The following is a 72089-nucleotide window of genomic DNA, read 5'->3' on the forward strand; positions in this document are numbered from 1 at the left end:
GCATTCACTGAAATCTTACGCTGTACCCAGAAATATGTACAATTATTACATGTTAATATAAAAATGCAGGGAGCACCTTGGTTTGTAAACAGCACTGGGCTGGGTGCAGAGGGTGTGGAGATAGGGTCCAAGGTATCCACAGAGGATCATGCAGCAAACTAAAACCACAATGCAAGATATTCACTAGGCAGCATTCACTCATTGGTTTGTCTATTCACCTAAGAGAGGTTTGCTGAAGACCCTCAATGTGCTCCCCACTGTGCTCTGACTCCTCCAGGCAGTGACTGCAGAGTTAAAGGGAATAGTCCTTGCCCTTGAGGAGCCCACATGGTGACGGGGAGAATGGGAGCAGGAGGCATTGGGTGCTATGGTGCAGCCATAGGACAAGGAAGCCTTCCTAGAGTCATCCCTGAGGATAAGTAGGTGTGATGGGCAAGTGGGAGATGGGAAGCGAGGTGCATGTGCAATGCACTGGGCTGGTGGAAGCTTGCTGCATTTGTACCAGATGTGGAAAGGCCCAAATGTCCAGTGAGTGGTGTTGACTATAAGGCAGAGGAACTTATTCTCTGGAGAAATGAGCAAAGGCTCCTGGAGAAGTGGGACTTCAATTGCATGCTAAAGGGCAAGGAGGATTCGGACCAGTAGAGATGAAGGATGCACCACACCAGCCAGCCCCCTGGGGTCTGGCCTAGTCCACCTTTGATGTTCTTTCCTACTTGACTCTGGATGTCTTGGTTCTGTTCTGAAGAGGACAGGAACCATGAACGGACCATTTGGAACGTGTAAGAGTTCTTCTTCTATGCATGGTATGGGTCAGATGTACTGGGCATATCTGATGAGAACAGCCGCCTCTGAGTGTGGAGAAAAGGAGTCTCACAGGATAAGTGGGGGCTCGGTTTGTGTGCAAGCCAGTACCAGCCACTCCACCTGGCAAAGGTGGGCCAGGTGGCTCTCACACTGGAATCCAGCACTGAATGGACAGCCCCAGCTGTGCAGGAAACGTAGACATTGCATCTTCTGGTTTTGGCTAGTAAGCATGAAACTTCACCTACTCACTCACTCACTGACTCAATTATAGATGGAGCAGGTGATCTGGTGCACTGGGAAATAAGTTGGTTCCTGCCATTTATATTTCTTGTCATTATTTGCTTTTTGTTTTCTCTGAATATTTACTAAAATCTTTTTAAATGCCAGCCGCCTCAGCTGTGCTGGGGGAGGCACTAGAGTCTTAAGGGCAGGAGTGCAGGATGGGGACCAATGGGTTGGAGGCAGGGGCATCCCAGTGCCCTGGGGAACTCAGAAGGGAGGTAGCCCTCAGAAGGACAGAGTAGAACTGCTTCATCACCTGACCCTCCTGCCTAGGACTACCTCCTGCCTCCTTCCTCAGCTGTCCACTGACGAGCCTCTGGGCACTCTGGCTTGGTCCTTCACAATGGCCTTCTTTTCTCACCAGGCAATGTGGTGCACTGGTTGGCACATTGGCTCTGGGGCTGGCACACTTGGGATTGTGTCTCCATGAGCCAGTTACTTAACCTCCTGAGAGGGTTTCTCCCTCCAGGGGTGGAGGCAAAAAGCTCAGATTACCTGGTCTTGCACTGACCCAGGGCACACTCCACAATGGGTCTTTAATGAGTGACAGCTGTCATCTTCATTGTGCAGAGGTGAAAAAGACATGAGTCCCCTGATTTACAGAAGGACAGGGATGTGGATAAAGCAAAAGCTAAGTGCTGTGGTCTTTTATTCACATGGGGGAGGTAGGTCTGCGTGTCCTATCTGTATCTTTGGCCCATCTCCCAGTGCCCCTAGCCACTGGGAGGAGCTAAGTATGTCCGCCACACCCCACCACCTCCAGGAGGACTGAACCCACAGCCTGGGCTTCCTCAGAGCCATAGGGCAGACTCCAGGGCAGCACTGGATGCTGACCAGTCCCATGGGGCCTCCCCGAGTATGATGTACCCCATAAAGGGGGGCCTGGGAGGTGCCAGAGTTTCACTGATGGACCCCCCACTGGCCTTTCCTCTCCAGCTTCCCTGGGCGGGAGCTCCCTCCTGTTCCCTTCCCCCGGAGCGCCACTCACAGCCATCCCCATGGAAACTGGGGTGGGGACCCTGTGGAGGGATAAGAGAGGGATGAGGAGGGAGAATAATCAAGAATTATTTGTTTGGGGATAGAAAAAAAGTGGAAAGGGAGAGTGGGAGGGAGGAAAGAGAGGAAGGCAAGGAGAGACTGAGGTGGGGGGGGGAGAGAGAGAGAGAGAGAGAGAGAGAGAGAGAGAGAGAGAGAAAGAGAGAGAGAGAGGGAGGGAGGGAGGGAGGGAGAGAGAGAGAGAGAGAGTGTGTGTGTGTGTGTGTGTGTGTGAGAGAGAGAGAGAGAGAGAGAGAGAGAGAGAGAGAGAGAGAGGAAGGGAGAGAGAGAGAGAGAGAGAGAGAGAGAGAGTGTGTGTGTGTGTGTGTGTGAGAGAGAGAGAGAGAGAGAGAGAGAGAGAGAGAGGAGAATCTTTTCTTTGGGGAAAAATGGAAATTTAATCAGATCAGTTTTTATAGTGCAAATAGAAAATCAGTTTTAATAAAGCCAAAAGGAAATGCAAAACAGCCGCTTGAGATGGAGATTGTGTTAAACAGACAGCTCTTTAGGAGTAGCCCAGTCTGGGATGTTTATTGTGAACAGACAGAGCTAGGAGGGGGGTTTCTGGCTGAATTTCAAATAGGCATTTGATTTGGCTCTGGGGGTGGGTGATGAGCCCCTCCTTCCACCCCTGGGCCCATCTGCCCAGAGAGGGCGCTCTCCCAAAATGAGAAGGGGAAAGAGAAGGACCCAAGGGCGGCAAGAGGTTCTGACCTGGAGCAAAAGGAGTGGCTCTCCCCTATGGAGTGTGGCCCCTAGCACCCCACTTGGTGGTCCTCCAGCTAATCCTGCCCAAAGACTGGATGGACTCTGCCCTCTACTGACACACCCCCATTTTTAGCGCCTTGATTCTTAATTATAGTTCTGGCCCAGCTCTTGGTTTTATTGCTTTCATTTATTATAAAAAGACCAGTGTCTGTTGTTTGAAACGGCTATCTGGTCAAATCACGGTTGATAAGCAACACTGAGCTGTCTTTTTAAGACAGGCCAAATTTATCACACTTAAAAAAAAAAAAAAAGCAAGCCTTCAATGGCCTATTAGAAAATTTCCCCCCCTTTTCCCAGAGTGACATTTTAGTAAAAGGCTTTATTTTTCCCCACAGCTTTCACAAAGCCATCGCCTTGAAAGAGAGAGGAGGGAGGGAGGGTGAGGCACAGCGTACTTTTGAGGCTGCTCCATAAAATATATGGAGAGGGCATAGAAGATAGCAGGATCTGTCCTAATGGGGCTGTTAGCTCAGAAGGAAAAGAGGGGGCCTCTGGCACGTGTGTGTCAGCTGTGAGTTTTGTAATTAGAAGAGAACAGCACTTTATATTTTGGCAGTGCCGCTATTTGAGGCTATAAGGGAGATATGGGGTCTGGGCCAGAAAGATAGGTTGGGAGGAGGGGCCTGGGGGAAAAGGAGGGCTGGGCTTGTGGCTCCTGAGGTCCATGTGCTCATCTGTCATCTTGGAGGCTGACTCTGAACTAGAGAGGAGTCCCCGCAGCGCCTCTTCAGCAGGCTCCCCTGTCCTTGCTGAGCAGCTGCCACCACCCAGGGGGTGAAGAAGTGGGGTGAAGTCAAGCTGCTGGGAGGGGGAGCAGGGTCCAGGCGACAACCTTCCTGCTCTCCTGGAACCTCTGACCGTCTGCCGGCACTAGGAAGGGAGCTGGAGCAAGGCCATTTTATGGGCTCAACTAGAAGCAAATGTTGTCCCTTGCTCCTTTCAGGTTTGGCTCTAGAGGTCCAGGAGATGAGGGTGGCAGCATCTTCGGGGTGTGGGTCTAATTCGCCAGCAGACCTGCAGCATCCAGGGTGGCTGTTGGAGGGGTGTGGCAGGTGGAAGTTGAGGCAGCAGGAGGCTCCTCCTCTTGGCCACCTGTCCTTCCCTAACTCCTTGCAACCTCTGAGAAGCCTATTCCATCTTCCTTTGCTTCCTCCTTTCCTGCATTCCTCCCAACAGTGTTTTTCCACACCTCATTCTGAACAAGACCGCTTTCCCTGTTAAGCAGATCCCTCCCTTTATTGTCCCCTGAAAACTGGGCTTCAGAAGAGTGTCTCAGATAGCATCCTCCTCCCTGCTCTGCTTAGGTCCCTTCTCTGTCCTAGGAGGGATGGCCTTAGCCTCATACCCTTAGGATCTTCTCCTTTTCCTGATGGTGGCATCCAGTTCAGCGGCAATGGTGCCCATCTGGCTACTATGGAATCTAAAGGGAGCTATATTGGGAGGGACCTGGACCACAGTCATCAAGAGCCTGGAGGTTAGTCTGAAGGACTTGTCCTTTAGAGCTAAAGAAGGCTGAATTGGAAACCAGCACTATCACTAAACTGGCTGAGCTTAGGAAATGTATTTGACTTCTCTGAATCTTGGTTTTCTCATCTGTAAAATGACACAGTGGTATTAGGAAGATTAAATAAAGCAATGAGTAAACAGTTTGTGCCACAGAACTAAGCACTCACCAAATGCTAGCCTCCCTCTCAGGGGTGAAGGTGGGGGCTAGGCAGGGCAGCCTGTGTCATGGCACAGCGAGGACCACAGGTCTCAGGACTCTCAGCTTAGAGTTAGCTTTGTTACCCCATAGGGTAGGTCATTTCTCATTTCTATAGCCCTCAACTTCCTGCTTAATAATCCCCAAGATATTTCAGTTCTGAAGAGTCCTGGTCACCAAATCCATTCTGGAATTCTCTGGATCCTTGGTTGAAACCAGGGTATTCCACCTTTCCCTGACGATACTATGGACCTGGACAGTACAGTTGAGAAAACAGGTCTCCCATGATCTGAGGACTGCAAACCAAGTGAGAGACAAAGAGTAGGGCCACCAACCACTCCAGCTTGCCAAGGTATGAGCGGGTTTTCCAGATGTAGAACTTCCAGTGCTAAAAATGGGGAAGTTATGGGCAAACCAGACTGAATCAGTCATCTTTGGATGGGGCTTATATTCAGGTCTGAAAATGTTAGTTGATATCCTTCTTTGGGTGAGGGATATGACAGGAGTGCTCACTTAGACAGATTAATTGCCCTTTAGTGTGTGATAAGGGGACTGACTAAGTGAAGTGTAAACATCAGGACATCCCAAGATGGTGGCAGTGGGCTCTGACTTGGTAGTGGTGATGGGTAATCAGGAAGACTTCCCAGAGGAGGTTATGGCTGAGGTGGGTTTTGAAAGCTGAACAGATGTTCACAGAGCAAAGAGAGAGGAAGAAGGGATAGAGATAGGGCATGAGAGGCTGGGCTTCAAGAGATCTAAAGGGAAGTTAAGCTCCAGAACAAAATGGTTGGAATTGAGAGTGGGGGGTCATGGGCTAAAGTTGACTTTCCCTTTTCTTGGAGCACAGGCACGGTGGCAGGGGCAGGAGCTGGTGTGAGATGTGATTTGGAGGGGCAGACTCAGGACCAGGAAAAGGTTAGAAGGCCCGCCCTATCTAAGGATGGAGACATAATTTCTACAGAGTGTCCTGGTTCCATCTCAGCCTTCCAAGACTGTTATAGGGCTGTTCCATGCCAGGGATGCTTGGCTCCCCAGCATGGCTGGGTGCCTGGCCCATGGCTAGAGGCCAGTGGCCCAGAGCCCAGGGAAGCCAGCTGGTGACAGGATAGAGTTGTCCTGGCTTTGGCCAGGCAGACTGGTGGGCTCTGACCCAGGCTGTGATCCCTGCAGGACCTCTACTTGGAGATATTTAGCTCCTCAAAAAGAGGAAAAGACTGCTGTGTAGCTGTGTTACCAGTGCCCGAGCCAACATCGCTCCATATACACTCTTTGTTCCCTACCTCAGTCACTGGCTTGGGAACTCAGAGTCCAGCCTCTTTGGGATGAGGCTGAGCCAAATGACCTGGTCAAGGTTAATTCTATCTCCCTCAGACCTTCTAGTCACAGGACCTGGGGTGGCTGAGACTCTGGACCAAAACTGACAGAATTGAGCTTCCATTCATAGACTAAACATGGGGATGGGACTGTTAAACAAACAGCAATGAATGGCGAGTGGGCAAACCTAGCTTCCTCCTTTGACTCTGGTAGGAGAAAATGCATAGTCTTGGTCCATCATAAATCTTCATTTGTGGGGGCTGGGGTATAGCTTAGTTGGTAGAGTGCTTGCATCGGATGTACAAGGCCCTGGGTTCAATCCCTGGCACCAAAAAGAAAATCTTCTTTTGAATAAAACAGCATCATAAACAATGAACCAGTCAACCAATCAGAGGCTTCAAGGAAGAATACCATAGGATAGGGAGGACCCAGGCATCTGGCTTCCATTCTCAATTCTTATCCCCCCTTTTATGTGGTGGCAATAGATTTATCCTTGAGGGATTTATTTGTTAGTGTCAACGGCAAAGTTTCTTTCTCCAGACCTAAAACTATTTACCTATGAATAGATTAAAAACAAACAAACAAAAAAAACCTCAAGGCTAGCAATGAATTTATATGGTTACTGTTTTAAAAGTTGAGATGAATACAAAGGTGACAATATGACATGGGGGTTGGGGTTGGGAAAGCACATGTTTGGAGCTCAGTGCTGCAGATGTGGGCCTGTCTTGGCTCTGTCCCTCATAGCTGTGATCAGCTTGCTTAGCCCTGATCCTCTTGACCCTCCCCTGTGAAGTACAACACTTTGTCCCAAGGCCTTTTAACTCTCTGTTCACTTAGTAGGACTCCGCAAGAGACTGTGCACCCTTACGGAATGAATTCTCCTTTTTTTCTTGACTTTATATCCCCAGTGCCTGGCATAAAGTAGAAACTCAATAAATGTTAGTGAAATGAATGAATAAACGTTTGAATAACAAAAATACCTGCTCTGCCGACCTCTCTCAGGATTATTGGGAGGATCAAATGAGATAATGCACATGAAAGCACTTTGTAAATTGCAGAGCACTATACAAATGCAAATCATTCTCAGCTTTGGTGGAAATTATTATTCAAATTATTATTATTATTTTCACTGTAAAGAAGGACAGGAAGGAGAGGGCAATGGAACTGTCCCTGATGGTGGGAGCTCAGTCTGTAGCCTGGGGCAGTGGGGCAGCATTCTCAAGCCTGTTGGAGCCCCTTTAAGTCATCCCTCTGCAGGCTGCCTTGGGTTAGATGGGCTCTATTGCAGCTGCTCGGGTGGGGCAGAAGTTGTTGGAATTCTGCCTAGAGTGGGGACTGAAGGTACAAGCACATCTTACCCTGAATAAAACGAATCAAACGCCAAGCTCTAAATGAAAACGGTTTTCTTTTTTGAGCTGCTTTTTTTTTTCTTTTTAATGAAGTGGGAAAGGTGGCATACTAGAAATGGGACGGTGGAGAAAGAGGGAGAGTCGGGGCACCCCAAAACCTGGGGTTGGCGTCCCTCTTTCCAGCTGAACTCTCCTTTCCAATGCTATTATCCTGCCTCTTCAACCCTTGGCCTGCAAGAGGGAGGGCGAGCCGGTTGGGCAGCCAAGAGACGCGGAGCAAAGGCGTGATTGATAATTGGCGACTGTAATTCTATAATTCATCTCTCTGCACCGCAGTGAAATTAAAAGAGTTTAGGTTCCCAAGCATAATGATCATCAATTAAACGCCGGGGAGATTTAGTGTCCTCATTTGAATTTTGTTTTATTTATTTAAATGTGTCTTTTTTTTTTTTTTTTTTTTTTTTTTTTTTTTTGCGGGGAGGGGAAGGGAGAGTCGGGAGTGCGGAGCGCGCGGGCCAGGGCTGGGGCGGCGGACGAGGGCCAGGCGTCTCGGAGGAGCGGAGGAGCAGGGTCGCAGGCTGCCCAGAGGTGGCTGCGGGGGGAGCGCGGCCCCGGGGCGAGGGCTGTTCGAGACAGGGGATCCATCATCCTGGGCCTAATCAGTTAATACTGATAAACTGCCAGCAATAACTGCCAATTGCGCCGCCGTTTTGGAGCTGCCAGTTCATTCATTTAGGGAGTGCGGCGCACGTCGGGGAAGTGCTCCGGGCCGGGTCTGTCTTCGCTCCAGGAGGGAGAGGACGCAGCTGGTGAAGGCGGAGGGCTCGCTCAGACTTAGGCCAGCCAGAGAAAGCGATCCCTGGTCAGCTTGAGGGTGGCCGAGGGGGCTGCGGGATGAATTCGGCCTGTGCCCAGCTGGGCTGGGAGAGGGAGTAGGGGAGAGGCCCTCCGGGTTCTTGGGCTTAGGCTGGCTGGGAGGTGACATGCATTTCGAGGACGAGTCAGTCAGCCCTGCTGTGCACCTCCTTGCTCAGGGCCACCGAAGGAATCCTCGGGAATCAGAGGTACTTCCTGCGACCCTGCCACCCTAGCTGGGTGACTTAGTTTCCTCCTCTGGAAAGGAGGGGGCTGGGCGAGGTGGTCTGTAGGAGTCCTAGCTCCGTGGCTTTAACTAAAGGTGCCTTTCCAGGCCGCCGGCCGCGGGAGGTGGGAAGGACAACACACCCGCGCCCCGCCTTTACACCCTGGAGTTCGGCCTTGAGCGCTCTCTGGATGCCATTTCTCCCCCTCGGCTCAGAACCCCGCCTCCCTTTTCAGGTCGCTGTCCATTTTTCTGGGTTGGTTACCGCTGCAGTTTCCCGGCATTCTCTGATTTCGACTTCTCACTTGCAATCAAGAAACTAAAAATAGAGCACAAAGGAGCTCTCCAAGGGGTGTGGGTCGGGTGGGCAGAGGGCTGGAAAGTGCTCTGGTTCCCCTGGGAAGGTGACCTCATCAGTTCTACATGGGGAGTTGGAAATCCAATCCTGACCATTGGCAAGGGGCAGTTCAAGGGACAGAAGCCTTCCTAATCACCAAGTGGAGAGCTTGAGAAAATAGTGACACCGGGGAGAAGGGAGGGTTGGGGAGAAGGAGGGTGGGGAGGCGGGCCTGGGGTCGCTTTCTAGTCGCATTTCTGGGATGAGGTCCATAGCCTGCCCTGGGCTGGGGGTCGTTTTCCCTGGATTGAGTGAGAACTGAAATTATGGACCCAAAACCCAGAGTGAGACCAGGGATCCTTGTGTTCTAATTCATCTGCCAGGAGGGGGCGCCCTATTCTAATTTTCACAAAAACATCTTTTATGCAAACTGAGGTGCCAGGCAGGATTGTGGGGACTGGTTGTGTACTTGCAGTTGGGCTTGTAGAAAAACAGGACCCCCCGCAGCCAATCATATCTTTCTGAGGGCCTCAGAATGGTGTATTTTGAATTGTGAAGAATGGGTTTCTTCAAACTTGATATGACAAGATGGGCAACTCCAAGATGGGGCTGGGATTTGGAGTGAGGGCAGAAGGCATCTGGGCTGTCAGACTTGGAGGCATTGAGGGTAGGACTTGACCCACAGATATGAGAACAGAAAGGTCTGGGCTGTCAGACAACAATCCTAAAAAACCCAGGCCACTCCCCTGCCAGGGTAGATCTCCCTAGAGTCCAGAAAGGTAAGTGGACTATGTAAATGCCTGCTGGCATTAGGCACAGAGACACCTGATTCTGGAGTCGGTGCCCTGGGCTGCAGTTCTAGCTGCACCACTCTGCCTTTTTCTCTGAGCCTCAGTTTCCCTTCTTGTCTAATAATAGGATATATTGCATAAGTGATCTTGGGGAGGGGGAAGGTACTGTATAAATGCAAAGGATTATGATTATAACTTTCATCTTTCATGCATAAAAACAGGCAGCAGTCCAACCTTATCTTCTGAGGGACAGTGCAAAGGGGCGACTTTATCTCCACCTCTGCATGGTGCTGCCTCACAGGCCCCTTGCTCATACTGGCTATCTTCAGGACCCATGATGCTTCCCCTCCTGGAGGAGGAAGGGAAATGACTGATATTAGAATCCCAAGGCTTGCCAGGTTTTGTACCATCGATTCAAATCAAGATACTGTCTTTCAGTCTCCTCTCTGTCTTGCTGAACTCATTCCAGTTCCCTTACCAAGCCGATTTCTATCGAGAGAATCAGTCCTTGAAAATGTGGTGATTTCCCCAGTGAGGGAGGGCTGTAAGGAGCCAGGCAGGCCCTGCTGTGATGGCCACCTGCACTACCTGGTGAGTCCATCCTGGCTCTTCTCAGCCTCATCTGCAAGTTTCTAGAAGAAGGGCCATCTCTTACCCCCATCTCTTTAGGAAGGATGTAGACTTTCTGATTAATGGGAGGAGAGATGAAGATGACCCCAGGAACACCCAAATCCTTTTTTGGTTCTGTGTCCGGGTACCCCACCTTGACTGGTTTGGTGTCCAGGGCTGCTCTGCATCTCTTAGGACTGCCTCTGTCCCTTTGGGCAGATCAGCAGCTGTATCTGGGACGAGGAGCTCTAAGGGGCCAGGATCCTATAATTTTCTGTGTGAAATCCATCAGAACATTGAGCCCAAGTGGGCAGGAAGCCCAACAAAGGCTTTTTAAAATTACCACGTGCTGTCCTTTTCACTGATTACAAAAGTAATACATATTCATGGTCAAAAATTGGGAAAATACAGAAAAGCACAAAGAAAAAAAAATTCATCCATATTCCACTACCCAGAAGCAACTACTATTAATATTTGAGGTATATCACCTTCCTGTCCTTCCCTTTCTCACTGTCTCTTTGTCTCTGTTGTTTAATAGGAGTTTCACGCTGTAATACTGTTTTGTCGCCTACTTGGTAACAGTGTATCAGGAGCATTTCCCCACACAACAAAAGCCGTTTGATGAGTGTGGCCAGGTGTTTGGTGTGGGAAATGCCGGATGGCTGGCTCTCGGAGGAGATCTCAGCGCTGACAGATCTGACTCTCTCAGTGGATGTGGAGCACGGTAAGAGCCATTGGCTGGAGGGGCAGCCCTCTAGGCAGGGCAGTGTGAAACCCCCTGTCCCAAGGATGTTGTGACAGCCATAACAGCAGATCTTGCCACATCACTGAAGGCCCTGTCACTGCATATTGTCTTGCTTGTGGGCTTTTGTCCTGGCCACTGCAGGACACTTGGAGGTAGGCAGAGGGATAAGTGCCAATCACCGGTATGCTGCAACCACATAACACTAGAAACTAAACTAGAACTAACACCAGAAATGTAAAGGGCTGTGCCATCTGTCACTTGGGGTGAAAACCCTTTCTCCCAACGGCACATGCTTGAGTAAATGACAGCAATGTGGATGAGTTGGAGTCCACCCTAAATCAGAACTTGAGTTTTAGTTAAGATGCAGGCCTAGGGCCCTCAGCCTTTCCAAATGCTGAACAAATAATTACAGGATCTTGGCTTGAAGACTGTGCCCCACACATTGCTCATCTTGTCAACACAGCACACTATATTCACCTTTCTTAATACTTTTGATTGGGCCATCTGACTCCTGGCTCCACAGATGTTTACCTCTGCCTTCCTGGTCTTTTTTTCTCTCTTCAAACTCAGTTCAAGATGCTTTTCCTTCAATAATGACAAAAAAGGAAATAATCAGATGAAAAAATGGACAAAGGACATAAAGAGAAATTTCTTCAAAGATGAGGTACCAATAGCCAACAAGCATATGAAAAGATGTTTAATACTACTAATCATTCCAGAAATACAAATCAGTGAGATGGAATTAGGATGGAATAAAGGAAAGAAAGAAGGATGGAGAGAGGAACGAGTATTAGCAAGGATAAGGATGTGGAAAAATTGGGACTTTGGTGCACTATGGGTGGGAAATGAAAATGACAGAGCCAATGTAGAAAATAGTATGACAGTTTTTCAAAAAATTAAAACTAGAACTACCATATAATCCAGCAATTCTACTTCTGGGTGTATGTGTCCAAAGATCTTGAAGAAATATTTGCACATTCATGATTATACCAGTCGTATACACTGTAGCCAGGAAGTGGAAGCAACCCTAGATCCACTGATATAGGAATGAATTAACAGAAGATGGTCATTCATAGAGTGGGACGTTATTCAGAAGAAAGGAATTCATGTCACGGGCTACAACATGGTCAAAATTTAGGACATTATCCTAAGTGAAATAAGCCAGTCAGGAAAAGACAAATATTGTATGATTCACTTGCATGAGGTGTCCAGAGTAGTCAAACTCACAGAAACAGAAAGTAGAATGGGGTTTGCCAGGCTGCAGGAGGAAGGGAGGTGGAGAGTTGTTTACTAGGTATAGCATCTCAGAGTTCAAGATTAAAAATTTCCAGAGATCAGTTGCTCAACAATGAGAATGTCCTTAATGCTTCTGAGATGTATGCTTAAAAATGGTTAAGATAAATAAACAACAACAACAAAAAAATAAAGGTATAAAAATGGTTAGGATTGTAAGAATATATAAATATATAAATATATATATATATATATTTATATATATTCTTTTTTTAATTTATGTATTCTTTGGTACAGTTTTACGTGGAAGATACTCCTCCTGCCCTCTCTGGCCAACCCAGAAAGGAAAGACCACCCCTTTTCCAGAGCCCCTTAAAGTGCTTACCCTTCCTACAACTGGTCCTTCCACCGAATGGTCACTTCTTCATGTGATCATATTTGAACTGCCTTTTGGATAAGTTCTTGAAGGTAGAGATGACATCTTGACCTCTCTATCCACTACCCCACCATGACACCTAACACAAAGTCTTGAACATAATAGTAGTTCAATTGGTATTTGTTGATGGACTGAACTGTTGTTCCTGTAATGTATTTTGGACTGTGAGCTGCAGGATGTCGGAGAAGAGAGCAAATACAGAGGCGAAGAGTAGGAGGTAGTGAGCCTGAGCGTACTTCCCACACATTCCATGTGAATTTAGGCAGTTGCTTTCTACTTATGGTTAAACTTACACATACACACTCTTTTTTATGTGCACACACAACGCACAATCTGATAGGGAGAGACTGGAGATTCTAATCTTGAGTTAGGTCAGACATAAGAAAATGGTGTTATGGACTCTCTTGGAGGTTTTTGACTGAAAAAATGTTGGAAGACATTAACTGAACCACCTAGGACATGTACCTAATTTTACTTTTCTTTAGAATTCCTGGAGAAATGGATCCGCAACTCTCCTCAGGAACACAGATCCGTGTCTTACAACTCTTCTGCCAGGGAAAAGTCTTTCCCTGACCTCTCACCTCCATCCCTCCTGCCTCCATGTAAACTTCTTCTCTGCTGAAATAGAGAACATTCTCTTGCCACCTTATCCCTTGTAGGCTCTTTTAAAAATTGGACTTTAACAGAATAAAGATCCCTCACATGAGGTCTCTGTGATTTTCTCTTTGGAGGGTGGTTCCTCTGCTAAATTAATTGTCTGGTTCTCTTGAAAAGCAATCTTTTCCCCCAGTTCATGTTCCGTTTTTGACCTAACATGGCCATTCTTGGCCTTTGAATGGTTTGCTTCTAGTCGGGAATTAAATTTCCATAGCAACGCTGGCAGCCATCTTACGAATCCTCTCCCCCAGCCCTGTTCAGCGGTCTGCTGGCCTTCTCCACCCTGCCCACACAGACGGGCGGCCTGCCTGGTTATGAGCCACCACGTGTATATTTATTCTCACTTAAGTCAGGGTAGACAACAGCACGGCAACTCATATACTATCAGGATAAACAACAACAACAAAATACACAAAGGCGCCTACCTGCTCTCAGTTCCTGAGGGCCCTGGCTCCTGGGGAGACACTGCTGTTTACTTTCCAGCTTCACAGAATTTTTTTAAAAAACTGGGGTTGGAGGTTTTCATCTCATTTCTAAATCACCCAGGCCTCTTTCTCTAAGTGGGGCACCCTGCTAAGCTAGAAGCGGGAGAAAGGCCTGAATCCTAGCTTTGGGGATTTGTCTGTTTATTTAAAGTTCATTCTTTATGGCCATTTTAAGTCAGCCATGAGAAGTGTGAGGTGGTTTTCCCCTCTTTCTTTTTCCTTTTTGAATATACAGCTCAGCTTTCTATCAGTAGGTCTGAAAGGGTCTTTGTTGTCTATAGAATCAAGACCAAACTCTCCAACCCTGCATTCAAGGCCCTTGAGTTGCTGGCCTCTACCTGCCTCTAGGTCTTAACTCACTCTCTCTTCAGCTCCCTTCCCTCCTGCCAAGCAGGATATCAGCCTGTTCCCAGAATGCCCCACACTTCCCACTCTTGGCCCTGTGTCTGTGAACCTGCGAAGTCCTTCCTCTTGCTCACCTGTTGGAGTCCTGCTCCTTCCTTCAGCAGGGCCTCTCAGTTGGTGTGTCCTGAGGGAGAGGACCAAAGTAGTCATTGCCTTTAATGGTGGGGGCAGCCAGATGGGGCTGGGCTGCTGGGACTCCTCTGGACCAGAGTTCCCAGCTATGGCAGCATTGTCCATTTGTCTCATTGTCCATCCCCCTGGGGTGACTTTCTGTGTCATGGAAAGGTTGGGACTCATTGCTTTAGGGCCCAATCCACTGCTGTCTCCTGCACAGAGCCTCTCCTCAGCCCTCCTGTTAGAAGTCTCTAGAAGGCTCTGTCCTTCTGTGGCCTGCTCTGTATGGCGGGTAGTTACTGTTTTTCTATCATCCTCCCGCCCTCCTTCCCCACAGGGAAGGAGGCAGCTCCTGGAGGATTTTGTTTGTGTTGAGTTGTACCAAACAACATCTATAACTGTGTCTTGCTTGTAATTTGAATTCCTTAAATGCCTGCCGATTTGAAATCTAACCATAAATTGTCTTCCCAGAGTGATTCCCCTGGATACACTGTTCTTATTCCAATGATCCTGTCACTGTTCAGAATATTTCTGGAATTTCTTTTCTGGAATTACTTTCAGAGAAGCTTTATGAGCCAAAGAATGGAACTAGTCTCTTTTCTTTAGAATCAAACAGCATGTATTTAATTTTCATTTTGTTGTCGTTGTTAGTCAACAAATATTTATTGAGCCCCAGGCACAAGGTTCTTTTTAAAATTTAATATAAACTACTTGTCTACCTTATTGGCAAGATTTGGCTCCAAATAAGTTTGGTCATTTTCCAGAAATCAAATCTACCCTCACAACATTAAAGATTTACCATCTTGTAGCAGATTCATAAGAAGAAAAGCAAGGAAGCTAAACCTACAAAAAAATAAAAATAAAACAAAGCAGCAACATCAAAACAGTGACCACAGTGCTCGATGGAATAAGTGAAGAGCATCCCAGAGCACCACCTTGCAAATGCTGGGGTGTCTGTCCAGACTCAGTCTCCCCGGCCTATGGCTCTCCTCATACAGGTGTGTGTCCTTCAGAGAACTGCAAGTCATCAAGAGTGGCTTGTACCTTTAAGGAGCTTATATTCTAAAAGAAGACACACAATTCCAAGGACTTTGTGAGGAATCTTCTCTAGAACTGTATCAATACCTGAGAAAACCTCCCAACTGGTGAGGCAATATAGGGTGTGGCTAAGATTCTGCCACTTGAAGCCAATGGCTGCAGTTTGCATCCCTGCCCTGTCGCCCCCAGGCTGCCTTAAGTAGGTATTTCAAGTCTCTGGGGCTCAGTTTACTTGTCTGTTTAATGGAAGAATAGCGTGTACTTTATAGAGTTGTTGGAAAGATGAATGTTGACTCTGGCACACAGCTATTCTGATTTCAAAGGAAACACCGACAAACATTTCCTAATTATCCTTTCTTTTCAAGATATTAGATGGCTAAGGAATAACTTGCTATCTTCAAACTTTTAGAAGCTTAGATCACAGACTGAGTTTTAAGACAGTCTTTGGTTCTCCTGAAGGGAAGAAATGACATTTCTTGCTATAGAAGTGATATAGGATGGATCTGTAAGAATGTTCTCTGAAGATGGCTAAGCATAGGGATAGGTGACTCAAGACAGGAATCATCACGGAGAAGCTGAGTGCAACGTGGCTGAATGTGTTGTTATAATTTGAATTAAAGGCCCATGTGTTAAAGACTCAGTCACCTGGGGCTGGGGTTGTGGCAGAGTGGTGCCTCACACACATGAGGCACTGGGTTTGATTCTCAGCACCACAAAAGATAGACAAACAAAATAAAGATATTGTGTCCATGTACAACTAAAAATTTTTTTAAAAAACACTTACAAAAAAAAAAAAAAGACTCAGTCACCAGCTTGTGGTGCTATTGGGAGGTGTGAGAACCTTTAGGAGGTGGGGCTTAGGGGGAGGAAGTGAGGTCTTTGGGGCGTGTCCTTAAAGAGGGTATCAGGACCTCAGCCTCTGTTTGCTTCCTCACTGCCATAAGGTGAGTAGCTTCCTCTGTCATGTGTTTCCAGTACCAAGTTCTGCCTCACCAGCCAACCATGGCCTGAAATCTCTGAAACTGAACCCCTCAAAATTATTCCTTTTTATAAGTTGATTATCTCAGGTATTTTGTCACAGAGACCAAAAGCTCTTTAACATACTCATTAAAGTAATTCTTGCTTTGTTCCAGCAGGGTAGCTGTTTAAAAGACAGGTAGGACCTTCTTCTAAGCTCTGGGATCTGATTTCTAAACCCAGCTGCTCTTCCTTCCCTTGGCATTGGGCTCTGTTGCCTGCTGGTCCAAGCTCGACTTCTCTAGAAAGCTTTCCCAGAGGGACATGATTATCCCATGGATGTAGTTTCTTTCTAAATCAGGCACTGTTGAAGGTACTTGCCCCAGATGGACTCATTGAATCCTAGGAGGTAGGTGCTCTAATGGTCGTCTCATGGATAAGAAACAAAGTCCCAGAGATGTGAACAAACTGACTGGGGTCATCTGGTGGTTAAGGCAGAGCTGTGACTGGAGACCAGGGAGACTGGCCGCAGAACTCACTATCTGAGACTATCCTAACATCCCAGGCCTTGATGCCACCCACTTTAAAAATTAATTACTGATATCACATTTATTATTTGTCCTCCTCACACCAATATTTAGGTTCTAGGAAGACAAGAATATTTGCCTTTTAAAAACTTTAACTGTTGAATCCCAAGTACCTAGAACTTAAGCACTTAAGCACTTAAGAAAGGCTTAATTAATATTTGTTTGAATAAATAAATTAATATATTACTTTTAAAAACCTTTCCTCTCTCTCTTTCTCTTACTTTCATACATTGCTTTCTAGGAGTTCTGATCTGGGTATCCCTGAGCTTTCTGATGGTCCTATGTTGTACAGGTGGGTTTCAATTTGTATTATTAATCAATACACCAACTCTTTTTCCAGGGAAAAGCATATTCACAGTGTGAAGGCTGTTTTCTATGGGTGCTTTATTCAAAGATGATCAGAAACCTTGAACAGGGACTGGTCCTGGGGTTGTCATTGTAAAAAGGCTTGCAGACAAGGTCTTTTTTATTATTATTTTTTTTTAAGTTGGATGTCTATTGATGAGGATGTACTCTTTTCTTTGTCACCGGCTCCTCCCCTCCCTTCATTGTTCATTCATCCATTTTCCCTCCTAGTTCCTAAATGGAGCTATCCAGTTCTAATCCAACCCCATCATATTACAGTTGAGGAAATTGAGACCTGGAGGGAGGTAGTGACCTTCCCATAGTTGCATAGCTGAAAGAGCCTGGATTGAAGCTCTGATCTGTCCCCCAGTCCAGAGTGTCTTCTCCTACACCATGTCCTCTGGCTATAGAATGCCTTGTTTGAATAGGAGTGAAGATGAATATCATTGGTCTGGGGGAGGTGAATTTGGGGTGAAGGGATGGAGGAGAGGAGATGAATGGAGACAAACACCTCTTCTTGTTCTCTGCTGCCACAGAGCCATGGTGCTTATTGGTAACTCCTTCAAATGATGGCATTTTCAGCAAATGAGAGGGGAGCAGCTCTCTTACTCCCCCCCCCGCCCCTATTGTAATTAGTTGTCAAAAATTTTTAGATGGAAGGGGGAATGCTCAGGTCCTGATGAGATGATACAGCAAAGATTTCATTTCATCTTGAATTTGACATTAAACTTTAATAGTCTCAAGGACAAGAAGCCAAGAGATATCAGATGTAATGAGATAAAGCAAAGTTTCTCTGACAGCAAATTTGATCACAAATGGGCTCCAAGATTGCTTCTTTGATATAAATGAAACATAATTCATCTTCTAGCACCCCGAATGGGCTTTCAGGCTGGGGATGAAGCTGGCATCTCTCTTGCCTGGTGCTGACAAGTGGCAGCACAGGGAGGAGGTGGAGGCTTGGCTGGACCCTGCCAGGCCGTCAGCTGCTCTGCCTGAGAGGAGATGGACCAAGCAGTGCAGGAGCAGGAAAGAATCCAGGGTGTAGCCAGCAGCCAAGAGACGGCTTCTGTTCTGAGCCAAATTCAGATCAGTGTGGTGCTAATGCAGGGGTGGCGTGAAGAGCGCTAGCCTCCCCAACTCCATCAGCTCTCCATGTATTTTCTTCATCTTGCATAAATGACCACTTTAATGCCTTCAGGGCTGCTGCTCCCTGTCTTTCAGCAAGATTGCTGCCCTCATTTCTCTCTTCCAGGAATTCAGCTGGTACTGCTGGTTGGCTGCCGTGGGACCTAAGGGCAGGGCCACTGCTGTAGAATTTTGATGGCCTCTTGGCCTCCAGCCTTTGTGCCCTCTGATCCTTCCTCCTCCTCAGGTCACAAACCTGTAGATACTTTAGGAGAGATGCCTTCACCTGATGCCTCAAGCCCTTTCCAGCCCAGAGCCTTCCTTGCCCCTTCCTCCTGAGCATCCCCTGGCTTCAGCGAGGAGGAGCATGACCCTATGCCCCCTCTGTGTTTTTGTTCCCTCCTCATCATGGTCAAATGTTACAGTCCTTCCATCTTTAATGTCACATTTTCTGAGAAGCCTTCCCTCCCCTGTTCTGCCTGAAGACAGCTCCCTTCCTCAGGGTTCCAGAATCTCTTTATGACTCTTAAAGTGTTTTTATGTCTGTCTGTATTTCCTGACTTGGTGCTACTCTTGCATATATCTGACTCCTTTTCCAGATCATGAGCTCCTCAGGCCCTGTCATGTTGATCTTTGAGTCTTCCTGGGAGTGTCACAGAGCTTATCATGGGACAGGTACCCAGTGAGGATGTATTAGATGAAATTAAAACCTGACCCATGGCTTGGTCCTCTGGGATGGGCATACCAGGCTGTTTAACAAGAGGGCGTCCCCTGGGGTTAAGAGAATCAGAATGCAGGTACATTTACCTCTCTGGCCAGGTGGAACAAATACACCAGATATAATAGTTCAGACTAAATAACTTTGTCCAAATTTTCCTTGATTGAGAGTTTGGGACTGCAAAACTTCAGACAAAAGATCTGCTGGTGTCATCTTCTCCTTCTTGGGTGGAGAATGAGGGCTTTGGTGAGAGCATCTTCACCTTTCTGAAGACAGCCTGAATACCCTGTGTGTGTGGGGGGGGAGAGTTTTCCTCCAGGAGAGAGAGTTAAGTTTAGCATTACTTGGGCTAAACAAAGATGGGATAAGAGATTTGTGGTAGAGTATGCAGGAGGAATAGGCTAAGTCAAAGCCTGAAGGCAAAATCAGGGTAGCAAGGACAGGTGAACCAATTCAAGGAGAAGCTGAGGCTAAGAGCTCTGGGTCCAATCAGAAATGTGGATTTATCCCAAATGTCCACCAGCAGATAAATGGATAAGCAAATTATAGTACAAGCAAGGACTCATACATGTATGTGCACACACATACACATACCGGAACTTTATTCAGGCATAAAAAGAAATGGCATGTTCACATGCTGCAATTCACATGCTGCAATGTGAGTGTGCCTTGGAAATATTATGCTACATGAGGAAGCCCAACAGTTTATAATATTGTATGATTACCTTTGTATGGAATGTCCAGAATAGGTAAGCCCGTGAAGACAGAAAGTAAATTTGTGGTTTCCAGGGGCTGGAGGAAGAAGGTATGGCAGGAGGTGGGTGCTTAATGGATATGGAGTTTCCTTTTGGGGTGATGAAAATATTTTGGAACTAGACAAAAGTGGTGGCTGCAGGATGTTGTGAATGCACTAAATTCTACTTTTTCATTTAAAATGATTAATTTTTATGAAATTTATGTGAATTTCACCATAATAAAAAATAAAAACAAATAAGAAAAGGAATGTAGGGCAATTCGAGGGCACCTGGGTGTACTAGATAACTTTCTTGTCATCCTGAGCTCCTAGGAAGTTGCCCACACAAATATGCGAGTATCAACCAGGGCTGCCATTCTGCACATTTCCAGGGGATACCATTGTCATGATGGTCTATGTGGATGGGACATGGTGGGACTACATCCCAGAGATGGCAGAAGTGCTCAGCCAGGCTTCTTGACCCGTGCATAGTTCATGATGTGATTCACTTCTCTCCCTACACCTGCTAACCAAGGGGACTAATGAGTGCTAATCGAGACCTGGTGGGTGGAAAGAGGGTTTATCTTTCTGTGGCATCAGTTTCAAACCAGCTATCCTTGCCGTCTCCCAATGCAGTGGTCATTGCCAGCCCTCACGAGACACAGTGGTCAAAGGAGGAGTAGAAGACCCCCCAGGTGATGACCCAAAGTCATTATTTTAATGGAGTGATTGTCTGTGTTTCCAAATCTCCTTATTGATGTCATCAGAGTTAATTTGATCACAAACTCTCCCTCTTTGCTGTCTCTCTTCACTCTCATCACAAATGACTTTCCTATGGATATGTTACTCTTGGGGATGACAAGCTTCCATATGGTGGGACCTTTGAGGCAATGAGGGCTCCTGATCACTAGAGCTGGCTGCAGAGGCCTCCTCCTTCTCCAGCTTGTCAGGTGCTGGAGTTGGAAAGAATCCTAAATGGCCTTTAACTTTTGTAGGTAATGTTTCCCCAGAGAACAAAGAAATTCTATATCAAATTTTGTTAAAACAAAATTTAGGTGTAATAGCTTTGAAGAATTTTGCTTTGTTTCTTAAGAGCATTCCTAAGCCCCGTGGCAATTTCCAAAGGCTGTGGGTTAACCTGCATCCTGTGGAGGGATAGAGATAGGTATCCATGGGCATCAGAGGCCTTGGATACTCTGTCAGTGGCCTGACCTTAGAGGGAAGAATTTGCTAGAATGAGGATGACTTTATACAGCTATTGTCTTATAGGGAAGCCCCCAGCAGTTCTTGTCACTGTCTCCCCAGATCTGGCCTTACTGATGCTCCAAAGCACAAGGGGAGCTTTCTGGATTTGGGAAAACTCCTACACGCTCCACAGATGCAGCCTTCTTGGGTAGCCGGAGAACCCTGCCAACACGTTGCCTTTCTGGACTGGCCCCATGGAAGGCCCTGGTATATGTGCTGATTGACAGTTGGGCTTCAGTAGGGTGGAAGTTAAGAAATGCTTAGAAGCTAAAAACAGCACCCCTGTTTAGCCTTTTGGCTCCTGTGCTGTTGCTGCTTGCCTTTTTTTTGATGGCCCTGAAAATATGATTCATTCTGGGACCTGTGGGTTGGACACTGGTTAAGTGTACCCTTCTTCCAGGCCCCCTCTGCTTTATGCATCTGGAGGGATGCCTTAGAAATGGTCACCTCCTCTGCAGTTCTGAGGGTCTCAGAGTTGTGCATTGTGGACTTAGACTGTGTGGTAGTGTAGGGTACAGGGGTGCCCAGGAGAGAGTCAGGAGCCTGTGTTTGAGCCCTGTCTTGGCTGCTCTCATCCAGCTGCATGACCTTAATCAAGTCATGTGCCTTTTATGGGCTGTTAGATAAGCTGTCATAACCAAGAGCCACAAATTGGGTGGCTTAGAACAACAGAAATGTATTGTTTCACAGTTCTGAACGCTGGATATTTGAAACTGAGGTGTGGATAGGGTCATGCTCTCTCTGAAACCTGCAGGGAAGAATCCTTCCTTGTTTCTTCCAGCATTTGATAGCCCCAGGCATCCCTTGGTTTGTGACATCATAACTCCAGTCTTCCCAAGGCACTCTCTCTCTGTGTCCTTTGCACTGTCTTTTCTTTGTGCATGTCTGTTTCTGTACTCAAATTTCTCCTTCCTGTAAGGACACTGGTCACATTGAATGAGTGTCCACCCTAATGACCTCATTTTAAATTTCCAAATTAGGCCACAATCTGAAATGCTGGGATTTAGGACTTCAATATATCTTTTTGAGGCCTGCACAATTCAACCTGTACATGGGCTTTGATATTTTTACCTGCAAAATGAAGGTTGAACTAGAGTTCTTTCCATCACAGACCTTCTATGAACCTGTGTCATTTGCCATAACCTAATCCCCTAAGCCCTTTTTTGTCAATGTAAAAAGAGAGCATCTGAATTCCCAAGAAGAAAAAAGGACAGGTGGTCAGATTATCATCAGCGGTTGTTAGATTATCTGAATCTCTGGGGGAATGGGTTAAAATCGTGGCATTCTGGTCCTGACCCCAGAGACTCTGATCTGAGGCAATTGGCTGGGGCCCAAGGAGCTGCAGTTTTGCTTACTCCTCATATAAAAATTTGGATGCAAGTGGTCCTTGGATCTCAGTTTAAGAGATACTACTATACCTTGATTCATAGATCCAGATACTGTCCTCTCCTAAGATGTGGGGTGCGGGATGCTAGGACAGAAGGCTCAGGGTAGAACAGAGAGGGCTGTGACCAGGGGGGCTCCCAGCATGCCTGCTGCTGGGGTCTTTGCTCAAGTCCCAGGGAAAGGATGTGACCATGTGAAGGAGACAGAGGCAGCCCCATCATCTCTAGTCCTGTGACAACACCTTTCATTATCACTGAGAGGAGTAAGTCACGTTCCGCAGACCCAGATATCTTTTCTTAATTGGTGAGATGGGGCGGATTTATTTGTTAATTAACAGATGGAGGTGCAGGCAATAATGTGGCTTTCTTTGCTCATACCCAACAGGGCTGGGTTTCTAGAGAAACACCTGGGGGTGCAGGAGCTGCCTGAAAGAGGGACTGGGGATAGGCTGGGATGGGAAGGTGAGTCATCCTCCAGGGGGGGCCCTTCAGGACCATACCTGTCCCCCAGGTAGATCACACATTCTTAACAGAAAATGAGTGCCATTTCCCCAAAGAGTTGGCAAATTTTCTTGGTCAGGTGAAAAATCAAAGGTATTATTTATTAAAAGCTTGACCCATCCTTCCTTCCTTCTGTCATCTTTTTTCCTTTCTTCCACAGAACTGGCATGTCTGCCATATGCCTGGCATTTTACGGGGTCCTGGGGAACCAGCTCTTGCTCTGGGGGATTGTTCAGTTTCTTCCATACAGTGGGGTGATCATGAAAGTTCCACTTTTCACCCCATTCCTCTATGCGTGGTTTGAAGGGAAGGAGAGTCCATGACCAGGGGAGGCTGAGGAGCAGCTGAGCAGCAAGGAAGATCCAGCCTCCTGGGACACATCCTGCTGGTGCAGTGTGGCACCCCCAGTGCAGCTGCAGTATCACTGGAAGACTTTCCCTTGAGGAGCTCACCTGGGGCAGGAGCAAGGCTGTTGGCACCAAGGGGTGTTTATAGCACCCACCTGCAACATGGGCTCTCCCGATGCAGGCCTCACCCTGGGCCCATGCCTCATAATTCTTGAGGTTGGTACCAGGCTTCTAAAGTGACCCTCCTCTCTGATGGAAGTTATGGATCCCTTTGATCCATAGCTCAAATCCTCTTTAAGACTCTGGCCAGTAGATGACCATGCCTGCCTGAATGTCAGTTATTAGTCCATATGAAGAAGGTATTTTATAAATTTAAAGTGTGTGTCAGTTTTCCTATTCTATTGTGCTTCAGCACATTTAATTCTTATAACAAGCCTGGGGGTAGGAACTATCCTCACCATTTTACAGTGGAGAACATGGGAGTCTGAGGAGATGAAGGTGTCCCATCTGCTGAGGTGCAGAGCCAGGGCCTGATTCTGGAGCTGGGGCTGGTGGCCATCTCCACACTTCTCTCAGTATGATGTAGGTTTGTGACAGCCAGATCCATGTCTATACCTGTATCCCCTGTATCCAAATCTAACTTCTATCTGTTTGCCTATTACCTATCTATATTATCTATTATCTATCATCTATATATCCATCATCTATCACCAATTATCTAGTTATCTATCATCTATCTATTATCTATCATCTATTATCTATCATCTGTTTCTATCATCTATCACCTATTGTCTATCATCTATCTATAATCTTTTTATCTATTATCTATCATCTATTATATATTATCTATCATCTATCATGTATTATCTATCATCTACCTATTATTTCCCTACCATCTATCATCTGTCATCAATTATCTGTCTACCATCTATCTATATCTAGCATCTATCATCTATTATCTATTATTTATCTATTATCTACCATCTATTAACTATTTATCTATTATCAATCTATCATCTCTTATCCATCTACCATCTACCTGTCTATTGTCTATCATCCACCTATACATAATACTTGCACCTATTTGAGTGTAAGGACACAGTTCTGGCTCATGGTCAAATACACTGGAGTGGATGCCAGATCCCCCCTAACATGGCTGCTTGTCCTTTCCACTCTCCCTTACTGTTTGTCCTTTTCTGAATTTTGAGGGGCCATCGACAGCATTTTCAGGTAGGTCGAATGAAGAATAACAACATCCAGAAACAAAGCAGTTGTAGGCAGGGAGCAGAGCAGCCAGAGCAGACTGCCTGTGTGTGCACCCTGGGCAGGTTACTGCACCTCCGTGGGCCTGTTTCTTTCTGCATTAACTGGAGTTAGTAGCAGCGCTAAGTCTTACGGTTATTATGGGGAGTAGTTAATTAATGCATGTGAAGAGCCTATCACAGCTGTGGGCAGAGGACGAAATGAGTAAATGCTGCTACTGAGGGTGTTGAAGAAGGAGAAGGAGAAAGAGAAGGAGCAAGAAGATGAAGAAAGAAAGGAGGAGGAGGAAGAAGAGGAGAAGGAAGAAGAGGAGAACAAGTAGGAGGAGGAAGAGGAGGAGAGGAGAAGGCTTGGTGTATTGCCTCTTGTGAATGTCCTCCTCGTCACCAACTTTGGGGAAAATGTGTTCATGCCTCTGGCCTAGAAGAGGCTGCCTGACAGTTGTGGAGGAATCATCCCTTAGGAGTGCATCCAAAGTCTTCCCTTTGTGAAAAATTGTCTCCTCTGTGCTGCAAACACACCAGGCACACTCCCACCTCAGGCCCATTTCCTGGGTTTGGAATGCTCTCCTCACAGAGAGCCTCATGGCTCACTTCCTCACTCCTTGGACTTTCAAATATTCTTGTTTCTGTGAGGTTGATCCTAACTACTTCAAATTGCACACTTTTCCCTACCCACTTGTTCTCTGTTTTCCCCTTAAAACACTCACCTTCTAATATAAGATATAGTTGTCTAACTTACTCTTTTATCTATTTTTCCAGTTAGAAAGTAAACTCCATGAAGGCAGGAGATTTTTATCTGTTTTAACTAATAGTGTTTAGTCCCAGTGCTTGGACCATTGTCTGGCACAAAGTAGGAGCTCAATGAACATTTGTTGATGGATAAATAAGCGCTTCATATGTGCCATTTTACTTAAAGCTTACAACCAACCTATGAGATACGTATTATTATTATCCTCACATTACAGACAGAGATTAAGCAACTTTTCCAAAGCACACAGCTCAATAGTGGTGGAGCTGGTTTTAAAAACTAATAGCACTTCAAAGCTTATACCAGCATTAATTATACTGTATTGCTTTATCCCGCCATCTTTACATCATCCATCCATCCATCAGGCCTCGCCATGTGCTCCTGGAAGGCAATGATCATTCTATTATGTGTTGCTTTTTTTCTGGATCCACAGACCCCATATGAACATGTTCAGATTTGTAGAAAAGCTGGTTTGTTCTAAACACGACTAAGCTGGAAAATTGGGAATGATTTTCTCTGAGTTCTAACTTCTAATAATATTAATATATTTTCAACTTGTCCAAGTACCATAATGTACACAGACTACATAGGAAGGAAGGTCTTGTTTGAATACTTATTTCCTTTTACTTTATTTTGGGTACTGGGGATTGAACCCAGGGGTGCTTTACCACTGAGCTATAACCATGACCCTTCTAACTTATTTGTTTACTTTTAATTTTGAGACAAGGTCTTGCCAAGTTGCTGAGAGCTTTGCTCAGTTGCTGAGGCTGGTCTTGAACTTGTGATCCTCTTGCCTCAGCCTGCCGAGTCCCTAGGATTACAGATGTGCACCCAACTCATATGAATATTTTATTCATTGCTTGACACTGTGTCCAAAAACTTCTGGTAGAAATTATAGGAGGTAGTAAATTCTCAAAACTGAAATGACACATCTGGGGGTGTATCTCAGTGGTAAAATGTTTGCCTGTTATGTGCAAGGCCCTGAGTTCAACCCCCAATACCACACACATGTGCATGCCCACATATACACACATTCAAAGGAACTTGAGATGATGATTATTATATTGCTGTTTCAGCAAGATAGTCCTGAAAATCAAATTATTCTTTTATTTATGTGCAATCCCTGAGGCTAAAAGTGAGTTTCTAGAAGTCTTGATCAGTGAAGTGTCTATATGAAGGGATAATTGAACCTGGTTGCTTGGTATAAGATGCAAATTTTGTAAAATATTTTTCCTGCAAGTGAAATGTAAACGCAATTTCATTCATTAATAATCTCATCATTATTTTGAGGAACAATAGTCGGCATTTGCTGAGCATCACCACCATAGCAGACCTGGGCTGGTGCTCTCCGTGTATTATGAGATTTAATGATCACAACACCCTCATTGGGTAGGCACCATTATTTCTATTTTGTCTAGAAGGAAACAGACCGGAAGAGATTGGTAAAAGATGTGCTTGCTCTAGCCCAGTGCCTGGGACATAGTGGGTGCTCAAGGGAAGTCCGCCTCTGGTCTCCTCTCTTTAAGAGTACACTATGGTTGTAGAAGCTTTGAACTTTCTTAGACACACCTGGAGTCCATTAGTGTTTGCTGCCTATGCCACCCCTTGGGTTAATGAGTTTTATAAGCTGACAACCAGCTGTGCAAAGCCGTAGTTCTTCCTTTCATTTGTTTTAAACTACCTATTTCAGGCTTCGAGTGGTGCCTCCGTAGATCCAGTGATTCAAGAGCTGATGAGCACATTCATGTTCATCTCTGATCGCCTTTCATCCTGCAGCCATTTATCATGCACCTGCTATGTGCCAGGCGCTGTGCTTACTCTTTGTGGATACAAAGAAGAAATCTTCCCTGACCTTAAGGAGCTCTTACTTAAAAGACATTGATTACTGGACTTGGGAATACAGTTGTGAGAAAAATAGACTTTGGAACCAGGTGAGCAGGGACTCTATATTTAAGCATACAGGTTGTGTACTGCTTGGCTCCAGGTGGTGCCATGCCTATGGAATACATTTATACATTGAGGGGTTGTGCAGTGCACAACCTGCACATCAGCATTGGATGAACTTGTGGCTGGAAGGAAAGTGTGGTAGGGGAATAGGGGTCAGAAGCAAGTGACTAATATTTTCTTTAAACTTCTGTTTCCTTAAATATAATATGGTAATCCTCCTACCTTCCTCACAGAGTTGCCAGGTGGATTAAACGAGATCATGCATGCCGAGAGAAGATTACAGAAGCTGGCGCATGGGAGCTGTTGGGTAAATAGGAGCGTTTATCACCTTGTCTTCCCAGATTCAAGAGTGTGCTTTGCTGTGCAGTGGTCTCTAAACAGGTCTACTCTTATCTGGGGAGACTCAGGCCCTTAAGTCCTACCTGAGAACATGCGTGTGGCTTATTGAGACCTTGGAGCCAGCTGATAGAAATTGTGTTCTCCAACGGCTCCTGGGAGGTTCAAAGCTGCCTCTGAGATCCCAGTGGTGAATGGCTACACAGCATGCTTCTCATCTCTTTCTTGCAAATATCAGACAAAATAAACATTAAACTTCCTTATTACTATAATTTTAAAATAAATATATGACATTTGTGATTTGCCAGTATCTTGGAACATCCTCCTTAGATTTGGGTAATCTGTACAAATTTTGGTAAATCTTCCTAAGAAACCTTGCATCCTCAGCCTCCCTTGCAGCCGAGGCCTGGCTTGCGATGTGTTTGGCCTATTAGATTCATTCAGAGAGCCTTGTTAGTGGGCAGCCTGTGGAGGTGTGGGGGAGGGGGACATCAGTGTCCTGGCTGTCGTGGTGGGGGTGGGGGTGGAGTTTGGTTCTTCCAAGGCAGCAGCAGCAGAACTTCTAACACTAAGTCCTGAGTGTTACAGGAGGCAAACAGGGGGTGTCCTCATACCGGGCACTGCAGGGAGATTAGGCATTAGTCCTGAAGATGCGGCTTTGGATGCTGGCTCTGAGTTGCTGGGAACTCCCCATCTCCTTTAATAAATATGGGGTTCTTTTGCCAGTCGGTGGGTTGGGTTATTCACACCTAAGAAGGCTGACTGAAACTGTACAAATGATAACATAATCATATTTATGGTATAGCTCCAAGCACCTCCATATGGCATGTGGTAAAATCCACAGTGCTCCTGGAAAGAGCTCCGCCCACCCCAGCTCCTCACTGTCACCAGTCTCTGCCTCTGTCTCCCAGGACGGATCATTTATCCTGGTTTCCATCAATCGTATGAGAAGTCCAGGACTCCTGGGTCCCCGATTGCCCAGGTTTTGCTCCATGAGATTGTCCCTGTCTCTTTTTCTAACTGCATTTCCTTCCTGTCCCTCCTCAACCCTTGCCTTGTCCTCCAGAACTCATGGGAAGCCATCAGCAAAGCCCGTCATTTCCTCAGTCTCTTCTCTGCACATCCCTTGGTTCTCCTTAAGGGTGCCTTTTCCTGGGGAGCTCTTTTAAATGGTGACTTTGATCTTTCTCACCATTATCAAAACTCTTGCCTGCAGGTGCTTCGAAAGCTTCTCATTGCTGATTCCACACTATTCTCTGGCTCTTCTCTGAGAACCTTGTTTTAGTCAGTTTTTTTCACTGCTGATTAAAGGACCTGACCAGCACAATTGTAGAGGAGAAAAGGTTTATTTGAGGGCTGACAAGGTTAGAGGTCTTAGTCCATAGAAGGCTGGCTCCATTTCTCGGGGCTCAAAGTGAGTGGGAGAGTGTGGAGGAGGGAAAGAGCTCACATCATGGTGATTGGGAAGCAGACAGACAGAGCTTCTACTCTCCATATACAAAATATATAGCCATGCCCCAGTTCCCACCTCCTCCAGCCACACCCTACCACTTCTGTTACCCTTCAGTTAATCCCTATCAGGAGATTAAACCATTCTTACAACCCAATCTTTTCTCCTCTGAACCTTCTTGCATTGTCTGTCAGGTGAGCTTTTGGATAACAAGTCACATTCAAACCAAAACAAACCTCCAGTTATGGGACTCATGTCCACCAAGAGATGTGGCTACCTAATGACCCCTGGTGACTACCTCTAGGTCCTTCAAGATTTTACCCCCTGGCTCACCATCACGCCTTCAAAACTACCTCTCTTATAATAGAGGCATCCATGATCAATATCCACAATCCTCCTGGTACCTTTGGACCCTCAGTTCTTTGATGTCCTTCTCCAATGTTCTTGCTCTCTATTCTGTCCTAACCACTCACTGCCATGGCCAGTCCCTAGACCTTGTTGTTGTTGCTAACTGCCACATCTCCAAGGTTACATGTTAAGGAGCCCAGTCTGATCTCACCTTCATCATTCTATTTCACAGGCTTTGGCACCCCAACTCTGACAGTTATGCAATGAACCATCCCTAGACCCCAACACCCTCTGTTGGTTCCTGCCTTTCTCAAGTCTGGTCTTTTATCCTCATCCCTGGAATTCCATAGTCCAGCCCTGTACTATACCCGTGCATGCCTCTTCTCTCTCTGCTCCTTCTCTCTTGTATTTGAGGAGCAAAGCCTCAGCCCCGATCAAGTATAGATCTCTGTTGGCTTTGAGCTTACACTTGTGTGGCTGACAGTGGCTGGAGAAGACCAGGTCCTCATCGGGCTGCTCTTGCTGCATTGCAGCCAGGCCCTGGGTGCTGCCCGAGAAATCTGCTTTATTTTCCTGCCCCTGTCACTCTCCAGCTGTCCTCCATGCCTGTTTCATTCTTTTCTCCTCCCAAAGCTTTGGTACCTTGTCCCCTGTCCTGACTCTCAGATGATGCACTAACCTTCTGCCTCTCCTGTCACTGGAGAATTGTGCATGCTTCCCACCAAGGTCACCCTTTCCATGCACCCCACCCCACATCCACCAGATCCTCAAGGAAAACACTCCACAATTCTCCCTGCTCCTTCCTGTATGATGGGTTGCCCCCTCTCTGATGCATATTTCTCTCTGCATAAAATATGTTGTTATTTCTCCTACATTTAAATAAGTTCTCTCTGAACCCTACATGTCCCTTTAAAAAAACTCCTCAACAGAGTGTCTGACCTTGCCTCTGATTCCTTTCATCTCATTCTTTCTTCACCTCACTCCAATTGTACTTCACTCCCACCTCTGAAATTGTCATTGTCAAGGTCACACAACAGGCTCTGAGTTGCTTAATCCAGGGGTCAATACTTGCTCTTCACCCAGCGTGACTCATGGCTGACATTGGACAGAACTGACAAGGCTTTCCTTTTCAAAATATGTTGCTTACCTTTCAGAATTTCACTCTTCGTGGTTTCTGTCTTTCCTCACTGATGGATTTAACATCTGTCCTCCACTCCTGGTGGAGGGTCCCCAAGCTTAATCCTTGAACCTCTTCTCTTTGTAGCTGATCTCATCCAGCCCTGAGGCTATAAGTTCACAGCAGATAATATGACTCTCCAATGTGTATCTCCGATTTGGTCCTCACCCGTGAACTCTGGATTCACCCCCAACTCTTGTCTGACATCTCCACCTGACTGTGTAGAAATGGACTTTGGATTTTATCCTTCAAATCTGCTATCATAATTTGCCAGGGCTGCTGCAACAGAGCATCACAAATCGAGCAGCTGGAACAATAGAAGTTGATTGTCTCACAGTTCTGGAGGCCAGAAGTCTAAGATCAAGTGTTCACAGCGCTGTATTCCCTCTGAAGGTGCTAGAAAAGGATCTGTTCCAGACCTCTCTCCTCGCTTCTGGTGGCCTTGCTTGGTAGCACATCTCTGGATTGCACATGTGTGTCTCTGTACCCAAATTCCTTGTGTGTGTAAGGACACACTAGCCAGGCCCTGAGTGCTGCCCCAGAAGCCTGCTCACCCCAATGACCTCATCTTAACTACATCTGCAAAAACCCTATTTCCAAATAAGGTCACATTCTCAAGTAATACTAATACTTTGACATATTTTTTTGGGGGGTGGGGCACAATTCAGTACATAACACTGGCTCCCTTTGCTTTATCCCATTTTGGTAAATGGTAACTCCAATCTTCCAACTTCTTGGGTAAAAAAAATCTTGAAGTCATCAATGACGCCACATTTTCCCATACATGCATCCAATACATCAGCATATCTTGTTGGTCTTACCTTGAAAATAGATTCAGAATCCAAAGGTATCTTTTCTCCTCTACTGCCACTTCCCCTGTCAGAGCCAATAAGTGTCATCATTTGTGTGAGTGGCAACAGTTCCCTGACTGGTCTTCCTTCTGCTCTTGCCCTCCTGTAGAAACCAGAGTGACCCTTGAACAATGTTAGACAGCATCACGGCTCTGCTCAAAACCCTCCATGGCTTCCCAGGGCATGCCAATGCCTGTAAGGAGTCGCATGGCCATCTACCTGCTTTACCTCTCTGGACCCCCCTCTTACTCCTCTCTTCTCCCTCCTTCTTCCCTCCCTCAGTTCTTCCTACTCTGGCCTCTTGTTAGTTCCGCCTCAGTGTCTTTGCACCGTTTAAAAGTCTCTTTCCTGGGATACAGGTGTGGCTCACTTACCTACTTCTTAGGCCCTTGCCAAGGTCTCACCTTCTCTATGAGGTCTTCCCTGATCAACTAATGTAAAACCAGAGCTCTCCAACCATTGCTCCCACCCCTCTACCCACAATGCATTTCCTCTGCAGGATTAAGATTCATCTGACACACTATATATTCTGCTCATTGGTTTCTCATCTGTCTGCCACTTGAATGCATGCTTCTTGGGGACAGCAGTATTTATCCTTCTTGGTCACTGATGCATCTCCATGCCTAGAACAGGTTCGGCACATAATAGGCGATCAGGCAATATTTGTATGAGAAATTAATTGATCCAATTAATAACAATAATTCTAATGTTGGTCAATAGGCAGCGATTTGCTGCTTTCAAAGTAAGGTCACCTCCTTACTTCCCAGGAGCCTGGTGAGGTCCCTCTTATCACCCTTATTTTGCAGATGAGGAAACTAAGGCCCAATGTGATTAGCCACTGCTCATAACAAAGCAAGACTTGACTTTGGAATCAGACCATCTGAGTTCAAATGCTTGAATTGCCTCTTTCTCTATGAATATCCTTCAGAATTTTCTGTAATCTCTTGAAACCTCAGGTTCTTTTTCTATAGAACAAGGCTAATCATAGTTCTCATTTCACAGAGGTGACAAGAAAATTAAATGAGATCCTCCTCAAGAAGTGACCGGTAGGTAGCAAGCTCTTGATAAATGTGGGGTTTTATTGTTATTGTTCCCCCTATTTATTATTTTTATTGTACCCTACTGATAAAGCAAGAAATGAAACCGTGAAGAGGGATTCTCTTTCAGAATGTTTATTTTCTTTTGGCATCAGCTAGGGATCCAGCTATAACATCCTTCTAAGATCTAGGAGTTGAGGATTTAAAAAACGGCTCAGTTTGGCCATGGTCTCAACAATGGCATATCGGTGCTGGTGTGTATGCGTGTGAGTGTGTGTTGCATGTGCCTGTGTGTGTTTATTTTCCATTTACCTTGAAAATTGATAGATTTCCAATTTAGAACAAGGGGGGATCAGGAGGGAGAAGGAAAATGGAGCTGCCCATCAAAATTAGCAGGGAAGTGGGTAAAGGTCATTTGATCACAGCTTGGCTGCGCTCTGAATTAACCTGCATAACAGAGACTTGTTGAGTTTGCAGCTCTTTAAGGCACATATTAACACCAGGAGGGAGGCAAGGAGATGCCTGGAGAGAAGGTCAATTTGTGGTTGCTCAAATCAGCAGGACTCGTGGAGAAACTTGGCCGGAGAAGCCAGCTCTGGGCACCTGCATGAGGGACCAGAGAGGAAGTCTGCTCCATGCAGCAAGGGAGGCCCAGCTGGTCTCTGGGGGCTTCTGAAGTCTGGCCAGTCCAGTGGGAACCCTGGCACTGCAGCTGGGGGGTGGGGGAGCTGCCCCAGCGCTGGGGCTGCAGCAGAGAGGATTAAAGAGAACAGCAGAACATTCAGTGGCAATTGCAGATTCATTAATTGTCTAAGGGGAAAAGAAGGGAGGCATTTATATGATAAAGATGCTGGCAAATTAGAGGCAGCAGCAGTGCTGTTTACTGTTTTTATTTTATTTTTATTATCATTAAATTGCTTCAAGTCACCTGTAATTTTCCTAGGCTGTCACAATTACAAATCTTTGAGGATTACACAAGACACATGCAGTCAGAAAGGTATAATTTAAACTTTCAAAGGTCTGAGGGCCTCTGCTCTTTTTCATTACTGCCCTGACAGTTGGTGCTGATGGATTGAATAACCTGACCCCCAAAGAAGGGCCCAGCCCCCACTGCTTTGTGGTTTTTACCGCTAACCTGGGGCATGGTGACCCATTAGGCAGCTGTGCATTGGAGGGAAGAGTCATGACCCCATGCCAAGGGCCTGATTTTATATTTCTGCTTTGCCCCACAATACCTCTGCCTGTGGGTGAGCCGGGTAGTCTCCTGTATCTCAGTGTCCCGTCTGTAATGCTGATCCATAATTTACAAGATTGTGGTTGGCATTTATGAAACAGTTCCTTTGTTCTGGTGACAATTCTCTCATACCAGCAAGTGTCCTGCAATTCATTTCAATGCTGACAGTAACTACTGGGAGTTCGTATAAGATTCCCCAAGTTCAAGGGTAAGGTCACCAACACCACCACCCTTCCTGTAGATCTCACACCCTACCTTCAGATGTCAGACATACCTGAATCACAGGTGATCTAGTTTGGGTCTTTTTTTTTTTTCTTTCTTTTTTATTTTATTGGTTGTTCACAACTTTACAAAGCTCTTGACATATCATACTTCATACATTAGATTGAAGTGGGTTATGAACCCCCAATTTTACCCAAATGCAGATTGCAGAATCACGTCGGTTACACATCCATAATTTTACATACTGCCCTTTTAGTAATTGTTGTATTCTGCTACCTTTCCTATCCCCTACTATCCCCCCTCCCCTCCCCTCCCTTCTTCTCTCTCTACCCCATCTACTGTAATTCATTTCTCTCCTTGTTTATTTTCCAATTCCCTTCCCAACCTCTTATATGTAATTTTGTATAGCAATGAGGGTCTCACTTCATTTCCATGCAATTTTCCTCATCTCTCCCTTTCCCTCCCATCTCATGTCACTGATTAATGTTACTCTTTTCTTCCTACTCTTCCTCCCTGCTCTGTTCATATTTGCTCTCATTATATCAAAGAAGACATTTGGCATTTGTTTTTTAGGGATTGGCTAGCTTCACTGAGCATAATCTGCTCTAGTGCCGTCCATTTCCCTGCAAATTCTATGATTTTGTCATTTTTTATTGCTGCATAGTACTCCATTGTGTATAGATGCCACATTTTTTTTATCCATTCATCTACTGAGGGGCATCTGGGTTGGGTCCACAGTCTAGCAATTGTGAATTGTGCTGCTATGAACATCGATGTGGCAGTATCCCTGTAGCATGCTCTTTTCAGGTCTTCAGGGAATAGTCCGAGAAGGGCAATAGCAGGGTCAAATGGTGGTTCCATTCCCATCTTTCCCAGGAATCTCCAAACTGCTTTCCAAATTGGCTGCACCAATTTGCAGTCCCACCAGCAATGTACAAGTGTACCCTTTTCTCCACATCCTCGCCAGCACTTGTTGTTTGACTTCATAGTGGCTGCCAATCTTACTGGAGTGAGATGGTATCTTAGGGTGGTTTTGATTTGCATTTCTCTGACTGCTAGAGATGGTGAGCATTTTTTCATGTACTTATTGATTGATTGTATATCCTCCTCTGAGAGGTGTCTGTTCAGGTCCTTGGCCCATTTGTTGATTGGGTTATTTGTTATCTTATTGTCTATTTTTTTGAGTTCTTTGTATACTCTGGATATTAGGGCTCTATCTGAAGTGTGAGGAGTAAAAATTTGTTCCCAGGATGTAGGCTCCCTATTTACCTCTCTTATTGTTTCTCTTGCTGAGAAAAAACTTTTAAGTTTAATTAAGTCCCATTTGTTGATTCTTGTTGTTAACTCTTGTGCTATGGGTGTCCTATTAAGGAATTTGGAGCCTGACCCCACAATCTGTAGATCGGAGCCAACTTTTTCTTCTATCAGACGCAGAGTCTCTGGTTTGATATCAAGCTCCTTGATCCATTTTGAGTTAACTTTTGTGCATGGCGAGAGAAAGGGATTCAGTTTCATTTTGTTGCATATGGATTTCCAGTTTTCCCAACACCATTTATTGAAGATGCTATCCTTCATCCATTGCATGCTTTTAGCCCCTTTATCAAATATAAGATAGTTGTAACTTTGTGGATTAGTCTCTGTGTCCTCTATTCTATACCATTGGTCCACCCGCCTGTTTTGGTACCAGTACCATGCTGTTTTTGTCACTATTGCTCTGTAATATAGTTTGAAATCTGGTATAGCTATACCGTCTGATTCACACTTCCTGCTTAGAATTGCTTTTGCTATTCTGGGTCTTTTATTTTTCCATATGAATTTCATGATTGCTTTGTCAATTTCTACAAGATATGTCGTTGGGATTTTGATTGGCATTGAATTAAACCTATAGAGAACTTTTGGTAATATCGCCATTTTGATGATGTTAGTTCTGCCTATCCATGAACAGGGTATGTTTTTCCATCTTCTAAGATCTTCATCAACTTCTCTCTTTAGGGTTCTGTAGTTTTCATTATATAAATCTTTCACCTCTTTTGTTAGGTTAATTCCCAAGTATTTTATTTTTTTTGAGGATATTGTGAATGGAGTGTTTTTCCTCATTTCCGTTTCAGAAGTTTTGTCGCTGATATACAGAAATGCCTTTGATTTATGCGTGTTGATTTTATATCTTGCCACTTTGCTGAATTCATTTATTAGTTCTAGTAGTTTCTTTGTAGATCCTTTTGGGTCTTCTAGGTATAGAATCATGTCATCTGCAAATAGTGATAATTTAAGTTCTTCTTTTCCAATTGTTATGCCTTTAATTTCTTTCGTCTGTCTAATTGCTCTGGTCAGTGTTTCGAGAACTATATTGAATAGAAGTGGAGATAGAGGGCATCCCTGTCTTGTTCCAGATTTTAGAGGGAATGCCTTCAACTTTTGTCCATTCAGAATGATGCTAGCCTGAGGCTTAGCATAGATAGCTTTTACAATGTCAAGGTAAGTTCCTGTTATCCCTAATTTTTCTAATGTTTTGAACATAAAGGGATGCTGTACTTTGTCAAATGCTTTCTCTGCATCTATTGAGATGATCATATGGTTCTTATCTTTAAGTCTATTGATGTGGTGAATAACATTTATTGATTTCCGTATGTTAAACCATCCTTGCATCCCAGGGATGAATTCTACTTGATCATGGTGCACAATTTTTTTGATGTGTTTTTGTATTCGATTCACCAGAATTTTATTGAGGATTTTTGCATCTAGGTTCATTAGAGATATTGGTCTGTAGTTTTCTTTCTTTGAGGTGTCTTTGTCTGGTTTAGGAATCAGGGTGATGTTGGCCTCATAGAATGAATTTGGAAGAGCTCCCTCTTTTTCTATTTCCTGAAATAACTTGAAAAGTATTGGTATTAATTCTTCTTTAAAGGATTTGTAAAACTCCACTGTATACCCATCCGGTCCTGGGCTTTTCTTGGTTGGTAGTCTTTTGATGGCTTCTTCAATTTCATCCATTGATATTGGTCTGTTCAAATTGTGTGTATCCTCCTGACTCAGTCTGGGCAAATCATATGACTTAAGAAATTTATCGATGTCTTCACTATCTTCTATTTTGTTGGAATATAGGTTTTCAAAATACTTTCTAATTGTCTTCTGTATTTCTGTAGCATCTGTTGTGATATTGCCTTTTTCATACTGTATGTTAGTAATTTGAGTTCTCTCTCTTCTTCTCTTCGTTAGCATGGCTAAAGGTCTGTCGATCTTATTTATTTTTTCGAAGAACCAACTTTTAGTTTTGTTAATTTTTTCAATAGTTTCTTTTGTTTCAATTTCATTGATTTCCGCTCTGATTTTAATTATTTCTAGCCTTCTGCTACATTTGCTGTTGTTTTGCTCTTCCTTTTCCAGGGCTTTGAGATGAAGTGTGAGCTCATTTATTTGTTGGTTTTTTCTTTTTTTGAGGAATGACCCCCAGGCAATGAATTTTCCTCTTAAAACTGCTTTCATTGTGTCCCATAGATTCCGATATGTTGTGTCTGTATTTTCATTTATCTCTAAGAACTTTTTGATTTCCTTCTTTATGTCTTCTGTAACCCATTGATCATTCAGTACCATATTGTTCATTTTCCATGTGATGTAGGATTTTTCCTTCCTTCTTTTGTCATTGATTTCCAGTTTCATTCCATTATTGTGGCGAGCCGCTTCTGCGGACTGTGGTCGCCATTACAAGATGGCGCTGGCCTTGTGGTGGTCTGTGATAAACAACTCCTTCTTTGGGAGAGTTGGCACATGGTTCTTTGACACCCTACGAGAAAGCTCCACGTGGCAGCTTCGCATTGGGTGTTTGGATACTTTATTAAGGCTGGGAGGGGCTTCTGGGAGATTAGAAGAACTCTCGAGAGCTTGAATAAACAGCTGTAAGAAGATTCCCGGTGTTGCGTCTTCCTTGCGGGCAAGGGGGTCGCGACAAGTGGTGCCGAGACCCGGGAAAATCAAAACTTGCAAGTCGTCAGAGGTGGTGCACTGAACAGTCCCGGTAAGTGGGACCCCACAGTCCCCGTGGGTGGGACCCGACAGTCCCCGTGGGTGGGACACGACAGTCCCGGTGGGCGGGACCTGATAGTCCCGGTTAGTGGGACCCGCAATCAAAGCGGAGTCAGCTCCTCTACAAAGACAGAGAGAGCCTCATATTTTATTGCAGCTGCACTGTGTACTTTTCTTTTGTTTCTGTGTACTTTCGTTTTGTCCTCTGTATCTGTTCTGTTGCTGTGTCATGGGTGTCACATCTTCAAGCCCGCTTCTTCTGGCACTAGACGGCCTGTTACGTTCCAAAGGCCTGAAAGTGAAACATAGTATCTTACAGAGATTTTTGCAGAAAGTAGATGTTGCTGCACCGTGGTTTGCATATTCGGGCAGCCTTACTATGCCTTGTTGGGATAAATTGGGCAAGGATCTTGACTTTGCTTGTGAGCAGGGCATATTGGAGGGTGGGGTGATTCCCCTTTGGAAGATAGTCCGTAGTTGCCTCACAGATGGCAGATGTCATGACGCACTTGCTGAAGGACAGGAGGTTTTAGAAAAGTTACATGAGGAGAAATCGGAGACAGCAGGCAGTGCGATATCTCAGGAGGATGGGAGTGTGCGGAGCGTGAAACAGGGGAGGAGACGATTATCTCTGACAAGAGGTGAGGTATCTCGGGAGGATGGGAGCGTGCGGAGCGAGAAGCAGGGGAGGAAACGCTTGTATCCAGATCTCAGTGCGCTGCACACACCCCCATGTGGAAGCGGGTCAGAAGAAGAGGAGGATGAGGAGGAGGAGCTTGGGAGGCTGTCTCGCCAGCTAGGGAGTTTAGCTGCTGGAGAAGGGAACGAAGATAGACCGGGGCTCAAGAAATGTGATCCTCCGGACCCACCGCCGTATGGTGGGGGTGTTTCGGGGAGAGCTTTCCATGCTCAAACATGGAGGGCTGTTAACGCTGAGATGGGTCTTGCTTATCCAGTTTTTCAGGATGAGAATAGGGGAAGATTTTCGGAGCCTTTAGATTTCAAAATTGTGAAGACCCTGGCAGAGTCTGTACGCACTTATGGGGTGGATGCCGCCTTCACATTAACTCAGGTGGAGAGTCTGTCTAGATTCTGTATGACTCCCTCTGATTGGGCTAGCCTTGTTCGGGCTTGTGTTTCTCCGGGCAAGTATTTGGACTGGAGAGCATTTATGCTAGAGGGCGCAATAGAGCAGGCCGCCCAAAACCATGCAGCAGGACATCCTCATTGGGATAAGGACATGCTTTTGGGGCAAGGTAGATTTGCTAATCAACAGACAGGATTCCCTCCTGAGGTATATGATCAAATTAATAACATTTGCATTCGGGCATGGAAGTCACTTCCAAATAGAGGAGAAGTGTCTGGTAATTTGACCAAGATTTTACAAGGCCCTACAGAACCCTTTTCAGATTTCGTAGCAAGGATGGTGGATGCTGCTGGAAAGATTTTTGGGGATCCTGATAGAGCCATGCCCCTTGTTAAGCAATTGGTCTTTGAGCAATGCACCAAGGAATGTAAAGCAGCAATCGCTCCTTATAAGAACAAAGGCATAGAAGTATGGATGAAAGTGTGTAGAGAGATTGGAGGGCCTTTAACTAATGCAGGTCTTGCAGCTGCTGTCCTTCGGATTGCAAAAGGGGGCAATCCTGCCGCCAGAACATGCTTCCATTGTGGTCAACCCGGTCATATCAGACGTGAGTGTCCCAAAAATGTCAATTTTACTGGACCTCCTCACGGTGGCCCTTCCACTGGCCTTCGATCACCGGGATTGTGTCCAAGGTGCAAAAGGGGGAAGCATTGGGCAAAAGAGTGTACATCAGTGAGGGACATCCATGGACGGCTTATTTCAGCTGGGCCAAAAAACGGCCGACGGGGCCCCCGACCCCAGGGCCCGCAAATATATGGGGCAGTGGAGAATGTCACACCCGAACCCGAGACATGGCCATCTCTACGCCATCCCATGAAACGCGGAGAGCCACTACAGGTGCCGCGGGATTGGACCTCTGTTCCACCTCCAGACTCGTGTTAACACCTAAGATGGGAGTCCAATTGATGAAAACTGAGTTCAAAGGGCCTCTACCACCTGGCACTGTAGGTTTGCTAATTGGACGTGCATCTTCCATTTTGCAAGGTCTTCATGTTTTCCCTGGAGTCATAAGTCCTGATACTGTAGGGATAGTAAAGGTTATGGTGGAAGCTCCAAAAGGCATTGTGTCCATCTCCCCAGGAGATCGGATTGCTCAATTACTGGTTTTGCCTAGTTTACATGATCATTTCCCTGCAGACTCAAAGTCACGGACAGGGAATGAGATTGGTACCACCGGAGGGAATTGTGCTTATTTGTCACTAGATATGAGTAATCGCCCTACTTTGGAATTAAGCATAGAAGGTAAATCAATTGTGGGCTTACTTGATACAGGTGCAGATCGTAGCATCATTGCACTTAAGGACTGGTCTAAGGGATGGCCAGTGCAGACTTCTGATCAATCTCTGAGAGGACTTGGATATGCCCAGGCTCCTCAGGTTAGCTGTAGACATCTTTCCTGGAAGGACCCGGAAGGACATCATGGTACTTTTCAGCCTTATGTACTTAATTTACCTATCTCTTTATGGGGCCGTGACCTGATGAAAGACATGGGGTTCACTCTTAGTAATGACTATTCCCCAGTGTCCCAACAAATTATGCACAATATGGGGTATAGGCCAGGTTTAGGACTAGGAAAACATTTACAGGGACGTAAGCATCCTGTACAAGGTCATCAAAAGCTTGACAGATTTGGTCTGGGTTTTTCCTAGGGGCCGCTGAGGCTCAAATACCCATAACATGGCTCACCGAGGAGCCTGTTTGGGTGCCTCAGTGGCCTCTTCCCTCGGTTAAACTGGCAGCAGCCCATGCTCTAGTTAAAGAACAACTTGACTTGGGTCACATCCAACCCTCTACTTCTCCATGGAATACTCCCATATTTGTCATTAGGAAAAAATCAGGGAAGTGGCGCCTACTGCATGATCTACGAGCGGTTAATGCTCAAATGCAACCTATGGGGCCCATTCAGAGAGGGCTGCCTCTGCTCTCTTCTGTTCCTCAAGGCTGGCACATTATTGTTATTGACATTAAAGACTGTTTCTTTTCTATTCCTTTACATCCTAAAGACTCGCAGCGTTTTGCCTTTACCCTTCCCTCATGTAACCACGAGGAACCAGATCAAAGGTTTGAGTGGATAGTGTTGCCGCAGGGAATGGCTAATAGTCCCACAATGTGTCAGATGTATGTAGGGAAGACACTTGTGCCCCTCAGACAAAAGTACTCCTCCATCAAGATCATTCATTATATGGATGATGTATTATTGGCTGCTAAATCAGAACAAACAGTTCATGAGGCCTATGACGACCTCGTGAAGTTGTTAGCACAATGTGGGCTGCATATAGCACCTGAAAAGGTTCAAACAGGAGATTCTATTAAGTATTTGGGAGCAACAATTGGGTATGACAAATTACAACCACAAAAAATCACCATACGAACTCAGGATCTTCAAACTCTAAATGATTTTCAGAAACTGCTGGGAGATATTAATTGGATACGAGGATATTTACATATTTCTAATGTTGTACTACAGCCTTTGTATGCTACTCTTAAAGGTGATCCAGATCTTACTTCCCCTCGTAGCCTCACCAAAGAGGCTAGAGCGGCCCTTATGACAGTAGAAGAAGCTATACAACATGCCACTTTATGCAGGCTCCAGAGTGATAACCCTTTTCAATTATGTGTGCTTGCCACTATGCGGCAGCCTACTGGAGTACTATGGCAAGATGGACCTTTGCTATGGATACACCCACATGTATCCCCAGGAAAATCCTTAGAATATTATCCTGATGCTGTTGCAGCATTAGCACTTAAAGGGATTCAACAAAGCATTCAATTTTTCGGACAATCACCTTCTTCTCTTATTATACCCTATACTAAAGCTCAACTTAATGTTTTGTGTGCTACTCTAGATAACTGGGCTATTCTATGTTGTTCGTTTCAAGGGGATATTGATAATCATTACCCTTCTCATCCGTTACTCCATTTTGTTAAGGAACATCCTATTATTTTCCCTAAAGTAACTTCATCCAGTCCAATTCCGGGGGCTGTTAATATTTTTACTGATGGTTCCAAGTCTGGAATGGGAGCTTATGTCATTAATGATTCTCCCCCTGTCCAGCATCAATTTGCTCCTGGAAATCCACAATGGGTAGAACTGCAAATTGTTATTGAGGTGTTTAAACAGTGTTCTTTTCCTTTTAATCTCATTTCGGACTCCATCTATGTGGTGCAAGCACTAAAAATCCTAGAGGCTGTGGGAGCTATTAGTGATGCCCGTAATGTATCTGCTTACTTTAATCAGCTTCGACGGCTTATCTGTAGCCGCACTGCTCCCTTTTATCCAATGCACATCCGGGCTCACACCTCTCTCCCTTATCACAGGGTAATGCCTGTGCGGACTCAGCCACTCGAGGTCAGTTGATCTGTTTGGCTTCCTCCTTAGAAGAGGCTAAATTGTTTCACCAAAATTTCCATGTTAATGCTTTAACACTGCGCAGGCGTTTTTCCATTTCTAGAGCAGATGCTCGGCAGATAGTATTGCACTGTCCCCATTGTGTCACATTTCTTCATCCCCCTACTTATGGAGTGAACCCACGGGGGTTGAAGCCACTGGTTGTCTGGCAAATGGATGTGACACATATACCTGACTTTGGTAACCTCAAGTATGTCCATGTTTCTGTTGATACGTACTCTGGAGTTCTTCATGCTTCTGCGTTATCAGGAGAAAAGGCACGTAATGTCATCACTCATTGCCTGGAAGCCTGGGCGGCGTGGGGTGCGCCCACGTCCCTTAAGACTGACAATGGACCTGCTTATACTGGCAGACAATTCACGTCCTTTTGTTCTACTATGGGAGTGCAACTTACTCATGGTCTGCCTTACAATCCTCAAGGACAAGGCATTGTTGAGCGTGCTCATCGCACCTTAAAGGAAACTTTACAAAAACAAAAAGGGGGAATAGGAGCTGGACATACTCCTAAAGAATGCTTGTCCTTAGCTCTCTTTACTATTAATTTTTTGAATTTGGATATTCATGGTCGCTCTGCGGCCGATAGACATGTGTTCCCTCAGCCCTCTGTGATTGGCTATGTTAAGTGGAAAGATGTTCTTACGGGCCAATGGAACGGCCCCGACCCCGTGCTGACATGGGCACGAGGATCCGTATGTGTTTTTCCCCAGGATCGCACGGAACCATTGTGGGTCCCTGAACGCCTGACAAGAAGAGTCCTGACGCCAGCTACTCAGCAACAAGAAATACCACAGCAATCCCGCGATGAGGATCTTCATTCTGCTGAGTGCTCTGGCTCTGGTGCTGATGCCGATGACACAGACGACACCAATGCAATGGTGGGCGGTGGCACGGGCTTGGCCAATGCCGATGCCGGTTCACGGTAATTCCAGTGTCCTTCCCACTCTTTTCTCTACCTCGTGTGAGATGTCTGCGCCCTGTGCCTCTCCTAGAGGGGACGTGGAACGCATTTACAATCAATCTCAAGTTAATCTCACAGGAGTGTTTTGTTTTAGCCTTGGGAACGCTCATTGTATCCGTCTTAAGACCAAGAATTTGACTAACTGGGACAATCCATTACAGTCCAGTCAAGTCTCAGGGAGCATTCTCAGTACTGTATTGGGCCAAGTAGTCTCAGGGGAACAATCAGGCTCAGGAACCTCCGTAAATAGCTCTGCTTTAACCACAACTACCTTGGCTAGTATCTCCGAGGTACTAATTCCAATGCCCCCATATTCTAGTGGACTTCCTTATGCCACTCATTTTAAGGCTTCTCCTTACTGTACCCCTAATCTTGGTTTCCCCCCAACATTCACGCCTTGTCAGGATTATTCTTGGGAGAAACGTCAAGTTGCTAAAGGTTTCTCCCTTTCCCCCTCTCTTAAGAGGTATGTTTATGACTTTAGCAACAGTGCCAACTCCTCTACAGGAGTGGGTTGGTCCTGGTTTCAATGGCTGATTTCCAACACAAAGGGGGCTTCAGCTGATATTTCTGCACTGGCTCAATTGCTGGGAGCCAAAAGTTGGTTGGCTAATGTTTCTGGCACTGTTTACGAGAGTGAGCGAGGTAGTAGACTCACATCTGTTTCGTTCAACTCTCTGTTGGATAATGCCACATTGCCCCCTGCAGCGGTTTGTGTTCAATCTCCGTTCTTACTCCTTTTGGCTAATGACACCTCGTCAGAAATGCTGGATTGTTTTAATGTTAATTGTTTCTTATCTGAATGTTGGGATGGTTCTTCGGCTGTAGCAGTGGTTATGAAAATTCCAACCTTTGTTCCAATCCCAGTTATTGCGGACCCTGATAAATTCCCCATTGTTGAGCTACTTAGAGTCCGCGGGGATTTTGGAATCACAGCTGCTATAGTGACAGCCGTGGCGGTATCTGCTGCTGCAGCGGTCGCGGCCGGAGTGGCCATGGCCAATCAAGTGCAGACTGCTGCCTCCGTTAATCAAGTTGTTCAACAAACTTCTATGATACTTGAGTCCCAAAATGCAATTAATCAACATATTTTGTCAGGGATCTTAGCTGCCAACCAAAGAATAGATTTACTCCAAGCTCAGGTAGAAGAATTGGCTGATTTGGTGCTTTTGGGCTGTGTTGATCAACGTGCACATTTATGCATAACCTCTGTCAGATTTAATGATTCCAGGAATGCCTCCCGTATCATCGGAGAATACTTGGCCGGAAATTGGTCCATGGCAGCGGAAGACATGATCCAGTCTCAACTAACCCAGATAGCTGTCTTGAATAGTACCCACGTTGATCCCATAACGTTGGGTCAATTCACTGATTGGATATCTTCTGCCTTTTCCTTTTTTAAAGAGTGGGTGGGGGTAGGCATTTTTGGCGCAATGTGTTGCTTCGGTATGGTTCTCTGCTTGTGGTTTCTCTGCCGCCTTAAGGCCCGCAATGCTCGCGATAAAGCTATGATTATACAAGCACTTGCAGCTTTGGAAACTGGCAACTCACCTCAAGTTTGGCTTGCACAAATTAAACAGTAAACCTTTGACATGGTCGTTGCACCCCAAGTTTTACGGACATTGCACTGGGAACGACATGTCCTTCCTTGTTATTCTCCTAGTGTTGGAAAGCCCTTGCACTCTACCGGCTTTACTGCCATTGCACACAGATGGGTTTCCACGCTAGTACTTTTCTATCGCTCTATGACCCGTGCCTTTCTTTTAGGGTGTTGCCAACTTGTTTGTCGTTGTATTTCTATACAGCCACAGTTCAGCCTCAGAGACCTAATCATGACTGGCTGAGTAGATACCATTAAACGCCTTGGCAACAACGAGCTGATCTTGTAGTACCCAGAGACGGGCAACTTTCACGCTTGCACTGCAACCTAAGACAGGGGAATGGGGCCTCCCCAAAGACGGGTAAGCAATGTAAGGGCAGTGAACGACCTAAGACAGGGGCTACTTGATTCCCTTTGACGTGCTATAAACAGAAGGAAAAAACTGCTGGCAGTGGATTCCCCCCGGCCCCCAGGGCTTGGATCCAGCCCTGATTTGTATGCACGTCAAGGAGGCCAGCTCACAGGGCCTTAACAGCTTTGTGGTGTCTGTTTTCATATTCAGCCAATAACGGTCATGTGGGAACGTCCTGACCTGCTTGGGTCTGATGAGGTTCCTGGTTGAAGGCTTCGTATGAGTAATGGCGATTCACCTCTACTCTTGCCTGTTTTGTTTTTAGTAAACGAAAGGGGGAACTGTGGCGAGCCGCTTCTGCGGACTGTGGTCGCCATTACAAGATGGCGCTGGCCTTGTGGTGGTCTGTGATAAACAACTCCTTCTTTGGGAGAGTTGGCACATGGTTCTTTGACACCCTACGAGAAAGCTCCACGTGGCAGCTTCGCATTGGGTGTTTGGATACTTTATTAAGGCTGGGAGGGGCTTCTGGGAGATTAGAAGAACTCTCGAGAGCTTGAATAAACAGCTGTAAGAAGATTCCCGGTGTTGCGTCTTCCTTGCGGGCAAGGGGGTCGCGACACATTATGATCAGATAAAATGCATGGTATTATCTCCACCCCTTTATATTTACTGAGGGTTGCCCTATGGCATAATATATGGTCTATTTTTGAGAAGGATCCATGTGCTGCTGAGAAAAAAGTATATCCATTTGATGATGGTTGATATATTCTATATATGTCAGTTAAGTCTAGGTTATTGATTGTGATATTGAGTTCTATAGTTTCTTTATTCAATTTTTGTTTGGAGGATCTGTCCAATGGTGAGAGAGGTGTGTTGAAGTCACCCATAATTATTGTGTTGTGGTCTATTTGATTCTTGAACCGCAATACTGGCTACAGGCCAGGTCTGTTGCTCCCGGGAGCCCTGTTTTCATGAACGACTGGGCACACTCTTCCCGTTTGCCATTCCCTCAGACCCTAATTTTGTAGAGCTTGGGGCTGAGAATCCTCAGCGAATTTTACTTGCCCTCCAGTAGCCACTCCCCCGTAGCTGGTGCAAGAGGCCTCAACAGTCAGCCCTAGCGGGAGCGGCAGTCCCACGCCGCTGACTCCCTCGGGCTGGCTGTAGCACTCATGGGAGAGCTGGGAGGGGCCCTTAAGGTTTCCCCGATGCGTGGAGAGGGAAAGCCAGGGGACCACACACCTGTAGCAGCAGGCTTCAATGAAGTTATCTCCTCCACTGCAGCCCTGCGACGCCAGCCCTCCGCCACAGTGGTGTACCCCGCAAACGGCGACAGTTCGCCTCCCCCTGCCGGGCGACCAACGCAATGGGCGGGTTCCCCACTGTCTCTCCCAAGCCCTGCCTGGACCCTGCGGCCACTACCCACGAAGGCCCGGCAGGCATCCACCTCCGTAAGATGTGAAGGGCTGACCAGCCGCCTCAGCCGGATGGATTAATGCCGAGTCGCAGCTGTCTGTCTCAGCTTTTCAGACGCGGCGGCACGGGGCGCGGAGCTCAGAGAGGCTTACTCACTTCCCGCCGCCATCTTCCTCTTCTTGCTATTTCGGGATGATGGCGGGGCGCTAGCTCGCTCTCTCCGGTGTGTCTCAGCCTCGGGCTCCCACGCCTCTCTCCGCGCGGCCTCCACAGCCAGCGCTGCCCCGGTCGCTCTCTCCGCCCCCGGCGTTCCCAGCTTCTAGCCGCACCACGGCCCGGTCCGTGTCTTTCTGGCTCGCGGCTCCAGCAGCGCCCGGGCCGGGGAGGCGACAGCCCCTCTCCGGCAAGTACCACAGTCCCCGGGCCCCGAGTCCCGGCGGCCACAAACTGACACTTCTAATAGATCTACCAATTCCCGGCGGGACCCCTCTTCACGGAATTTTGCTAGAAGTTCTTCGGTATGTAGACTGCCACTGTTCCAAAGGGTCTTTTTGATCCCATTAATGTGGAGACATTAGAATCGCTGCTTCCTCCTCGGCGGCCATGTTCCAACCCTAGTTTGGATCTTGAATGTCCCCCAAAGGCCCATGTGTTCAAGACTTGGTCATCAGTCAGCAAGTGGTACTGTTAGAAAATGGTGGAACCTTTAAGGTGTAGGGACCAATGGGAAAGAGTTGGGTCACTGAGTGTTGTGACACTCGACTAAACCGGTCACGGTCACTCCAAGTGAATTTGGGCTGACTAAATAAAGACACAGACACAGAAATTACCTTTTCTTTGGGTTCAGTGACTGCTCCTCAGCCACAGCTCCCACAAGGCGGGCAAGGCAGGTAAGAAAGAGAAGGAGCACGCCTTGAACCTGGGTTTTATTGGGGAGAAGCCATTCAAATGAGGCAAGGGGTAGGGTTACAACAAACAAGTGAGTATAAACCAACCCCATGGGGTGACGCCCACTCCTGCACCTCCCTTATCCAAGTGGAGGTAAGGTCAATTGCATTGCAATGGGTACAATACCAGTTCAGCACATCTTTACTCAGGACTTAAAGGTGTGTGCATAGCTCCTGTCCAGAGCTGCTCCCGACGACTGGGGGCGTGCCCTCGAAAGGGTATTGGGACTGCAGCCCCTTTGGGTCTCTCTCTTTGCTTATTGGCTGCCATGAGGTGAGCAGGCTTCCTCTGCCATGTGTTCCTGCCATGTTGTACTGTGCTGCACAGATCCAAAGCCACAGAGCCAAGTGACTATGGGCCAAAATCTCTGAAACCATAAGCCCAAATGAGCCTTTCCTTTTTATTGTTTATCTTAGTTATTTTGTCACTGTGATGGGAAGCTGGCTAACACACTAGTGTGGGGAGAAAAAGTAATATTTCCTCATCCATTGTCAGGTTTATGGCTGAGACCCCCTTAATAGGAGGAGAGGAAAAGCATACACACTTATTAAATAAAAACTTGCTGGGTCTGGTGGTTTAGCTCAGTAGAAGAGTGTGTGTGTAGGCTGAGTGAGGCCCTTTGGTTGAATATCCAGAACACAAACATGGTCCCCCCCTGCCCACAAATTGTGCATGTGCTGAGAACTTTCAGAAATGAAGGCCCAAAGACTTAGAAATAAGTATTTTTAAGGAGAGTCATACAAACTAATATTGGAAGTCAAAAGGTATGATCTAATGGAAATTACCTGGAGGGAACTCTGCAAGAGGGGAACCTTGCCTAGATTCTTCTCTCTTCCCCCTGTATATAAAGAAGGACACATGCTACATGAGGGCCTTCAGGGCAGGAAGAAGGTAGAAGGTCAGAAAGTGACCTTCCTAGGTGTTATGGCTTACTTCAGTGAAGAAAGGGTGGGGGGAATTCTATCTTCTGTGGTCCTTTTCAGGAGAGAGAGGGCAGCAGAAGGTCAGAGAGAACATCCTGCTGCTATAGTTTTCTCAATTTCCTTCAGTTTAAAGTACTCAGCGTGCCAAGTTGTCTTATTCTGGGCCAGTATTTCCTGTACCCACCACTAGCCTTCACTTCTATCTGATTTGCCTGAAAATTTTGGGATTCCTGTGACCCCTCATAAGGCTCAATAATTTTCTAGCACAACTCACAGAACTCAAAGAAAGCACGATACATATGGCAGCAGTTTTATTAGAAAGGATATGACTTGGGAGCTGCTGAAGGGACAGGGAGCTTGATGATGGCGGCGCTCCCATGCTCTTCCTCCTGGGTTCTGAGCAAGTCAGCAAGAGGGGAACCTTGCCTAGATTTTTCTCTCTTCCCCCTGTACATAAGGAAGGACACATGCTACATGAGGGCCTTCAGGGCAGGAAAGAGGTAGAAGGTCAAAAATTGATAAGATTCCATGATCATCAGTGTGTTCCAAAACCAGGAATATCCTCTGGGATTTGGTGTCCTGTCCAGAGTTTTCATATGCATTTCATTATCTGGGCATCATCAATTAAGTGACCATGTGATTGAACTCAATCTCCAATCCCCCACCGCTCCCCAGAGGTTGGAGATTGGGGACAAGTCCCAATTTTAATCCCAAGATTGGGCTTTCTGACATGGTCATCCTCTTCCTCGAAACTATTTAAGGGCTCATTTCCAACATAAATAAACTCTAGTTTGGCCCAAAGGAGTTTCTTATAAATAAGTACTTTTATCAGGAAATTCCAAGGATTTTTGAAGCTCTGTGCCAGGGATTGGGAGCAAAAGCTTGATATATTCCTATTATATCACAGTTTCCAAGTAATAGTTTTCTTCCAAATCACTCTAGAGTCTGTTAAAATTTTGGCTGGTAATTCTGCTTCATTAGGTGTGTGGGCTGGGACCACAGATCTCCACTTCTACTTTGCTCCCAGGTGATGTTGATACTGATGGACTATGTGAGTACCCTGAGAAATGCTGACTTAGTGTCATCTGCAGTAACATGCATGAAATTGCTCTGAAAACTTGATGTTCTCCACAAACTTCAGGCATTATCACAAGGACTATATTCTCCTTTGAACGGATCTAATGGTTGGAGACACACACACACATACACACACACACATAAATTTATTTATTTACTCTAATTTGTTATACATGACAGCAGAATGCATTTAAATTCACAGTGTACATATAGAACACAATTTTTCAAGCCTCTGGTTGTTCACAAAGTAGAGTCACACCATTCATGTCTTCATACATGTACTTAGGGTAATGAAGTCAATCTCATTCTACCATCTTTCCTACCCCCATTTACCCTCCCTTCCCTTCCTTACCCTTTTCCCTATATAAAGTTCCTTCACTTCTCCCATGCTCCCCCATTTTCCCATTTTGGATCAGAATCCATATATCAGAGAAAACATTTGGCCTTCGTTTTTTTGGGATTGACTTACTTCACTTAGCATAACTCCAGCTCCATCCATTTACCTGCAAATGCCATGATTTTATTCTCTTTTAATGCTGAGTAATATTCCATTGCTTATATATACCACAGTTTCTTTCTCCATTCATCTACTGAAGGGCATGTAGGTTGGTTCCACAGTTTAGCTATTGTGAATTGTGCTGCTATAAACATTGATGTAGCTGCATCACTGTAGTAAGTCCTTTGGGCATAAACCGAGGAGTGGGATAACTGGGTCAAATGGTGGTTCCATTCCAAGATTTCCAAAGAATTTTCATACTGCTTTCCATATTTGTTGCATCAATTTGCAGCCCCATGATGGTTGGATATATTTTAAGTGTAATTTTATTAAATATTAAAGCTGAAGAAAGCTTAGAGACTTTAGAAAATCTAGTTCCTTAGAATTCTGAGAAGGGCGATTAGGAGTTGGGAAGGTTGGGAGATGAGGTCATACACGGGAATGTGTAAAGCCCAGCAGAGATTAGAGCTGGGACATTTGCAGTGCTCCCTCAGTGACTCTTGACATAACCTCTTCTTTCCATTGTGATTCCCTCATTCCGTCCTGTTCATCCAGTGAGAGCTAAGCCCATAACTGCCTGCTCTGACCATTTCTACTAACTATGAAGGGGGCAGTTGGGTCCTCTATAAATCTGAGGCCTTAGCTCTGACCTTAACACTCTTGCAAGTGTCTAATTTGTTTTCCTAAACAGCCATGTTGGGACATCGCCCAAAGAGCCACCTGTAGAATGACACTGAATTGGTATCTTTGGAGCAGCTAGGAAATTTGCATTTCAAGCAAGCTCTTAAGGACTCCCAACTCCTTTCCCCTTAGCACATGGCCCTGCCCCTAACTTATGGGGAGTCCATAATTTGACAGGGTCAGCTTGCTGTCTGAAGGTAGCAGACGCTCAGTGGGAGTCTATAGGATGAATCAGAAGATCAATGAATAAATTAAAATGTCCTTCTCTCCAATTTAAATTTCTCTTGTCTTTCCATCACTGCCGCATGTTCTAACCAAGGCCCCAGTGGGACTCCGGCCTCATCCAAGGGCTTGCTCTCTCAGTTACTCTCTTGCCTGCATCCCAGTGTCTGTCTTTCTACTAGTTCTCTCTGCATGGCCCCATCTCCCCAGTCCTCCTGTCCACCATGCTCCTGTCCTCCCTGCAATCTCTGATCCACATTTGCTGCCTGCATTCTCGGCATCACCGTTCTCTCCACCTCCTCTCCACCCACAGCCATCTCCCTCCGTCATTCCCACATTCAACTGTTACCTCTAATCTTCTTCTTGTATTCACTTTCTTCTTTCCCTCCCAGGTTACCCCCTATACTTGGCCTTCATTTATTCCTGCTCTGACGTCTGCCCTCCAGATCACGAACACGTGCCCCACATAATCACTTTCAGTCTTAGCCTATCATTTCCTGGTACAGTTGCTTCTCTGTATTACCATTGCCAGCAGAATGAGGTTCCCATCTGTAGATTTCATAGTTTGGACCCTACCTATCTTTCCTTGGTTATCTTCTGTTGCTTCCCCAAACTTCTAGATTCCCTCAATTCCTAGATTCCCACCCTTCTGGACTAGATGCTTGCCGCATCCTCTCACCTCTGCACACACAGCGGTGCTTCTGCCCCCTCTGTCTGTTCAGCTCCCTTCAGTCACAAGGACACCTGTTCCAGCACGCCTCCCGTCATCCCCGGACACGAGGACCATCCCTGGAGCCTTGGTAGCTCATCACTGCTCCTGGTCTCTTCTAGGATATTTACCACACTCTGCCTTGCTTCATGGTCATTTATATGTGTGTCTTGATGTTTGAAATTATCAGGTCCTTAAAGGCAGGTGACAATATAAACAACAGTGGGGCCAGTGGCAGGAACCACTATAATTAACTAAGCACTTCCTACTAGAATGAGGTCCTTCATGTACAGTAACTTGAAAACTTATAACCAACCACGTGTGGTGGTGTAGGCTTAAAATCTCAACTACTCGGGAGGCTGAGACAGGAAAATCACAAGCTCCCATCCAGTCTTGGTAACTTAGCAAGACCTTGTCTCAAAATAAAAAGTAAAAAGGTCTAGGGGATGTGGCTAATTCACAGAGCACCTCTGGGTTCAATCCCCAGTACTAGAAAACAAAACCAAAAACAAACAAAAAAAGCCAAAAAGAAACTCATCATTATAAGTCATCTTTGTTTTAAAGGTATAGAAACTGAGGCTTATATTGGTAAAGACCTAAAAACCAACAAGTGCTAGGGATGACACTCAAATTCAGATGGACTCCAAACCCCACTCTCTTTCTATTCAAAATGGCTCCTGGAGCAAAGAAGAAAACCCACATTTATTGAGCTACTATTATCAGCCAGTGTTGGCAGGGATCCAAAATGGGACTAGACGATCCCATAAAATAATATCTATGAAAGTGGCATACAATAGGTGCTCAATAAATGCCAAATGAGAAATGGATGGACTTGGCGTCTACTCCATACCTGTGCTTGCTTTCAGAGTAGAGGCTGAGCTCTCCCAGGAAGGAACCCTTGGGCCTAAGGTCTGTTTCTGACTCTGCCAAATGCAGTTCCCATGACCTTGAGCCAGTCTCATGGTCTATCCAGACCTCATTTCCTCAGGGTGAAATGAAGAACACAGATCAAGTGAGGTGAGGTAGGGATCAATGAGCTGTGAATGGGCAAAGCAAATACAAACAGAAGAGATTATTTTAATACTTTAGAGCCTTCCTGCAGCAAAGGCATTTCTTTGGGATTTAGGAAGACAGGATAATTTTCTTTTGGTGGCCAAGTTTCCGAGGCCAAAGTCCCTGGCTTCCTTGGACAGCCGGGTCACAGAAGCAAAGAACAAATAGCTACCATTTCCTGTTGTGAAGGTTGGGGGTGTTACTTAGGGAGACCTCCTGTCTCCTGGGGCATTGACTTCTGTGGACTCTGGCCATGCTTGGCAGGGAGTTAATTAATGCCTGCAGGGCAAGTTAGCAGAACTAACTATTGCTTTAATATAGGGCAAGAGATGACTATAAGCTTTGTTTTAAATAAAGTGGACAAAAAGGAATAGGAAACCATTCATTTCATCTCTAGGTTGCTGCCCTGGCCTCCCTTCCTCTTTCTTGCTTGTAGACCCCTCCAGCTTTCCCCAGGAAATGAGGACTCCTCCCACTTGTGCTTTAAAAGAACCATTGCTTTTGTTGCTATTGTAGTTAAGATGATCAGTGCTACTGTGGACTTTGAGAAGACTTTGGAGAGGGTCCAAGATGATCGGGAGGAGGCCATGGATGGCAGAACTAATGAACATGGGGTGCTGAGTCTGGGGAAAGACACAGGGTACACCATGGACTGTTGGTTGGGCTTACCCTATTGCAGGCTGCCATACACAGACCCTGTTCTCAGCTCTTTCCCTACATTTTCTCATTTAAATCTGCACAGCCACTCTCAGAAGTGGTCACTTGGCTTGTGAGTAATGTGAATCCTGCCAAGGATCTTGCCAAGTCTGTCTGTCTTAGGTAACAAAATGATGACCCATTACAATATACCACTTCCCAGGCAAGTAGAATGCAAGGGGGAGGGAAAAGACTGAAAACAGAAGACCAAAGGGGAATGAAGAACAGTGAGTTTAAGAGGGGAAAGGATTGACCCCAGTGGTCCTCAAACTGCTGGAAGCTTCTAGTGTTAGCATTTGTTGAGCCCTTATTGTAAGAGGCATGGTGCTAAAGAGTGCCACACATGCCAACCTATTTAATCTCATGGCAACTGCTCATGGTCTTTGTGATGATTAATTTTTGTCAACTTGACTGGGCTAAAGGATGCCCAGGTTGCTGGTAAAACACTATTTCTCCCTCCCTCTCTCTCTCTCTCTCTCTCTCTCTCTCTCTCTCTCTCCTTGTGTTTCTAGAAGAGACTAGTATTTGAATTAGTAGACTGAATAAAGAAGGTGGCCTTGACCAATGTGGATGGTCATACTTTGACCCCTTGAGGGTCCAGATAGAGTACAAAAGCAGAAAAAGAGCAACGTCTCTCTTTTCTTATGCTAGAACATTCATCTTCTTCTGCGCTGGGACTCTGGAGTTCCTGGTGTAGATCTTTCAGACTGGAATGATATCAGCTCTCTTTCCCACCCCCATCAAATCCCACCCCCATCAAATCCCACCCCCTCCCCACCACCATGTATTCTCAGGTCTTTGAACTTGGACTGAGCTACACCACCAGTTTTACTGGTTCTCATTTGCAGATGGCAGATTGTGAAGCTTCTCAGCCTCCCTAATTGCATGAGCCAATTCCTGTAATAAATCTGTATATCTGTATCTATATATTCTATTGCTTCTTTTTACATAAGAGGAGATTAAAGCTTGGAAAGGATAAACTTCACCCAAGTTCATATTACCAGTAAGTTTGTAGAATTTGAACCTAGGTCTTTCCTAATCAATAATATGCTAGTTCCTCCCTCCAGCACTGCCTCCCTCTTTGCAGAACATCACAAAATGAGGATAAGTCAAAACCTGAATAAAACACATCCTTTACCCCAAGGGGGATGGGGGAGAAAGACATGTAGTGGGGGAGGGCACAACAAGACAGAACACTTGTTGAGTATTTTAAAGTGCCTGCAATTTGGCTAGATAGTCCATACTTTAATCTCAATTAATTTTAGCAACCCCCAAGTAGAAAGGCATAATTGCTCACATTTTGCAGATGAGCCAATTGAGGCTCAAAAATGGCAATTGATCTGCTTAAGGTCACGGAGCTAGTAAGTGGTGGACCAAGAATTCCTATCCAGATGGACCCAACTTCAAAGCCCAGGCTAATTAAAAATATCATTTTGTGCTAAATTGAGTAGCAGCTCACTAGATTCTATTAAAGGAAAGCTATAGCAGAGGCCAAAATTTAAAAATAAATTTATAGCTGAAAAATTCACAATTAAAACAATCATCAATTATTTTTTTTTCCCTTCTGAGACTAGAGAAAGGTTTGCTATTACCGAATTGGAGTCCTGTTTAAGAACCATGGAGAGTGCTCAATAAAGTAGGAGTTAGGGCAGCCCAGGGAAGATGACCCAGGCCTCATGCCCAGAAAGGGGACTTGTTCAAGAGCTTTCTGGGCATGGAGAGCAGGCAGGAGGCAAAGCCAGGTTAGGCACTGCCTGGGAGAGTAGTTTTGGCTTCAGTCTGGGCTGTGCATGGCATCTGCCAGAAAAGATCATATGTTTTCAAAAAACAGGGACAGGAAGCAAATTGATGAGCTCATCTCTCTTCCTTGCTCACTAACCTTCAATGAATCCCCATTGTGCCCTGAATAAATCCCATAAGGCTCACCTTGACATTCAAAGTTCTGCATAGTCTGTTCTCAACTTACTTTTCTAATCCTCTCTCTCCTACAAATCCTCCCCATCCTGCCCTGCCCCCCACAGAAACTTCAAGGGAAAGTTAAATAGCTCCGCTTTCTATGAACCCAATTTTTGGTCTTGCTTTATATTTTCCCTCTTCCCTCCATTTTTCTTCCAAATCTACCTAGTAAAACTCTGCTGTTTTCCAGGTACCTTTCCAAGGCACACTCCACCATGAAGTCTTTGCTGCCCATAGAAACATAAACTTTCCCTTTCTTTATTTACCCTGATCACATGGTGCCTTGAATTAGGATTATTCATGTATATGTCTTATTTTCCTACTAGACTCATCCTCCTTGTGGGTGGAGATAATAACTCACGCTTGCAGGTGTATTAATTAACCAGTAACTAGTGAATTAAAAGGTTATCTTATATATGATGTCATTGTATTTAAAAAGTGGTAAAGATTTAAATTCTACATTTGCAAGTATCTCAAACTTGCTTAAAAGTTAGAAACTTGAAACATTTTGAGAACTATGTTGTTTGGATTCATAATTATAATTACACACTCATTCATTCATTCAAGATTCTCAATGTTAATGCTGAGGGTATAGCTCAGTGGTAGAACATTTGCCTAGCATGCATGGAAGCCCTGGATTTGACTTCCAGTTCTAAAAAATATCCTCAGTGTAGATGTTTTTTTCCCCCTGAAAACATTGAGAACTCAAAGGTATACATCCCCGTGGAAGTTGGGTCTGTGGGAAATACAAATGCCACAGGTCCTTAGTACTATTTAGACTGCCAGGATATGTGTATGTGCACATGCATGAGGCATTCTGTGTGAGATTCATGGCTTGCCAGGCAGCTGACTCCTCCTGAAGTTGACTAAAGCCAAGGAAGAGAAATTGAAGGATGCTGCTATTAAAAGTACTTGGTAACAAGCCAAATAATTTCTCCTGCCTTCATCTCCTGCATTGCACTTGTTCATGACTGGAAGGTTTTCCAACCACGGAAATCTCTTGCTAGTTTGCACACCAGCCTTGGCATCTACCTCATCTACCTCATTTATAAGTTTGCAAAATTAAGTCAGCACTGTTCCAGCTTAGATAAGTCACAGTCAGTTAGAAAGACAACCAAACTGACTCTGGCCAAAAGCCAAGTGTTTCTCAACTTCATCATTCTTAGCACAAAACTAGACTTACCTAGATTTTTTTTTAAAAAAAAATATTATTGGCTCTTTCCTTTCCTGAAGTCAGAGAACAATCACTTTTCTAGTAATAAACAAGAGGGACTTTTCTTGTTGCATCTATAGCATTATACACAGTGGTTAAGACTATAGGGCTTTGGGGTCACTGCAAATCTCAGTCCACTAGCTATGGGTTTTGGAGGGGTTGGTGTGAGGGGAGTACAATTTTTTGATCTTGCTATGCATTTGTTTCCTCATCTGTAAAGCAAGACTAATAATAGCACTTCATAGTTGTTTTGATGATTAGATGAGAACATAGTATCAGACAAAGAGGAAGCAGTCAATGAGCAGCATCTATGATTAGATTTACAACTATCAGTGGTGATATTACTGGCTCCACTGATCTGCCATACTTGCCTCATCTCTGTGATAGGGTGTTCCAAAGAAACAGAAATAGTAAGATATATGGAGAGATTTATTGTGAGGAATCAACTCATGTCATTATGGAGGCCAAGATCTGCCATCTGCAAGTGGGAGGAGGGGGAAGTCCTGTGGAGGAGTTTCAATCCAAGATGGAAGGCTGGAGAATCTGAAGCATGCATGATATCCAAGGGCAGAAGTGGATGCCCCAGACCAAGGAGAGATAATGGATTTGCCCCACCTCCACTTTTTTGTTTGGTGGATGATACCCTCCATGTTGGTGATGGGCTGATTCCAATGCTACTCTCTTCTGGAGACGCCTCACAGACACAGAGAGAAAAAGTGTTTTATCAGCTATCTGGGCATCTCCTAGCCCAGGCATATGGACATATAAAACTGCCCTTCAAACTCCCAAAGATATAAGACTCATTTCTTTGTTTCCTTTCCTTGAAATGATCTCTCAATGAAACGAAGCCTGAACAAAACATTTTTAGAATTTCTGGTTGAGTGCAATACCAATTCAAGTTTCCTTTGTTATTCAGGTGTGTGCAATAAAAAAAATCACTTATGTTCCCTTTCAATGGGGTGCTATGCTGGGCTGGGGGAGGCTTCAAGGGTGAAAAGGTAGTGGAGACATGTCTTTGTCCTCAGGGAGCTTGTAATATGGTTAGACAGAAAGGAAAGTGCCCAACTTCTATGAAACGCCACCAGATATGAGAATGAAAATGAGATTCAGACCCAGCTACTAGGCTATTGGCACTAAGTATGTCACTGTCCTGCCTTATTTTAATTATAGTTTCCTTTCTCTGCTATCAGCAAATTAAAAAATCCTTGCCATGGTAGTCTAGCAACATTGTTATATTGTCATTCTGAAAATTATGAGGAAAGAACAAATTGTTTTCAGGGAAAGTTTCAAGTAAATTTATGAGCTTATGGACAAATTGCCCATTATTGCCTTCAAAAAAATTTAAATACTAAGTCAATTGACTAATTTTCAACCTTCAAAAATGAATACCATCTCATGTGTTTCTGGAGCTTTAGGGTTCATAAATATTGCTGTCATGCATTTTTCTTCGAAATGCTTACAACCGGGACAGCAAAGGCAGGATTGTGCTCAGCCCAGCGTAGGGAAGCAGACAGATGTGTTCATAGGTCAAGTGTCTTGTCCATGCTCACGTGCTGAGGGGGCTGGTAAGGTTTTGGAACCCAGGACCCCTGACTTCAAATCCAGTGTTCTTTTTGCTACATTACACTGTAGTCAACTAGTTATGCACCATTTAACTAACGTTTAATTAGCTGAGAGCGGAAACAGATAACCTTGAAATTAATTCAAGTTAATGTTAAATGTTGCTAACTTTTTATTAGTTGAATGTTTCCATTAACTTTTCCAATGACTGCTTTTCTGTACCCCCTCACAGCAGTGAACAAAATCGAGTAAGTGTTCAATAAGTAGTTATCGAATAAACAAATAGCTTAGCTGGCCGGGTTTGGCTGCAGGGTGGGGTTGGGAGGTTGAATCACTGAAGACAAAGCTGGGCATTTAATTTGCTCTTTCATTTGTCAAGTATTTATTGAGTCTCTATGTGCGGCACTGCATGGAGTAGAATATTGTGCACATGTGGCCCTTGGCAAGTTATTTAACCTCTCTGAGCCTCAGTTGCCTTGGCTTTAAAAATGAGAAATAATGATAGTACCTAGTTCACAAGATTGTTATTAGGACCAAATAAGGCAATGTATTTAAAGAGCTTGGTGCAGAGCTAGTATGTGGTGATGGGAGCTCAGTAAATGGTAAAGATAATTATCAATCTCCATGCTATATACTGTTGGGTGGTTTATACCCCAGGGATCTGGAACCTACAGTGAGATCATTTCTTGCACTCTGAATAGCAGGCAAAGAAAGCCACTGTTGATTTGTTTCAGAACAGAGGCAAGTTATGCAAGCAGAATTGGGTTCCTGAGTCCCTAACTAGAGTAATGTTCTTCACCCCACCTTAATTTTAGTTGACTATGGTGGAGAGGGACCTAGGTACCCTGAAAGTTGGTTACATGTCACTCTTTGCATGGGACCTCCTCTCAGCATCCTTGGGAAATTCTTGGTCCTTGGGCCTTTCATCCAGCTGCCTGGATCAGCTGTGTCTACAGGCCGGTTCAGAGATGGAGCTGTGGCCTAGAGAACATGCAGTGCTTATGCTCCAGAAAGACAAAGCTGGCAAGGCAGGGTGCAGAGAGATTGGGCCTTCTTCTTCAGGTCTTCTGTCCCTTCTCCAAAGTGGAAGGAAAGAAAACTGCCTGGGTCCCTGGAGTGCTCTTGCCTCTGGCCTCTCCTGGAGTAGATGGGTCCTGAAGCTGAGCACTGGGGAGGTAGCAGATGGGCCAGATCCAATCCCTCATCTCCTGCCAAATCGGGAAGGGGCGATTGTAGGCACAGAGACTCAGCCTAGTGCAGGCTGCAGGCTGGGTCAGCAGCCCTGGATTGAGTTGCTCCAATGAATGAAGCTGCTGGTGAGCTTGTGTTTTTGCTCTGACTTGTGTCTGGCCCACAGCAGCCACCCCCTAACCGTGCTGGGAGAAGCAACTTAGGGAGGACAGCAAGACAACTTGCCTCCAATCTGTGAGCAGTAGGTTCCCCGTAAGGACAGGATGGCCATGGTGTCAAGAGGAGGCAGAGCAGTAAGGGGACCTAGCTTAACCATTTAATCTTCAGTTTTCCAGATCTCCAAAGGATTGGGAAGGGTGTTGGTGGCAGGGAGCCTAGGTAGACTGGGCTGATTTTCTCCATGAAGGGGCCAACAATCTTCGCCCCTCTGCCATAGAAAGAACAGAGTAAATGCCAAGTTTCTGGTTGGATCTTACTGGAGAGTGTGGGGTTTATTGTATATTGTCCAGTCTCCCACCTCCATGTGTCCTTTCCTGTCCCCACTTTCACATATCCTTCATGTGTCCTGTCTATTTCCAGCTATGTGGCCCCTGATCTTTCATGTCTGCCCCCACATTTTCCTTCCCTGGTTGTAGCTGGAGCTGTGTTTTCCAACTAGGGAGGAGGCCATGTGCACTGGAGAGGTGATGCTTGGAAATGCTGTGGGATTTTGGTTGTCTCAATGACTAAGGACACTGAGTCATTGACAGTCAACAGTCAGTGGGTAGGAGTCAGAGATGCTAAACTTTCTACCTGAGCAGTCTAATCCCACACACAAAGACTCACCCTACACAAATGCTAATAATGGCCTTGATAAAAATAAATGGAGGGAGGAAGGAGGGTACTCAGAGGTGATTTGGCTCAAGGGGGAGTGATTCATACTAACCAGACTCACAAGAGACTGATGAATAATTACAGAGAAATAGTCAAAGGAACTGTTCCTTGTCAGCGAGCAGAGGACTTCTATCTTCTATTTGGAATACTCTCTTATACCACGACAATGTCTCCCGAATTAATAATTCAAAAGTGAGTATGGATGGAGGGCTAGTGGAGATTACATGTTGAGGTCCCATCAACTGGTAACCCCTTTTTTACTGCTGCAAACACCTCTCTCTTGAGAACCCAGAATATTCACATCAGTCTAGGTGTCTCTATTTAGCCAATGCTGGATGAATAAGGCAAACACCTGCTCTTTCGGCTGCTACCACTCAATAAAATAGGAAATAGGGAATTTTCTTGCTTCAGGGAGCCTCACTCTGGCCCTCCTCCTAACTGGAACCTAGAAATTCCCCCCAAGCCTGTTTCCAAGGCCTCTTTCCCATAGCCATAGCCTGCACACATATCCCGAGGCCCAAGATGACCAGGGAGCAGCTGTTTTGCATAGGATGGGGAGACAAAGCCTGGCCATGTGGCCTGAGCTCTGGGATAAAGCCTGAGTACTATATAGTCCTTTTTCCAGGGGTCTCCAAGATCTCCACTATGTTCACATTCAGCATTCCTGCGAAATGCCTCCACCCCCTTGACTGGATGTGGGGCTATTCACTCTCTGCTCATCAGGTCTTGGGTTTCTCCCTAGTGACTTCTCAGAAGGCTAATTGCATACATTTTCTTGGCTTTTATACCTGTCTTCATCCCTTCTGGGGCTTCTTTGTGGCAGATGGGGGGTGGGTAGCCCTGCCCAAGTTCACAGCCTCTCTGTAGTGTCTCCTGTGGCAGCTGCATTGTTGGTTGCCCCCAGTTCTGTCCTTATCATGCCTGTTCCTGTGTCTAATTGCCCTAGTATTTTGTTTATTCCGTTTTCTTAAAAATTCTATGTTTTGGGGACCAGGGTGCACAACCATAAACTGATCCTATCAAGCTATAAATTTGCAGGGTCAGTATAAATTCCATATAAACATTAGAGGATTTGATGTTTCTGGATGCAGTTCTAGCAGTTTCTTTGATCTTTTACTGACCAGTAAATTATTTATTGAGTCTGTCATAAAGATAAACCAAAGCCTATAAACTAGATTTATAGAATCACAAAAATCTCCCCTCCCCCCTGGCATCTTCAGAGGGGGACCATGGTCCTGGATAATGTAGCAGCTGGGGCGGGTACAAGACAACTGTTTTATCTACTCCTTGCTCCTTTTATTTCCATTCTTTTCTTTCCTATGAGCAGCTTTTTGTCTTTCCATGATTTTGCTCCATTTACCTATTCTCTATTTTGGGGGGTCTAAGGTGAGATTTTTGTAAGATTGTTGATAAGACCCCATGGCCTTTCTCTGGCCTCTGGGAGGCCACACTTTTTTTCTCTGCCTCAATCCCAGGCTGATCTCAGCTCTCCTGACAGAAACCCGACATCCCCAGGCCTCAGTCCCCAGCTCTCTCCCAACACTGGCCCATTCCCCTGCAGTCATCTGCCTCGAAGGCTTAGAACATCTGTCACCGCCTGGAAAAATGAACTGTGCACAATTAAAGGACAGTTCCTACTGACACCGGTTGTCAGGGGTGGAGTTCATTGCGGAGTGTGTCGGGTGTGTGCGCCTGGGTGTGTGCGCTCAGGAACGGATGCATGCCAGCCTCAGGCCCCTCCTTTTATTTTATTTTTCTGTTAGCTTTTAACTAGCACCTTCCTCAATTAAAGTGGCAAGGCAGAGGAGAGGAGGAAATCAGTGGATCTCTTCCCGAACATCAATAAAACAAATTTCTCTCCAGGATACCTATTTGTTATTTGGATATCAGACTGACTGTAATCTGTTTCCATTTTCCTTCTACGTGTCCCCCGCCAGAAGCCAGAGGCTCAGCCGTGGATATCCTGCTGTTTCCATTTGGCTGAAAGAGGGGATAGATTAGATTTCTATTTGCTATGCGGCCGCTCCCATCTGATATCCATTAGATGTGTCAGGAGAGCCCCCAAAATGTGTTCCCTTATTTATTTTGGGTGTGGTAGGATGGGATAATAGTGGGGGGCTCTTGGAAGATGTCACTGGCTGCCTCTATACCAACTTGGCTTCCTTTCTGTCTCTGGTAACTTGTCATGTTATGAACTACTTCTAGTCCAAGAGCTGTGGGTCTCAGGGACCACTCTCTGCTGCTAGAGGAGAAGGAGCTAGACCCTGGTTGAAAGATGCACTTAATACATTTGATACAGACCCTAGAAAGCCTAGAACATGAAGTCCTCCTCTGTACAGATGAAGAAACTGAGCTCCAGAGAAATTAAGTAGATGACTGTTTCTGTTCTTTCCTCTGATGTCTTTCCTGCTGCCAGTCCCCACACTCCATGATCCCAGAAAAGACAGGTCTGGATATATGATTTGTATGTGTTTGCAGCCAATCAGGAAGGCAGGAGCCATGGCTACTGTTTTGCCATGTCTTACTAGTCACCTAGCAAGATATTGGACACACAGTGAGCTCACAGTATAACCTGGGAGAATATGTCCTTGGATACACCTCTGAGGTCACAGCTCTCTAAAGCTTAGTCCTTACTCTGTGCAGGGACATCCAAACCTTCTCCCCCCTGCTGTTGCCCTGGTCAGGTGGGCCTCCTTCCTGGGCACCTGGTGGGCCCATTCCTTCTGCCCTAGACAGCAACCCTGCCTCTCCTTTCCCATCCCACCTCTGCCAGTAATTTGTTGCCAGGGACAGCCTTCTGTCAATTGCTTGGTCTTGTCCCCTACAGCCTCTCGAGCATGTTCTGTGTTTTGGGCAACCCTCCCCACCCCACCATTTCGGGGGGACAGCTTCTTTCTAAAGAGAGTGTGTTCCTGGTGAAACCAGCAATTCTTCAGCAGTGACAAGACCTGTCTCCAGCCTCTCAACCCGGGGCCTAAGTGACTTGTCATCTCTTGTCACTCGCTGCTCGGCGGGTGCTCCTGCTCCTCCCCTCCACCAAGGCCATAATCCTCCCCCTTTGATAACACAATTGTCTCCATGGCACTGAGCAGCCTGCACCACCCTGCAGGGGCTCACGGCCCATGAGGAAGATGGAAATGACAGCAACAAAGACCCTCTTAAGAAAAGAATAATGTCCATCTCCACGTCTGCTCTCTACTCTCCTGCCCCTCCCTTTCCCCAGAAAAGAAATTGATTGTAGAGAAGACACAGGAGCTGGGCAAAGGGCAGAATGGCCCTCAGACAGAAGGCCGGGCTAGCCACTGCTGTTTGAAGTGGGATTATTATTTTTTCCCTACTTAAGCAGCATGCCCTAGAGAGCTGGCAGAGCAGGGGAACAGGATATCCTGCAGCAGGACAGGCCCAGTTTCCAAAAAACAGCCTGAGCTGCTGGAGCAAGGGTGGAGCCAGCAGGAACAGGGACTAGATCTGTCCATGGTGTTAATGGCTGACTAGCCACTGCTCACCTCCGCTCAAGGCAACCTCCAGTGTTCTGTATATTGGGGGATTCTGTGGACCCCCCAGCCTCCAATCAGGCCTGTGATGAGGGCCTCCTTCTCTCAAGCTGTGTGGCCTGCCAGGTCAAGGGCACTGGGCCAGCACTTAGAGCCTTGGGGCAGCTCCTCTGCGCTAAGTGGGAGGTTTGGTGACAAGATGTACAGATCATGCAGCCATTCACTGTTGTATGAGTGTGTGCGTGTGCGTGTGTGTGTGTGTGTGTGTGTGTGCTTAGCATGCTTCATGACCTTGGTTTCCTCATCTGTAAAATACTCCCACAGTCTTACTTTTGGTGATCATCACATAATCTATGTAAAAGCCCTGGTATTAAGAAAATAAAGGACTCTCAGTGCCACCATGTCGATCATGCTTGTATTGATGAGTCACTCCATCTCCTTGGGTTTTGGTTTCCTCATTGGTTAAGTGGAGCCTGCTCTTAGTTGTTCTGCTGACCTCCAGGTTATCACATGGAGGTGGACATGAAAATCCTTTGTGAAGTGTGAAGTATTTCCAGGAAGGTTATTTAGCCTTTCTTTACACCCAAGTGTATCTATAATTTAGGGATAAGGCAATGTAATGAAATTTATTCAGAAATGGATTCTAGACTTTCTAAATCCCATGGTGTCCCCAAATTGCCAGTCCCTGGTCCCTACTTGCTTGGGCCTTGCATATTCTCCAAACTCTGTGTTGCTTTCCCTGCCCCCAGGTCAAAGTGTAAATGCCATGGTGGACAAGGAAGGCCCTTGGAGAGGGGCACCCTCCTTCCTCCTTTTTTCCACTCCCCCATTCATGGGTCTAGCCAGTTTGAATGTTGACTGGTTAGAAGGCGCTATGCTTTTGGGGGCTTTTGGGCTTTTGCACATGCTATTCCCTCTACCTGCCATCCTATGCATACTTCAAATCTCAGTTTGATGCGTCCTCTTAGAATCTTTTTTTGCATTAGGTTGGGTGTCCTTGATCCAAGCCAAGCAGAGTGCTTATTTATCTCTCCCCATTGTAATCAATTCTCTGTTTCTTTACGTTTCTTATGTGATGTGAACTCTATGAGGGCAGAGACCATAATTGCTTATTTCTTGATACATTTCTAGAACCAAGCCCAGTGCCTGAAATACAGCAGTTGCTCAATAAGTTCATGCTGCAGGAAGGGTCAGCTGCTCTTAGACAAAATGAGTTAGGCTTTGCCTAAGTCAGTTTGCTTAGAATCATTCCATTCAATGAGTATTTATTAACTTCCTCTGTGAGCTAGACTGTCCACTAAAGCCAGTGAGCTTCTGGGCTGCAGACCTGTCTACTGAGGTACAGATGTAATGAGCAGACATCATGTAGCACAGGCAGGGGTGGCGTGAGGTATCTCTTAAGGAGTTCTCTGTACCTGAGGCCTGATCCAGGCCTCCATGCCTATTTCCTTAAGCCTAGACTCTTCCAAGATCAGTCTGACTAGCTCCACCCTAAGCCTTTGCCTGATTTATATTTCTGCCTTATCTGTGACTTTCTCATGTTGAACAGCTTCTGTGAGGGAGGGGAGAGGCAGGTTGGCCCCCAACTAATCCACCAAGGGTCTCCGGCCTAGTTCTGGAAGTCCTGTTGGAATATTAATATTCTGAGGAGGAAGCCAGTGATTACATTTTAGACTTGCAAATGGGTTGGGTAAATAGGCTTTGTTGAAAGGTGGGATAAACAGCTGGACTGAGTGAATGTGAGCCACAACTCAGATGATTCAGCAAGAGATTTTCTCCCCCAGAAATGAGGCTCTCCAGGGGCTGCTTCCTGGTGAGAAATCTTTTAAGTGAATTCATTTTGGCAGCTCTTGCCTTCCTTCACAGTCCCTGGGCATTGCTTTTACAGTCCCCCTCTCTCAAGACCAGAGGAGAAGGATACCCAAGTGATTGGACACCTGCTCAATTGTGTTCTCCGCATGTGTTTGTCAGGGGATCCATCCACCTATCCATGGATCCATTCATCCACCCATCCATGGATCCATCCATCTATCCATCCATCCATCCATCCATCCATCCAACCATCCATCCATCTGTCCACCTGTCCATCCATCCATCCACCCACCCATTCACCCATCCATCCACCCATCCACCCATCCACCCATCCACCCATCCACCCATCTACCCATCCACCATCCATCCATCCATCAATTTACCTATCTACTCATCCATCCATCCATTCATCCATTCATCCATCGATCCATCTATCCATCCACCCACCCATCCATCTACCCATCCATTCACCATCTACCCGTCCATCCATCCATCCATCCATCCATCCATCCATTTATCCATCCACCTACCCATCCATCCATCCATCCATCCATCCATCCATCCATCCATCCATTTATCCATCCACCTGTCCCCTTGATAACGTGTACTATGCACTCTGTCTGTGTCAGGTATTGCACTGGGTTCTGGGGACACGGCAGTGAGCAAGACATTCATTCCTCACTCTTTCTTCCACACCTGGAAGTGGCCTGGGCTCTGGATGGAAGTTGGAACATGCCCAGCTACTCAGTTTGCCTTTTCAGACATAGGCTGTTTATTCGTCCTAAACCAAGGCTAGTGCAATGGACATGTGTAATGGACACAGCTGTAGATGGCTGAGCCTCTGATCATCTTTGTGGTCCCCAGCACTATTTCTCTAAAGAAAAGAGCCTGGCTACATAGGTGTGCCTGAGGCTCAGGATAGTGCAGCATTGCTCCTAGCTCATATGGTGCCTGGTGCAAAATAGAAGCAAGGAGTCCTTCCCCAGGACACGTCACTGCCATCTGCTGGGAAACCATCACCATAAATAGCCAGCTCTGCAAGGTTGCAACGTGAAGGGTGACCCCTGGATTTGTTCAGCGCATGTCTATGTAATCTTGCTCTGTTGTTCAGTATGACTGCCCTGCAGTTCCCCAGGGCAGTGGCTATTGTCAGACAACTCGGGAGAATGGTCCTACATCCAGCCCCAAATACCAGGGAACCAAAATCCATCTTTGTTTGCTGTTAGCATATATTTCTAAAATTCTGTTAGAGAATGACTAAGGGTAGTAGGAATTTACACGGTTCTGAACCAAATGTGAAAATCTGACTAATGAGAAGAAAGTTATGTTAAAAAGTCTATCTTTCCTTTCCTTCTTCCTTATCTGTATCCCTGCTGGGGACAGATAACATCACTGTCCAGTCAAATGCAAAACACTTGGCCAAGAAAGATGCCCAACTCCTTGGCTCAATACTCACACAGTCTTTGGAGGAACTCTTTTTTTTAATTATTTTCATAGCTTTATTGAGGTAAAATTAAAGTACAATAAAATGCACATATTTGAAGTATGCATTTTGATGTTTTGACATGTATGTAACTAACACAACCAATATAAAAAGCATTTTTATTTTTTTATTTTTAAATTAAAACCATGTAGACTGTGTTTCTGCATGAATTATTACTGGAGGAACTCTTGAATTTTTTTGTTCTGGGGATTGAACTCAGGGGCACTAAACCACTGAGCCTCATCCCCAGCCCTATTTTATATTTTAATTAGAGACAGGGTCTCACCAAGTTGCTTAGTGCCTCACTGTTGCTGAGGCTGGTTTTGAACTCTGAATCCTCCTGCCTCAGCCTCCTGAACTGCTGGGATTACAGGCCTGCACCAACCAGGCACTAGAAATATTTTTGATTAACAATCATTGCCTTATAATTTAAAGGATAGAGCTCTGGTCTAAAACCCCATTGTCCACAGAGGAGGTAGTTAACAAAACAATGGTTTTATAAGCAATAGCTTTAAAGAATACTGAGGTCTTGCTGGGTGAGGTGGTGCAGGTCTGTAAGCCCAGCAGCTCCGGAGGCTGAGGCAGGACTGCAAGTTTGAGGTCATCCTAGGCAACTCACTGAGAACCTGTCTTGAAATTAAAAATAGGACAAAAAGAGCTGGGAATGTAGTTCATTGGTACAGTGCCCTGGGTTCAATGCCCAGTATGGCAAAAACAACAACAGAATAAGCCTGTGGTTCTCATATTTCTAACCCCACATGTATTTCAGAGCATGTGTGTGCAACACACACATATACACACACACACACACATATACATACAAATCTCCCCCCCCCCACACACACACATATGCACATATGCACATCTGCATCTGTGCATGCAGGAATTAGAGCACAAGTCAGTGCCTGGTCTGCGCCTTTTACCCACGGTGTCAATAAATGTTGTTGATGAGAATGGTGGTCATGTGGATCCTGATGGGGACACATTCCTTTGGGTTCCTTGCTGGCAAAATAAAGAAGTTAGCTCTGCATGGTGACTTGCTTCCCCTAACCCCAATGGTTTTGCAAAATGAGTGTCCAGGAGCACATCCCTGAGGTCAGTGGCTCCAGGTGCAAAGGCACTCACCCCAGATGGCAGGAAAGGGTTGACCCAGGAGTTTGAATCAGTCAGAGACAACACATTTCCAGCCTGAGCTTCTTTTTCCTTCCTTGCTCAGGCATAGGATGTAGGGACTGGATCCTCTTAGCTTTGATTGGTGCTCCCTGCTTTCTGCCTTGAATTCTCCATGCTCCCTTACTCCATCTGTTCAATACTGCCCACGCTCCTACTTAAAGCAGCTCTAAGAAAACACACTAAGTTTGGCGTGGACATCAGGTAGAGTCAATGTTGCTCTGGGCAATGATGGCTGCCTTGTCAGTGAGACACACCAGGCTCCAGGTTCAAAATGCTCAGGGAGGACCAGTGCTAAGAGGCAAAGGATGATCAACTAGGTCCTGACTTCTGTCCATCCATTGATCTGCTTAGGTACTGAATAAATCTCACTTAGCCCCCTGCATGCCAGCTCTGTGTTGTGGGCTGTGGGGTTTCCACAGATGAATGAGATGTGACTCCAACCTGGAGAGCTTATGCAAACCACCCAGCACAAGGCCGAATGTGACACTCAAATGCCGTGGGGGTTCCAGGGAGGTGAGTGCACCTCTCAGCAAGAGATTTTAAAAAGATTTCACAGATTAGGTGCTGGTGTTTCAGCTGGCGCTCAGAGGACAGTGAGGATTTTATCAGGTTCTGAGGATGGAGCAGGGTGTTTTAGCAGAAGGCAACTACCAGGAGGAAAATGGAAGAAAGTACAGCTGGCCTGTGGCAGGTTGTGAGGTCAGATTACAACATAAACTGGGCAGGGGAGAGAAGATAGGCTGGGAAGGGTGATTAGGGACTGATCGGCAACTGAAGCAATCTATGACAGCAGAGTTGTCCTGGTAGATAGAGCAATGACCTTATTGGTGCTGAAATTGAAGGAAACCTAAATTAATCCTCTAGGTTCACTGGCTTTTAGTTACTTGTTTTTGTCACTAATTTTAGAGGTCAGCTAGCTAAACAGAGTACTCCCAGAAGCTTTGCTATAGATAAGACCTCTGACCTAAGGGCCATGATAGTAATGGTTGCCTGTTTTTCTGGAACTTGGAGGTCTTTCCAATAGGCTGAAACCCTGACCCTTCCCTTGGTTCTCTGCAAGTGTCCATTGGGTGACCTTTTGATGTCAAAGTTTTCAAAACTACTCTCTGAGTTTGCTGATGCGTCATTTTTAGATCATACTGATGCCACCGTTTTCTGAACATATGTCCTGGGAAGATCCCTGAAGTCTGATTGTGCATGTGCCGACCACTGGTCACTTTACTCTTTCCTGCCTCAAATCACCTTTCCTCATACCTCAGACCACCCTGTGTTTTTTTAATCCCATAAGTGCCCCTAAACCCCATTCTTGGAGAATGGATTTAAAACTTCTCAAGGTCAGGTGTCTTGTGAATAAACTCTCTTTTGCAAAACTCATTGTTTCTGTGATTGGCATAGTGTGCACTGGGCAGAAGAGGCCCGGGTCAATAGCAGTGCTCAGAAGATGAGCCCCTAAGAGTGGTGGTTTAAGCACTTCAGAATTGAAGGAAATCAGAAGGCCTTAGAAGCTGCCTCAGAACCAAGGATTTCTAGCCTCTCCTTTCTCCATTGCCCCCTGGCAGGGTGGGGCTCTCTGAAGCTCCTGTATCTGACTAAGGAAGCCTCTTCAACAAGAAATGCAATTCTTAGACTCCCTCACTAGGAATCTCACCAAATAACCGGGAAAGAGAAACCCTGGAGAAGAGACTGAAGGTCATGACCATGCCCAGGCCGACTGGTCTGCTCTCCTGAGAGCAGCTCTGGGCCAGTGCCTGGGAGATTTGACCTGCTAATAAGGCCCTGGGCTTGCACTGAAGCTCTGTCCTCACCTTCTTTCACCACTGCTGTCTCTCCCAGAACTGAGGGGAGCTTTGGCCCAAGTCATTGTCTGCTCTTTAGGTTCATTCATTTCTCCTAAAACTCACTTGCTCCCCCTGTGAAATTCCCACAGTCCCCCCTACCCGCTCCCACCCCTCTCCCCTGTGAAGAAGGTATTTAAGCTTCGACCATTGAACTTTTCTTTGGGTTTTCATAATTTCTCTGTAAAAGTACACATGCTATGTCCATATTAAATGAGTTTGTATGCCTTCCTCCTATTGACCTGTGCATTGTCAATTCATTTCAGCAAACCTTCAGAGGGCACAGGGTGAATTTCCTCTTGCCCCTAAAACCTTCAAAAATGTTGTTTTAATCCCCAGAATCTGTGACTTCGTTACCGTCCACGGTCAAAGGGACTTTGCAAAGAGTGTAATTAAATGAAACTTTTAAGATGGGGAGACTGCCCTGGATTATTCGAGTGGGTCCTATGCCACCACAAGGGACCTCACAAGGGAGAAAGTAGGGAGGAGAAGGCCCTGTGACAATGAAAATACACTGCAGCATTGGCTGCCAGTAGAAGCTGGAAGAGGCCCAGATGGACTTCTGCCCTGGAGCCTCCAGAAGGGCACCATGCTGCCGGCACCCTGACTTTGGCTCTGTAGGACTCATTTGGATTCCTGACCTCTAGAACAGTACGAGAATAAATTTGTGTTAGTTTAAGCCACTAAATCAGTGGTAATTAATTATAGCAACAATAGGAAACCAATACAGGAAAACTCTGACAGCTGTTGTGGCTTCTAATCTAAGGCAGGTTATTTAAATTTCCGATCAGATCTCAGCCTCAACATTTTTTAAAGGTTTTAAGAGTAGAAGTTACCTCTGAAGGTTTTAAGGAGAAACTGAAATAATATATGTAAAGCCCCTACACATAGAAAGCATGCAATAAATTAATAGACCCTAAGGCAATGGCGCCTGTGGACCCTGCAGGGCTCAGACCCCCAAACCCCCAGCCCAGCCTCCTTCTAGTAGGTTTCTCTCCTGTTTCACCATCTCCTCTTGGAGCTCAGAGACTTCCATAACTTAGGCTACTGGAGTCTTCTGGGGTCTATGTCTACAGATAACTTACAGCTCAGTGTGGGAGTGGGGTGCAGTTCAGTGGTAGAGCACTTACTGGGTTCAATCCCCAGCATCACAAAAGCAACAACACAATGTGAGGGAACAGATATCTAGTGATGTGCTTGCCGAACATTCACAGATCTTTAAGAATTATTGATAAAACAGCAACACTTACAAAGTTAGTTATATATTTTATCATAAGCATAAATAAGCATGCTCATTTTGAGTATGACATTTAATGAGTATAGCAATCAAATTCTTCAGAGATGCACATGAAGTTGGTGTGACTAACTACAGGTCTCAGAAGGTGTGTACAGATGGTGTGAGAAGTCTGTCCCTGTGACAGACCCAGAAACACATGCAGTTTTTATAAACATACATTTTGCAACAGCTTTATTGAGGTATAATTGACATACAAAAAATGTACATACTAAAATGTACCATTTGTTAAATTCTGACGTATCTATATAGCTAGGAAATTATTACCATATTAACATAACAAGCATATCCATCATCACCCACCAATTTCCTGATGTCTTTGTGATCACCTTCCTTTTGTCCCTTTCTTGCCCACTTTCGCTTTAGGACCTGCTGTCACTATAGATCAGTTTGTATTTTCTAAGACTTTATGTAAATGGAAGCATATAGTATGTATTCTTTTCTGTCTGGTGCCTTTCACTGGAGGGATTCTTCATGTAATCATTTGGATCAATAGTCCATTCCTTTTAATTACTGAATAGTATTCCACTGCATGGATTTACCATGGTTTGTTTCTCTACTTCCCAGTTGATAAACATTTGTACTGTTTCCAGTTTGGGACTATTACAAACAAAGTTATTATGAACATATATGTTAAAGTTTATGTATGAATATACATTATTATTCTCTTGGGCAAATAGTTGTTACATAAAACGTGTAGGAGGCCATTGGTTTGAACTCAGCTCCTGCTCGAGGCCAACTGGCAAAAG

Source organism: Spermophilus citellus, assembly GCF_964194105.1.
Source record: "Spermophilus citellus genome assembly, chromosome: 2".
NCBI lineage: Eukaryota > Metazoa > Chordata > Mammalia > Rodentia > Sciuridae > Spermophilus > Spermophilus citellus.